At 43.2% G+C, this 72,089-nt stretch overlaps 1 protein-coding gene across 1 annotated transcript; it reads right to left on the reverse strand.

The window, feature by feature from the left end:
* Positions 1–22,845: 22,845 nt before the first annotated feature.
* LOC133450782 (polyunsaturated fatty acid lipoxygenase ALOX15B-like) lies at positions 22,846–39,761 on the reverse strand. The gene is made up of 15 exons (XM_061729658.1): positions 39,656–39,761; positions 39,393–39,572; positions 38,970–39,168; positions 37,118–37,196; positions 36,335–36,457; positions 36,151–36,254; positions 33,745–33,890; positions 31,137–31,277; positions 29,358–29,558; positions 28,204–28,290; positions 27,952–28,121; positions 26,002–26,123; positions 25,786–25,886; positions 25,235–25,405; positions 22,846–23,897 (listed from the first exon to the last, which is right to left on the reverse strand). The coding sequence occupies exons 2-15, from the start codon at positions 39,537–39,539 to the stop codon at positions 23,718–23,720; spliced, it is 1,971 nt and encodes a 656-aa protein (XP_061585642.1). The 5' UTR covers positions 39,540–39,572; positions 39,656–39,761; the 3' UTR covers positions 22,846–23,717.
* Between the last annotated feature and the right edge of the window lie 32,328 nt (positions 39,762–72,089).

Raw genomic sequence — 72,089 nt, forward strand, 5'->3', positions numbered from 1 at the left:
CTTTGATAGTCTTTATTGTACTGCTTTCACAGTTTCCACTGCCTGTTGTAATGTGTTGTTTGATGTGGACGTGATGACAGGTTTCTTATCAAAGGGTAGTTCAGATAAATTTGATCACTCCTGGTCAATCGAAGACAAACAATCCTTTATTATCCAGGAAGAAAAGAAGGAATCCCACTGGTTTAACAAGGAAGGTCTTAGTTCAAAGCCAAGCCGTGCTTTGGTTTCACATAAAACCTGATTGTTAAATATCCATGAGTCCCAGTAATCAATCATTAAAACATGCTGATTAAAATAAGAGTACTTTTATTTTCAAATGAAATAGCAACACAGTAAACAAGAAGGTGTGGAGATGACTGGTATCATGGTGGTGTAATCTAAACAAATTATTTATTACTTTACTGATTCCCAGCACTCACAGACAATTTCTCTGAGTGGGGTTGCTGTAGTTTAATTATTCTGGACTCACACCTGAACTGTAGCAGTAACACCAACACAGTAATGAAGTCAGTCTTCACTACTGTTTGAATGAGTTGTTGGAGACAAATAGCCACTCCATATATCTTTAGAGAGACGTTGCACTCATTCATCACTTCTCTGTTCATTTTGGGTCGTTATTCAAGTATTTTCTGAAGTAACTTATCTATGTATTTATTACTTAATTCATTTATTTGTTTTTACAACTGATTGCTTTTATGTAAGAGGATCATATGTATGTTATCTGGTTTTATTTGTAGTGGGAGATAAATATTTTGTACACATAAGTACATGAATTCCAAATTTTAAAAACGAAAGCAAATAAAGTGTTTTACTTGTTTACAGTGTCGTGTCTGCTGATGTTTTCTCCTCCATTCACATACAAGTTGAGTAGGGAACACTTTTACATCATTCTCAATATTAAAAAGTGCAAATTAGTACTACGCTCCACGCTGGAGAGACTATGTCTCTCGGCTGGCCTGGGAACACCTCGTACTCCCCCCGGAGGAGCTGGAGGAAGAGCTGGAGGAAGTGTCTGGGGTGAGGGAAGTCTGGGCATCCCTGCTGAGGCTGCTGCCCCCGCGACCCGGGAACGGATAAAGCGGGAGAAGATGAGTGAGCAAATTAGTACTAAAACAAATTTTATATCAGACCCCAGTAAGATTAAAAACCATTGCCAGAATGATGATGTGAGTCAACTAAAAATATTGCAAGTTAATGGGTATATTTCATTTACAGTGTATGAAATGATTCAGCAGCAGTAATAGTTAAACACTGGTGGCGCATAGGGCCCATTAAAGGGCTAAAAATGACCAAAGTGTAGTTAATACGTTAATAAATGGAAGTAAACCAATGGAACAGTAAAAATTGGAAGAATAAAATCAGTGAGAGGTTGCAAGTACATTTCAAACCCATAAGCGAGTCAATCACCATTGACTCACATGTTAAAATCCACATTAGAGCAGAAATAAACGTATTTACAGCTGGTTCAAAACACCGTTTTGGTCTCAATCGTTTGATTTCACATCCTCACATCATTTGATTTAACAACTCTGAGGGGGTGAATTGTTTTTGTACCACGCCAGGAGAGTTTCTATAAAGCATTAAATATATTTCTAATGTTGATAGCCGGCTTAGCCAATGGCTAGCAGCTTTTACTTCCTCATCATCTTCATCATGCTACCGTGCCGAGCAAAGCAACCACACATTTGTAGAAAGACAAGTTTATTTGTATAGTACATTTTGTACAATTGAACAAGTTGATTCAAAGTGCTTTATAGAGACAATAAAACATCATCACATAGCAGAAAAAAGAAAGCATGATTTAAACTTCAAGCAAAGAAAGAGGAAAAATGTGGAATAGATAAATGAATGACCGTGATATTTACATAAATGACCGAGTTCGGCCGGCTAAACGGCTTCAATTTATTTAAAAAAAGAACATACATAATTCTCCCGCTTGGATATATTATCCCTACACACTAGTTTAGTTTAGTTTTTTTGGGTGAGGGTCTTTTAACGCGATGTGAAAAGTAAACTGTTTTTGCTTTTTTTTTTTTTTTTTTTTTTTTTGCTTTTCACATAATATTTTAGTTTATAAATAAAACATTTAGCCTGCATCAATAGTGACAGTTTCATCCTGGTTATTTTTTTTTTATATTTTATTTATTAACATACAGTGCAAACGATGACGAAAGACAGCATCAGTATGTGTGTGTGTGTGTGTGTGCGTGTGTGTGTGTGTGTGTGTGTGTGTGTGTGCGTGTGTGTGTGTGCGTGTGTGTGTGTGTGTGTGTGTGTGTGTGTGTGTGTGTGTGTGTGTGCGTGTGTGTGTGTGTGTGTGTGTGTGGAGCTCTGATCCCAGAATCGCCTCGTTTTATTGTTTTATTCTTTTGTAAGATGATGTTCTTTTTGTTTTCCGTTATTGTCTTTGATAGTCTTTATTGTACTGCTTTCACAGTTTCCACTGCCTGTTGTAATTTTTTGTTTGATGTGGACGTGATGACAGGTTTCTTATCAAAGGGTAGTTCAGATAAATTTGATCACTCCTGGTCAATCGAAGACAAACAATCCTTTATTATCCAGGAAGAAAAGAAGGAATCCCACTGGTTTAACAAGGAAGGTCTTAGTTCAAAGCCAAGCCGTGCTTTGGTTTCACATAAAACCTGATTGTTAAATATCCATGAGTCCCAGTAATCAATCATTAAAACATGCTGATTAAAATAAGAGTACTTTTATTTTCAAATGAAATAGCAACACAGTAAACAAGGTGTGGAGATGACTGGTATCATGGTGGTGTAATCTAAACAAATTATTTATTACTTTACTGATTCCCAGCACTCACAGACAATTTCTCTGAGTGGGGTTGCTGTAGTTTAATTATTCTGGACTCACACCTGAACTGTAGCAGTAACACCAACACAGTAATGAAGTCAGTCTTCACTACTGTTTGAATGAGTTGTTGGAGACAAATAGCCACTCCATATATCTTTAGAGAGACGTTGCACTCATTCATCACTTCTCTGTTCATTTTGGGTCGTTATTCAAGTATTTTCTGAAGTAACTTATCTATGTATTTATTACTTAATTCATTTATTTGTTTTTACAACTGATTGCTTTTATGTAAGAGGATCATATGTATGTTATCTGGTTTTATTTGTAGTGGGAGATAAATATTTTGTACACATAAGTACATGAATTCCAAATTTTAAAAACGAAAGCAAATAAAGTGTTTTACTTGTTTACAGTGTCGTGTCTGCTGATGTTTTCTCCTCCATTCACATACAAGTTGAGTAGGGAACACTTTTACATCATTCTCAATATTAAAAAGTGCAAATTAGTACTACGCTCCACGCTGGAGAGACTATGGCCGGGTTTCCCAGATCAGTTAAGTAGTTCTTAACAGCGAAAGACTTCTTTCAAACCTTCTTAAGGAGCCTGTGAAAGAAAATCGCGTTTCCCAGAGTCGCTCTTAGCTTAAGTATCTCTTTCATTAAGAAGGAAATGAAAGATGCTGCTGACCCAGTCTTTACAACCATCTTAGTGAACAAAGACTCACAGATCCAGCCGCGTCAGGCAAAACAATATTACACCAAGCAATGAGATATTAAAACAATGCACCCCGCACAAGTTTTGATCTATTTTATACTTTAGATTTATATTGTTTAGCATTTATTGGTGACAGCAAAGGGGGAAAAAAAAGAAAAATAAGGAATAACAAGTGTGTTCCTGTATATGCTTTATGCATTACGCACAAATAAAACGATCATCATGAATATCATTTATTTGATGATTTGGCTGCTATACATCATGTTCTCGCTGCAAATCAACCGCGTCACCGTGCGCGAAGCAGAACTGTTTTTATGAACGCATTCGTGCGTCAGCACTTCAATCCCCTGGACGTGTGTCGGACCGCGCTGTCCAGGCAGCCGGGACACCGATCCTCCTGCGCCGCGCCCGAGCGCATCTATGTGATGACAGGGAAGCAGCAGCTGATCAACGGGATCCTTTGATGAATCGTTCATTACAGTCTCAAATATACTCAATGGTGTCGGTTTATATTAAAGAATCTTTTTGCCCAGAAGAAAAAAGAGCGAAGACAACGACCCATAACTATTTTCTTCTCTTGAAAAAACCCACCTGCGGGATGCAGCAGCATCAGAAGAGCAGGAATACGTGCGTGGCGGGGATGATCTCTGCAATCTGAAGCCCTCTATAATTGTAAAAAGAATTTCACTTATCACGGGTTCTTTTTGGAACATAACCCCTGCGAAAAACCAGGGATTGCTGTAATTCCACGTTGCGATTTGCGAAACTCGCCTTCTCTGGCTCATGTTTTTGAACGCACACACCCGCCCACCACGTTTCCTCCCGGTTTCTGCGTGTGGGGGAAAAAAGCCTCACTGTAGCCAGAAATAACGGAGTAACGCACCGTTTGGATGAAAAAGGGTCATTGAATTATATTTATCATCTTAATTTTTCATTATAACGCACAGGCAGCAGGGAATTAGTGCGTTAGGTAGCAGTGCTGCGTGTGAAAATGCGCTGATAGTGATCGGTGATCGATTTGCCTGGCATCGATTGATTTGGTTTCAGAACCGGACAGCTGCTCCAAAGAGCTTCTGAAAGAGCGAAACTAAAGAACGGTGTTAAGAAGTCATCTGGGAAACACCCGTATCTTAGGGTTCTCTCTTAGTTCAAACCTTCTTTGAACCTCTCTTAAATCCTTAAGAGAGGTTGGATCTGGGAAACCCGGCCTATGTCTCTCGGCTGGCCTGGGAACACCTCGTACTCCCCCCGGAGGAGCTGGAGGAAGAGCTGGAGGAAGTGTCTGGGGTGAGGGAAGTCTGGGCATCCCTGCTGAGGCTGCTGCCCCCGCGACCCGGGAACGGATAAAGCGGGAGAAGATGAGTGAGCAAATTAGTACTAAAACAAATTTTATATCAGACCCCAGTAAGATTAAAAACCATTGCCAGAATGATGATGTGAGTCAACTAAAAATATTGCAAGTTAATGGGTATATTTCATTTACAGTGTATGAAATGATTCAGCAGCAGTAATAGTTAAACACTGGTGGCGCATAGGGCCCATTAAAGGGCTAAAAATGACCAAAGTGTAGTTAATACGTTAATAAATGGAAGTAAACCAATGGAACAGTAAAAATTGGAAGAATAAAATCAGTGAGAGGTTGCAAGTACATTTCAAACCCATAAGCGAGTCAATCACCATTGACTCACATGTTAAAATCCACATTAGAGCAGAAATAAACGTATTTACAGCTGGTTCAAAACACCGTTTTGGTCTCAATCGTTTGATTTCACATCCTCACATCATTTGATTTAACAACTCTGAGGGGGTGAATTGTTTTTGTACCACGCCAGGAGAGTTTCTATAAAGCATTAAATATATTTCTAATGTTGATAGCCGGCTTAGCCAATGGCTAGCAGCTTTTACTTCCTCATCATCTTCATCATGCTACCGTGCCGAGCAAAGCAACCACACATTTGTAGAAAGACAAGTTTATTTGTATAGTACATTATTGTACAATTGAACAAGTTGATTCAAAGTGACAATAAAGAGACAATAAAACATCATCACATAGCAGAAAAAAGAAAGCATGATTTAAACTTCAAGCAAAGAAAGAGGAAAAATGTAGAATAGATAAATGAATGACCGTTAATTCTCCCGCTTGGATATATTATCCCTACACACTAGTTAGTTTAGTTTAGTTTTTTTGGGTGAGGGTCTTTTAACGCGATGTGAAAAGTAAACTGTTTTTGCTTTTTTTTTTTTTTTTTTTTTTTTTTTTGCTTTTCACATAATATTTTAGTTTATAAATAAAACATTTAGCCTGCATCAATAGTGACAGTTTCATCCTGGTTATTTTTTTTTTTATATTTTATTTATTATCATACAGTGCAAACGATGACAAAAGACAGCATCAGTATGCGTGTGTGTGTGCGTGCGTGCCGTGTTTGAGTGTAAATAAGGTGATGAAAATAGGTACATAAATTGACAATATTGATTCGAGAGTGAACAAATAAATAATTATCATATAGAGTGGTGTAGCATGATATCATATAAATATAGCATAATAAATATAGTAATATCCTAATATAACATAATTTGTATAAAATATTATAACATATAACCAAATTATATCACCATACTATAATATATAACAATATAATACTATAGTTTAACATGCCATGAGATTTCATAACTTAATATAATAATATGAAACAATATATCATGATAATGCCAGAAATAATTATTAGAGTTAGAATTGGTCATTTATGTTTTGCAATGGGGGGTGAGGTCAGACCGGGGCGTCAGGGAAGTGCGCAGGAGCCCCCACCAGCAGGAGCCCCCACCAGCAGGAGCCCCCACCAGCAGGAGGCCCCCACCAGCAGGAGGCCCCCACCAGCAGGAGGCCCCCACCAGCAGGAGGCCCCCACCAGCAGGAGCCCCCACCAGCAGGAGGCCCCACCAGCAGGAGGCCCCCACCAGCAGGAGGCCCCCACCAGCAGGAGGCCCCCACCAGCAGGAGGCCCCACCAGACTCCAGTTGCCCGACCGGGAGCCCCAGCAGGAGGCAAGTAGGTAAAGTAGTAAACTGTTTTTACAATGCACAAAGAGTAGTTGGTATTTAACCTTTTAGCTCGTACTTTCCCGTTTTCATATCAGTATGTTTAGTCTTTTAAAACAGCGATCATGGTAAATATGGTACTAGCATTAGATTATTATGATATATTAGTACAATATTAACGTTTCCACCGTGACATTCACGTTGATGACTGTATGTGACGTCAGATTAGTTTAATTACACCACATGATTGTAACCTGCTCATCCTGCCATTACTGTCTGATCACTGTACTGATCACTGATCAATACCTGACTGTGACATCACTGTCGTCTGCTCCTTTCCAGTCTAAACTGTATAATGGCAGCAACAGTGATTGTAAGTTGTGTTTTATTGCAGTCATCATTCTCTCTCTCCTTCATTCTTATGTGATTTAAAGTTGTCCAACTCACTCTGCTTTGGTTGTTCAGACTTTACCGTCATGACACAGATCTACAGCAGTTTCTGTTCACTTTGTTCACACTTTACCGTCATGACACAGATCTACAGCAGTTTCTGTTCACTTTGTTCACACTTTACCGTCATGACACAGATCTACAGCAGTTTCTGTTCACTTTGTTCACAGGGGAGCTCATGGGTCTGGAGTTCCTGTTCCAGCAGACGGCCAGCGTGTTTGAGGACGTGAACTTGGACCCTGACCCTCCGGATGAGGATGCTGCCGTCACCGAGCTGGAAGAGGTGGATGAGGGCATAGAGGAGGAAGTCCTGGACCCCTTCGTCTTTACCCAGAAACCCCTGCCAGCACTGCAGCATCCCAGTCAGCTGATCCAAGTCAGGACCAGGTCTGAACCATCGGGTCCAGCCGCCCCTGACTCTCCCAGAGCCTCTGGAAACCGCTCTCCTGCTCCGCAGCATCCTCACATTCTGAGGTAACCACCACACTCACAGCTGACTTTAACAGACAGAAACATTGTACAGTGTTGCAGAAGATGTACATGATGGAGAAGCAAACAGCATTCTTAATATGCTGTGGTTTGTGGCTGCTTCTGCTTTTATTTGTTCACAAGGGTCTTTTTCTTGTTCATTTCCAGTCTCCAGGGGCTCGGAGAGAGAGACGGGTAGACGGACTCTGGCAACGCCTGCCAGAGCAGGACGAGCGGAGAGTCGTCTACCCGTCCAGACACCAGGACAGACGCTCCAAGGGTTCAAGGTAGGAATGGGCGATATTTTACCGTTCACCATAAACCGTCAAAAAAATTCCCCACGGTAAGAATTTGTCATCTCGCGGTAAAAACGATAAATTCCTGTTGATGATGTTTTTGTGTAAAACTGATTTATGGTTCTGCGTTAAATCCACACACAACGTACGTGAAGGAAGGAAGGAAGGAAGGAAGGAAGGAAGGAAGGAAGGAAGGAAGGAAGGAAGGAAGGAAGGAAGGAAGGAAGGAAGGAAGGAAGGAAGGAAGGAAGGAAGGAAGGAAGGAAGGAAGGAAGGAAGGAAGGAAGGAAGGAAGGAAGGAAGGAAGGAGAGAGCAGGAGGAAAGAAGGAAGGGTAAAAGGAAGGAAGGGAAAAAAGGGGAAGGGAAGAAGGAAGGAGAGAGCAGGAGGAAAGAAGGAAGGAAGGAAATTAGCCTGAGAGAAAGAAAGAAAGAAAGAAAGAAAGAAAGAAAGAAAGAAAGAAAGAAAGAAAGAAAGAAAGAAAGAAAGAAAGAAAGAAAGAAAGAAAGAAAGAAAGAAAGAAAGAAAGAAAGAAAGAAAGAAAGAAAGAAGGAAAAAAAGTTGATGAGGTTTTTGTGTAACAAACATGGGAGATCTGAGAGCGAGATAGATTTATAGTTACAAAGGTGGAGTGGAATTGGTATTTCTTTTATCGTCATTTTTATCGTTATCGGGATAAATGCCAGAAATGATGGTGATACATTTTTTAGTCCATACCGCCCATCCCTAGTTCAAGGCAGCGAAGGGGAAGAACACTTCCTGTCCTGGGAAGGAAAGTCTCCAGCGGTGAGTTCCACTTCAAACAGCTCTGGTGCTTCTGTTGCTGGTCGTGTGGCGTATTTGAGCAGCGTCTCACCTCCACTGTCTTCCAGCTGCTACTCCCACTCAACTGGGGCCCTGCAGACGGGCCAGATGCAGCCGCCTGGTGGAGGCCGTTTGCAGCAGCTCTGCCGTCTCCATCCTGCCGCCACACGCGTGGGAGGATCACGAAGACCCGCTGGTCCCTCATCCACGGAGACTACGTGTCCAATCAGGGAGACGGTGCTGGCAGCCCGAGGCTGATGCTCAGACCAACATTCAGCTCTTTCAGCTGAATCAGAGGACTCTGTGGTAAGAGCTGCTGTTGGTGGCAAGTCTGTGGCGGAGTGGAAGGAGGACGGGAAAACACAAAAAAATGAGGTTTTGTACATAAATATATACAGTTTTTTATTATTTGTATATAGTTTGTTTTTATTTTGTATATAAATATATATATATATATATATATATATATATATATATATATATATATATATATATATATATATATATATATATATATATATATATATATATATATATTTGATTATCATGTGTGTATAGCTTGTCTTTTTGCATGAATAAATGTGTCTCTTTCTCTTTCAACTTTGAAACTTTGTCTCATTCCTTGTTAAATTATACATATATAGTTTTATTATCCACTTCAAATGATTGTTAATTATATGACTGGAACAGATAAGATCCCATTGAAAAAAACCTCAGGGAATACCTTTAATTATAAATAAATAACAAGAAGAACTTGAGTAAGTAGCCAAAACACAAAGGTTAAGAATAAGGCGACAAAACCAAATGAGCAGAATGAGTGAGTGGAAGCAGGATCTGGTTTATTTTTGGGGCTTTAAGCATCCAGAGAGGACAGATTCTTGGCAGGTACGTCGTCTAGTTCTCCGGGCCCACGTATCTGAAAGAGAAACACATTTAATATGGTTTCTGGTTTGATCTGACTGGAACGTGTTTCCCCTCCTCTCCGTTTGTTGTTGCAGTGCGCCTGTTCGTCCAGCAGATGGCGACATTTCCCCGGATCGTCCACCGCTCTCCAACCTGTAGCGGTATCAAATCTGAAAATGGTTGTATTTGGAAAATGTGCATTTTAAAATGAAACACAGGCAGCAAAGTTAACAGACAACAAACCTCTCAAATATCATGGAGATGAACTCTATCTGTGGAGTCCAAAATTTTTTGGACCAGACTGTAAATATGTTCATCTCTGCTGTAAAGTTGGACATTTTTAACAGGTGAGTCAGTGAATATTGACACGTTACTAGATTCAGCCTCCAGCCGTCAGCCAAAGAACTTCAACTTCTTTTTAGTTGCACATTCAATTCATTTCAAGGACCTTTGTTTCAAACATGATGGCAGTAGAAATTAACTGACATGCTTAAAGATACTACAACTATGAATGCAAGAGACACTTTTTTTTGGTAGCAGCAGTGTAGTGGCTATTTGTCCTCCAGGTGAATTATAACAAAATAAATAAATAAATCAAAATATTCAACTCAAAGTATCAAACTATAATAAACAAACGGCCACTGAGACACCTAGGGAGTGGATTTCCATCCATCCATCCATTATCTATACCCGCTTTATCCCTTGCTGGTCACGGGGGTCTGCTGGAGTCTATCCCAGCTCATTTCAGGTGAGAGGCAGGGGTTACACCCTGGACAGGTATCCAGTCCATCACAGGGCCACATATAAACACACAAACCATGCTCACAACCACACTCACGCTCACACCTACGGGCAATTTAGAATCACCAATTAACCTAATATGCATGTTTTTGGACTGTGGGAGGAAGCCGGAGTACCTGGAGAGAACCCACGGGAGTGGATTTACGCAGGATAAACAAAGTCCATTGTCCAGGCAAAAAATAAAGTTTCCAGAGGTTTATTTTCCTGGCAAACAAACAAACAAAGATCAATGACTCTCTGACGCCTCTCTTGCCCTGGTAAAAACCATCTGCCCTCCCAGGTGCCCGGCTCACCTGTGTCTGCCAACCCCTATATGTAATCTCACCTGGTGCGCTCCAGCTACCCAGTACCTTCAAATAAAGCATGGTTAAGTAACAAAATAAACTTAATCAATACTAAATATTGTGGGGTAGTAAACAGCGAGACGAGACACTCTGGTGCGTTTGAGTAAGTTTACTTAATGCTCCCACCTGACAGCATTACAGATGCATGATCGGAATCATAACCACAACGCACCAACCGGAAACGGAAGTACCAACTCGATCACTCTTTCCCCGAGACCTTAAAGGCACAGTACCTGGGTGAATGTCTCTCACAGTACATAGATGTGGGTCACCACACAAGCCCCCCCAGAATTCACCCACAGAAAAGTGCAAAAAAACCACATCATCAAAAAACAATAGCCCCTAACAGCGAACAGTCCAACGGAATCCAGTCAACGTATCGGGGGACGGATCAAACGGCCGAAACGGCTACGCTTCACAGCCGGGGGATCACGGGCCGCTAGCAGGCGCGGGGCAGCAAACGGGGGTCGAAATCAGGGGCCGCCCCCGACGCGGAGGTACGGCCAACTGCACCGGCACATCCACATCCAAATGAGCTGGCTTGAGCCGGTCTATAGCGACCCGCTCCGGCCTGCCCCCCATGTCCACCACAAAGTTCTTAGCCCCCGACTCCAAAACCCGATAGGGCCCGTCATAGGGGGGCTTCAACGGGGTCCGATGTCCGTCATGCCGAATGAAAACGTACCTAGCAGAAGGTAAACGGTAAACGGTGCCAAAGGGGCCTTAGTATGCCGGTGGACTTTGGCTCGCTGGCACGAAACGCACGCACCAGCCCAGGCTCGAACATCCTTCCGCAGCCCAGGCCAAACGAACTTGGCCCCCACCAGCTTGGTAGAGGCCTTCACCCCCGGGTGGGAAAGTCCGTGGATGGTGTCAAAAACACGGCGCCGCCAGGCTGCAGGCACCATGGGCCGCGGTTGACCGGTGGAGACGTCGCAGAGTAGAGTGGTGTTGGCTGCGTCGAACACCACCTCCTTCAGCTGCAGAGTGGTAGGAGTAGACCGGTAGTCCTGCAGTTCCACGTCCGTGGCCTGATCCACCGCCATGGAGGCATAGTCCAGCCCCAAATGGACGGACGCCGCAACCACCCGAGAGAGGCAGTCGGCGACAAAGTTCTCCTTGCCTGCCACATGCTGGATATCCGTGGTGAACTCGGAGATTGCCGAGAGATGGCGCTGCTGCCGCGCTGACCACGGCTCCGACGTCTTCGCCATGGAGAATGTCAGTGGCTTGTGATCCACAAACGCAGTGAAACGGCGCCCCTCCAACAGGAACCGAAAATGCCTGGTCGCCAGGAACAGTCCCAGCAGCTCTCTGTCAAAGGCACTATACTTGCGCTCCGAGCTACGGAGCTGCCTGCTAAAGAAAGCCAGTGGCTGCCAGGCGCCGTTCACCCACTGCTCACACACTGCCCCGACGGCATAGTCCAAGGCGTCTGTCGTAAGTGCGATCGGAGCAGAGGGTGACGGGTGAGCAAGCAGAGCTGCGTCCGCCAGAGCTGTCTTAGTGTCCTCGAAAGCGGTGTTCATCTCCGGGGACCAGTCCAAGCTGTCCTTGGGCGCCTTGCCGCGCAGGGCCTCGTACAAAGGGCGCATAAGACGGGCAGCGTGGGGCAGGAACCGGTTGTAGAAGTTCACCATCCCCAGGAACTCCTGAAGTGACTGCACCGTGCTGGGGCGCGGAAACTGGTTGACGGCCTCCACTCTGGCGGGCAGAGGCACAGCTCCCTGCGGCGTGACGTGGTGTCCCAGGAAGGTGATGGAGGACTGTCCAAACTGGCACTTGGCCGGGTTGACAATGAGCCCGTGCTCACTGAGCCGTTCAAACAGCTGGCGGAGGTGCGCCATGTGTTGGTCGACGGACGAGCTCGCTATCAAAATGCCATCCAAAAAAACAAACAAAAACGGCATGTCCCGAAGCACCGAGTCCATTAAGCGCTGGAACGTCTGCGCCGCCCCCTGGAGGCCAAAAGGCATGCGCAAAAATTCAAAAAGGCCAAAGGGGGTGATGACAGCCGTCTTCGGTATATCCTGTACTGGCACCTGATGGTATCCGCGCACCAGGTCCACCTTGGAGAAAATGACGGCTCCCGCCAGATGGGCTGAGAAGTCCTGTATGTGCGGGACGGGGTACCGGTCGGGGGTCGTGGCGTTATTCAACCGGCGGAAATCGCCACAGGGGCGCCAACCACCGCCAGCCTTAGTTACCATATGCAAGGGAGACGCCCACGGGCTGTTCGACCGCCGCACAATGCCGAGGCGTTCCATGGTCGAGAACTCCTCCCGGGCGATGGCCAGCTTGGCGGAGTCGAGGCGCCGGGCCCGGGCGTAGACTGGCGGGCCCACGGTGGTGATATGGTGCTCCACGCCATGCTTAGCCACTGCAGCCGAGAACGTGGGCGTGGTGAGGTTTGGAAAACTGGCGAGCAGGCGCTGGTATGGGTCTCCCGTGGCGAGCATGTTAGACAGGCAGAGTGCTCTGCCCCCTCCAAGCGTGCAGGGGCGAGAGCTGGGAAGAGAGCTGAGCAAGCGACCTGGATCCACGCCCTGTAAGATGGTTCCAGAACCTTAGACTTTAGATTGATTTCAGTAACACTGCAACAGGGGTGTGAGGGACCGGAGCGGCCTCCCCACGTAAGGGGATAAGGCAAGCTGGACTTGGGTGATGAGGTATAAGAGAGAACACGCAGAGCGTGGAATGCTTCCCCACCGAGCTCGGCGGGGCGCGAGACGGCACCTGCAGCAGTGTTTGCGTCGCACCTGCGCCCGAATTGAACCTTTAGACCAGACGATTTTTTTTTTTTTTTTTTTTTTTTCAGATCCGGGGCTTTTGGAAAAACATTCGGGAGTTTGACTCATCTGTCCAGTGGAAATGAAAAAAAAGTTCCTTTCAGCTACACAAAGGCGGTGGGTTGCCTCCCTCCTACTTCTCCCCTCTGTGGGGTTGCTGGTGGCCTGGGTTCCGGGTTCTTCCGTGTCGGCCTCTGGTCTCGCGGGTGGCGGGGTTGCTCCCCCCCTCCCCCACTATAGATACACTTCAGGTGGAGCTTTGTTTGGTTTATTACACACACACACACACACACACACACACACACACACACACACACACACACACACACACACACACACACACACACACACGCATGATCATATACATACACGCATACACACGCATAGACATACACACTGGCTTGTTCACCTGCATGCTTGCTCTGTAGTTTTTGGGGTTAGGTAGCGGTAGCTTAGCTCAGACTGCGATCAGATCTCAAGATTTGGGTCGATTGCTGTTCATGTTTTGGTCGGCTCCGTGCCGGTTTCGTGTTTTGTTTGTGGTTTTTTTGTTGCAGATTTCCAGTGCCTGACGTGTGTTTCCGTGTGTTCCTGCTTCCTGGATTGGCAGTGGATGTCGTCACCCCAACCACCCCACCCCCCCCCCCCAAAAAAAAAAGAATAACTGGGTTTGTATGTGTATATTTATGTATGTGTACGCATATATATGCGTATATATATTAAATATAGTAATAATGCACATATATACCCCTTTGGTTTCTACCGTCATGGTATCAATCATTAATATGTGTGCAGACAAGGTAAAAAAAAAAAAGAAAAGCCTGATTTATAAAACCGTGTTCACGCACACCTGCACGCAATGTTCTCTTTATAAATCACTGTCCACCTGGAAGGTTGCGCACGTGAATTCGCCTCATATCCCGCCCTCTCCACGCCCACTTTCTACCATGACTGGTCCATGCAAAGTACTTCATGACTGTTTTTGCATATAAAGGAGCCTTCACACGCAGCGCCTACCTGCAGTCTGTTTCCTACACTGCTGTGCGTCAGGATGAATGAGTCATGTGTCGAGCCACCGTGCTACTAAATTTGTTAGAGGCACAAATGACTTTTACATTTATTGAATGCGAATTTTTACGATTCACATAGACAAATTCATTTTCACTCGGTGCCTTTATAGCAATGTGGGTACAGTCAATAGCACTGATTACATTTGGGAAACCTGCCATTGCTGCAAATTGCCTTTTAATGTTGGCCTGTTCACTCACAGTGTAAGGAAACCAGATGTATCGACTTGTCATTTTAATAATGCCATCCAAAACGACTGGCATTATAGTGCTGTGATATCCCAGACCTAAAGACAGAATTTAGATATTATATCGTACCTCAAAGGGGCTTTAGGCAGAACATGTAACATTATTTATTGTTAATCAAACACATACCTGTCGGCTAATTCCCGCTGGAAAGAGCCGGGTGCCAGAAAACCAAGAGTGGTCAGCACCTGTATATGCTGATGGCGCAATTCCGGCGGGTCGGTCTGTCTAACACTGGACCCAGTTCAGCACAGAGATCCAAGAGCACTGCTTTAGGGAATCGAAGTCGGCTTATTAGCCAGTCATCATCCTGGGCCAGGAAATCTTCATGGTCCCTAAATACTTTCTCCATCCTGATCCATTTACGTGATCCTCAAGCACCATTGTGCAGCATTACGCACGGCTGTCACCACGCAATTTATATTCGTACTCAGCAATTAGACTGGTTGTTACAGACCTTTTCACGATAAATAATCATTCTGGTGCTATTCACCACTCCATACAATTTGAAGATGGAAGTATGATATATGAACGTAGTACTAGTAGTTGCAATATTTATTGAACCTTTAGCAGCAGCTATTAGACAAAATCAAAATATTAAAGGTATACAATGTAAAATATTAGAGCACAAAATAAGTCTTTATGCGGATGACGTACTCCTCTTCCTCCAGAACTCACGATCTTCACTATCACAGACAATTGCACTTATAGAGGGATTTTCATCTCTGTCTGATTATTCTATTAATTGGTCTAAATCCACTGTTTTGTGTGTTAACTGCAATTTTAGGAATATAACAAATACTCAATTACAATCAGGGAACATTAGATATTTAGGCATAAACATCTCCCCTAGGCTGTCAGAGTTAATAAAATTAAATCATGTTCAGCTTATAAAGAAAATAGAAGATGATCTTTCCAGATGGAGCTCTCTCCCCATTTCGCTCATGGGTAGAATAGCCACCATTAAAATGATGGTTTTACCAAAAGTAAATTATTTTTTCTCAATGATACCATGCAAACCCCCTCTTTCCTGGTTTAAATCGTTGGACTCATATGTATCAAAATTTCTGTGGAAAAATAAAACTCCACGTATTAGTTTAAAGACATTGCAAAAATCCAAAGAATATGGAGGTTTAGAATTACCTAATTTTCAGTATTACTTCATAGCCAGTAAGTTACAGTATATTGTAAAATGGTCAAAAGATCATCCTTTAGATAGTCAATGGCTGGACTCAGAGCAAGTGTTTTGTAATGAACTAGAAATCTCAGAGTTACCATTTATTAGTCAAAGTATCAAACGTCATCAATGTTTCAAAAGCATTAATATTAGCACAACTTTATCAGCTTGGTGGGAATTTCTTAAAATAGCTAAAATTTCACTTTTTCCATGTGACCGTACACCCATATGGAACAACCCAGACATCGTGAAAAATGATAAAAAGATGGTTAACTTCGTTCAATGGAGAGATCAAGGAATACGGTACTTACAGCACGTAATTGTAGGAGGACAGTTTGTACCTTTCAATACACTTATTGTTCAATACGGAGTTAGCAGAAATACATTTTTAGAGTATCAACAACTTAAGGCAATAATAAATAAAACATACAAAATTAGCCAATTAGATTTACAACTTCCCGCTAAAATAATAGATTTATTGAATCTAAGCATTTTAAAGTTGTTATCAAAACTCTACAGGTTAGTGTCTAAACTGGACGATTCAGTCTCTCTCCCGATCTCTAAGTGGGAGGCGGATCTCTCTCTTAATACTGACCAGTTTTCTTGGTCACAAATATGCTTAAATACGTTTACTATGACTAAAAACCCAAACCTACAACTTATACAGTACAAAGTTCTTCATAGAATACATTATACTGGACAAAGGATGTTCCAGATGGGCTTTTTCACCTCTAATATCTGTTCACAGTGCACAGAGAACACCCCAGATAATTATATGCATGCTTTATGGTTCTGTACACCGGTACAGAGGTTCTGGAAGGAGATTTGTGAGGATTTATCCACATGGATCAACCACAGAATCCCAGTGTGCCCCACGGTATGTATATTAGGTCACCTGGGAGACACTCAAATAGATCCTAATTGGACACACCGGGTTCTCACTGCCTTATGTATCGCAAAGAAAACCATTCTAGTAAATTGGAAACAAAAATCCAGTTTATGTATCAACCATTTTAGGAATCTTTGATCAGATCATATTAGTAGTGAGATAATGTCTGCCTCCACTGAACAACATTCGGCTGAATTGCACTCTCTGTGGTCCCCGTTTATTGGCTTTGTTACCTAGTGGGGGCGGGGGGGTGGTGATCTCGTAGCCCTTGGGATTGGGGGTCGGCTTGGGGGGTCTGGGGCGCGGGCCTCTGGTGGCCCCTGGGGGGCGGTGGGGGGGGCCGCGGGGCCCTGTCCCTAGCCGGTGGGGGCCTTGGGGGCCTGTGGGGGGGGTTACCTCATGGCGGTGGGGGGGGTGGCTGGGGAGGGCTCGGGCGGGGGGCTGTGGCTAGGGCGTCTCCGGACCTCCCGGGGGGGGCTGGGCCGTGGATGTGGGGGTCCCACCCGGAGGGCCCGGCCCTGCCTGGGTGGGGGGTGGCTGTCTGCGCTGGGGGGGCATTGCTGCCTTGGTCCTCCGTCGCTGGGCGGGGGCCAAGTGCCCCTGCGGATGTGGGGACTCCGTGACCCTTGGGGTGTCCGCCGGGGTGGCCTCGGGGGGGGGTGGGGCCGGGTCCGGGGAGCGGGCCTCCCCTGACCGGGGGGTGCACGGGCGGGCGCGACGGCGGGGTGGCACCATTCCCAGGTATCTATGTCTTATGTTGTCAGTATGAATGGGAGGATGTTGGACCGTTTCCCCCTCCGTCTGGGGGCTCCGGCGGCGCCGGGGGCGCCCTTGGAGGTACGGTGGGGCCCTGGCCCGGCTCGGAGGGCCGGCCCCCGTCTACTGGACGGCCGGTGGGGGGACGCGGGTGTCTTACCAGGGCCGGCTTTGCTGGTCCTGCTTCCTGGCTTCGGCCTCCGCTCCCCCTCTTTCCCCCCCTACACGATTCATACGTACATAGGCGAAGGGCGGGGGGTCCGGGTCGTTGGGGGCACTGTCCCGCGGGGCCCGGCACTCCCCGCCTCACGGTTTTAACAGCAAAATAGACACTGCACATTCAACACTTAATAAATACATTTGACAAGGACACGTAGTTCGGGAGGGGGGGGGGTCGGTGTCAATCGATACTTGGCCCTCCCCCCTCCCTGTTTTTATGGCATTAATCACACGCACTCAACACCAGGGGCGGGAGGGGGTCCCACATCACCCGCGTTCCCTCACTGGCCTGGGACAGGTGGGTCGGGTCACCCGGGCCTGGCGGGGCCCGCCGTGCAGCCTGGGGTGCCTTCTGGCGGTGCTGGACCCCCCCGGGGAGGGGGAAACGGTGCGTGATTGTATGTCTGTGTCGGTGAGAATGCGGTATGGAAGGGTCCTGCCATGGAGGATTTGAGCCTCCATTGGCAGGACATCAAAACTTAATAATTTATGAATATTATATTATACAAAGATGGTTATTATTATTATTATTATTATTATTATTATTAGTATTATTATTAGTATTATTATTAGTATTATTAGTATTATTATTATTAGTATTATTATTATGTATAGTATATTATATTATTATTAGTATAGGTATCTGATAGGTGAATGGATGAATGAATGGGATGCCTGGGTCTGGGGCCCTCCGTTGTCGGGCCTGCACGGGTGTCGCCTTGCTGGGGGGTTCCCTCTCTCCGGGCCCGTCTCCGGTCCCCCCCGCTGCCTCTGCGGCGGGGCGCCCCTCTGGTCTTGGAGGGCCACTTTCGTGGGGGACGGGTGCGCCTGCCCGCGTCGGCGGCCGGGGCGGCTCTGTCTCTCCGGGCAGGCTGGCCCCCTGCCGGGTGGGGGTCGTTGGCCTGAAGGGTGAGGGCCTCCTGGCCGCGTGTCCGGCCCGGACCGGGTGGCCGGGGATTGCCTGGGTCGCGGTCCGCCGCCGCGGGATCCCTGGCTGCTTCTTCCCGCGCCGTGGGGGCCCCGCCCGCGGGCCCCCTCGGCCCCCGCCGGGGGGGGGGGAGGGGGGGGGCCTCGCAGGTGGTGGGTTGCCTCCTCCTACTTCTCCCCTCTGTGGGGTTGCCCCCCCCTCCCCCACTATAGATACACTTCAGGTGGAGCTTTGTTTGGTTTATTACACACACACACACACACACACACACACACACACACACACACACACACACACACACACACACACACACACACACACACACACACACACACCCACACACACACACATACACACACACACACACATATAGTCACTTAGTCACATGCATTTACACACACACACACACACACACACACACACACACGCATGATCATATACATACACACACACACACATAGATATACACACTGGCTTGTTCACCTGCATGCTGGCTCTCTAGTTTTTGGGTTTAGGTAGCGGTAGCGATAGCTTAGCTCAGACTGCGATCAGATCTCAAGATTTAGGTCGATTGCTGTTATTGTTTTGGTTGGCTCCGTGCCGGTTTCGTGCTTTGTTTGTGGTTTTTTGTTGCAGATTTCCAGTGCTTGACGTGTGTCTCCGTGTGTTCCTGCTTCCTGGATTGGCAGTGGAGGTCGTCACCCCCCCCCCCCCCCCCCAAAAAAAAAAACAAAAAAACACTGGGTTTGTATGTGTATATTTATGTATGTGTACGCATATGTGTGCGTATATATATGTATATATATTAAATAAAAAAAAAATAAAAAAAAAAGAACGTAGTACCTACTGCAAATACAGTTGTAAGGGCTCACTTACGGAACACATAGATCTATAACACTACCGGCTTGGGTGTACATAAATCTATAAGTCTTATATGTGATGACATTAAAAGTATGACATTAATCTGGCTTCATTTCACCACCTCACCGCCTGCGTCGCCAGTTCCCCATATCTTCAAAATGTTTGTGCGCTAGGATCAAAGTTTGCATAGAGATACGCACATTTTCCCGTAAAGTTTTTTTTTTAATAAATCCCAACCCTTGCGTAGAAGATGGCATGTGCATCTTTCAAGCCCTGTTTTGTGCACACGCAAGCTTTATAAATGAGGCCCCAGAGTAATAGTTGGTACCCGACGATGGTCAGGCCCGGACTAGCCATAGGGAGAACCGGGAATATTCCCGATGCGCCGGTCTAGGATTGGCCTGCTGGCCTGCCGCCTGCGTCTCTATCTCTCTCTCTTTCTTTTTTTACAGGCTGCTGGTGCGCCAGCTATCTGACTTTTTTTCTAAGTTAGAGAGTCAGGCCTGGCCAATCAGAGGCCACTCAGGCCAGTAGCATGTGAGGAGGGCAAGATGATTGGATTGTTTCGATTAACACCCGCCCCAACAGTCCGTATCTGTGTTTGTCTGTGCACACACATGTGCTAGTTTGCATGTGTTGTGTGACACTGCCATGTGTAATAAGGCTGTCCCTATGTAGATGAATTGTTAATTTTGGCCCTAGTTGGTTTTGCTAGTTGAAGAGTAATTTGCTATGATTTCTTCCATGCACATTCTTGTTTTTGTTCTTGTAAACTTTGCGACTGTCGTGGCCTGAAAATGTCCATGTGACATTAGGATGAATGTTTTAGTGGCTATTATTCTTGGAGTGCATTTTGTTTTTGTTTTTAATCAGCCAAAAACATACTATTGTGTGCGTGTGTGTGTGCATGTGTGTGTGTGCGGGTGTGCATGTGTGTGCATGTGTGCGGGTGTGCGCGTGTGTGCATGTGTGCGGGTGTGTGTGCGTGTGGGCAAGGCCGAGGTGGCCTGGTTACATGACTGACTACTGGCCTGAAAAAGTTTCCCAGTCCAGCCTTGGGCAGGAGAGGGAATACCAGAAAACAGCTGGTGTGACTGCTTAGCAGATCTGGAAGCCGTAACTCGGGAACTGAAATGCTGGTCAGTCAGAGGAATCGCCAGGCAGCCCAGGGAGCAGGCAAGCAGAAACCAGAGACGTTCAGGCAGAACTCGGGGTCGGGGACGGAACGCTGAGGTGTTTACCAGGACGGAGACAGGTGAACAGGTGATCAATCTGGGGAAAACCGCTGGAAAGTCAGGCATGACACCACGAACAATCTGGCAGTGACTGGCTGGGAGTGGAGAGCTTAAGGCCCCGTTTACACGTAGCAAAAACGGTGGTGTTTTCATGCGTTTTGGCCTTTCGTTTACATGAAAGCGAAGCTCAAAGTCACCAAAAACCCCGTCTTCACGTTGGCTTGTAAACAGAGAGAAATTGACATTTAGTCTTCAAAACGTCACATTATGTGACAGAAACGTCACCAGCAACATGAGTACCACCTGTGTTTACAATGTGTTTGGCCACCGTCAATATTTTCTTGTATTTTACCTGTTTTATATTCTAAAGTCACGCTTAAAAGTAACTCCACTTCTCTGTCACTCCAAACGAAAGACTCTCGTTCATCTTGGAAGTAACTGGAAGTTACTTGTGTCATTTGTTGATGTTTTTTTCCAGGATTCTGATTGGCTAGCATGACTTTATGCTTCTCGTTACACTGCCCCCTGTAGGTTTGGCTGCTCATAGCACCTTAACAGCGTATGTATGCGAGTTTGTGTAAATTATGGTATTTTTCAAAACGTAGAGGGGGAAATTTTCGTTTTTTTAAATACCCGGCTATGTGTAAACGTGGCTTAAGTAGCAGCCCAGGGCTGATTGCAGATGCGGAGCAGGAGTGGAATGATGGAGAAACCATAGTGACATGAGGAGGCGGAGCTGGCAGGTGAGGGAGGCAGGTATGGAGCTGGAGTGGATCTGACACAGACATGTCCACCAAATGGCTTTGAAATTGTTTATCAATGCCATTAAAAATAACCTTTTTTCTACAAAAGATTTTAACAGCTTTGGCATGCAGTGTATAGGCATCCTGTCTCAGCAAAAAATTACTTACAACAGTCTCGGTAGGTATAGCACCTGTGGATTATTTTACCCTATTAAATTTATTCACGCTGTTGAGCCTTCCTGGATGAGCAGGATCATAGTAAATTTCATACATTGTACTTTCCAGCAGTGTGAAGATGCGTCTATTTTCATCAGCATTTGAATAAAGCAAATCTGCACTGGTACTAAGCTTTAGTATTCATATTCATATTTTAAGTACTGATTTTATCGATTGTTCTTTTTCCCTTTTTTGTTTTATGCTTTTTTTTATTTCTTAAAGCACCTTGAATCACTTAGTTGTTGAATTGTGCTATACAAATAAACTTGACTTGCCTTTCCATGATGACAATTTCTAATCAAGAAATTAAGAGGCAGTGTCAGAAATCAAAGCCTTATGATAAGAGGAAATCAAAACCCTGGTAGTGACCTACTAATCTATCTTTGCTCTTTAAAATGGTCCAGGTCCCGATCCAAGTTTCTTCCCTCTTAAAGGGGAGTTTTTCCTGCCACTGCTTGGCTTAAGGTTAATCTCCCACTACGTGAGTTTTTTACTTGCTCTTGTTTTCTTTAATATTTGCTCAAGAGCCATGGTTTTAGTCTAAAAAAAACACTATATAAATGAAATTGAATTGAATGGCACCCAGATTATGAAGTAAATGTTTTTAAGGTAAATCATGTAAATCTGTCTCAAAGTAAATCAAAGTCAGTAATAATAAATGTTGTTTCCCATGGAATCATAGTTAGTGAGGGGTTACAAAACACATACGATGGGATCATGATGGAACATTGTGGTACTCAGCAAGAGGGCTTTTACTCACTCTTACATTTTCTATAGATATGAGAGAAATGCCTAATACTCATATCAGATCACTGGTAAGTAGTGAAAATGAAACGAATTTGGAATAAACAAACTCAGGGACGCTTGGTCACGTTGACTTTTGAATGGAGTGAAGCATCGTTCTTTTTTCCACCTGCCCTGTCGCTCCACACCGAGGGTACGTGTACCGCTCATTTCTGCTGGGAGAATATCAGATGTTCTGATACTCCAATGTCAACCAGAAAGTAAAACGATGACCATTTAAAACCACTGATAACTGAGGAAAATCTTTGGATCCCTGTTGTATTGAACAGAGCAGGAGCACATGACACTCGGAGACAATCGTTTATTGATTATTTTTGATCACTTGAACAGTTACAAAGCAGAATGTAGCCAATGATTAGTTTATTAAGCAAAACAAGAAAAGTATCAATATTATTGATGGAATAATCATCTGTAGTACATGATGTTCCTTGCTTGATCAAAGTAAAGTAACAAAGATGTGACATGTTGTCATTGATTAGGGAAAAAAAGGCAATAAATCTTTATTCATTCATTCATTCATTCATTATCTTACCCGCTTTATCCCTTGCGGGGTCACGGGGGTCTGCTGGAGCCTATCCCAGCTCATTTTAGGTGAGAGGCAGGGGTTACACCCTGGACAGGTCACCAGTCCATCACAGGGCCACACATAGAAACACACAAACCATGCTCACAATCACACTCACGCTCACACCTACGGGCAATTTTAGAATCATCAATTAACCTAGTATGCATGTTTTTGGACTGTGGGAGGAAGCCGGAGTACCCGGAGAAAACCCACGCAAGCACGGGGAGAACATGCAAACTCCACACAGAAAGGCCCCTGCCGGGCCTGGGAGTCGAACCGGGGACCTTCTTGCTGTGAGGCAACAGTGCTAACCACTAAGCCACCGTGCTGCCAATAAATCTTTAATGAAACAAAAAAATCCAACTGAAAACACCCTTGAAGCAGCTGCTAATCAAAAGGATCTGCTTCAAATTTGGTTATGTTTTGTTCAGAACTGTGACAATATGATGCGATTAAATCACTTTTACACAGCTGCATTAATGCACTTGTATGTAGCCTGATCAGCATTCAAGCATTTTCCCTCCACCAAAGTATCAATTAAAATCAGACTCTTGGTCTCTTCTCCGAGCACAACGAACAGCTGACGCTGAGATTCAAATGCTCACGCTGTTATCCATCACCAATGGGTCCAGGTAGGTGTATTTTATCTCCATGTTCTTGTTTCGGTCGTTGATTTCGGTGCTTAACTTCTTAAGCTCTCGTTGGAAGGCTCTTATCTTCAATCGGGAACGTTCTTCGGTGAATTGTTTCTGCGGGTAGTCACCAAGATGGACCTGCAGAGGTTAAAAACACTTTTAGTTTGTCTTCTACAAGCGTTTATCAGCAGAGAATCTTAAAGGTCCCCGTAGTCGCTCTTGTCTCATCAGGTGGACCCTGCAACGTTGTTTCTAAACTAAATCTTAAGTGACAGTGGTGACTGATTGGATGTTGAGTACATGTGAACAAGACAAGACTTGAAATGTATCACGTTCATGTGTCTAAAACTAGTGAGAACATGAAGGGCCTACTGCCCTGTTGGTTAGCATGTGATTACCTTAGCTGGAGTTCAACAAAATGCCACTTAAACCAGAAACATCTTGATTCAAAGCTGCAGCTCAACTGGACTTTAATGTGACCGCAGTGTTACAATGTCAGGTTCAGCTGATGCATTGAACACGCCACGAGCTGATAGGGCCATAAACCAGTTCAGACCCCACAACACTGGCTGAGTCAGTATACGTGTTGGTAGGAAGAGTGTTCTGTTTCTGTGTGTGAGCGCGATCGATGAGGAGAGAGTTTGGTGTGAGAGAAATGCTACAGTACACACAGATACAGGGGGAACCGCAGAGGTTGGGGCTTTCTGGGTTTTCATTTTTCCTCAGTGGCCACGGTTACATGATGTTTTTTAATTCGGAATTAATTATTCGGAATTAAATAATTCTGAATTAAACTATTTTCCTTCGAGTTTACATGGAAATAGTAATTCCGAATTGAGGTTTACATGGAAAACATGTTTGATCGGCTTTATCCAATTCCACTTAAGGTCTGGGGGTTGGGAAGGTTCTGATTGGATAGGGGGGCGGACCGGAAGAAAACCGGAAGAAACCAAGAAAACAAACTTAGCCGCTACAACTTTGAAAAGCTCACAATTTTTATGCTTCCTGCCATCTGTTCTTTTAATTATTTCCAGGTCCTCCAAGCTATTTATTAAATAAATGTTCTCTGCTCTTGACCAGCGTTTACTGCGTGCTGCATCTTGAAACTTTGTTTGGAAAACCAGCCCAGCGTGGAATATAAGCGTCATGGAGACAGACGGGGGAGGGAACGAGCAGAAAGAAAGACTGGAATTAATTTAAAGCTGAATGAGTGTTTACATGATCGCAGAATTATTCTATTCGGATTTAAAGTCGGAATTAACCAGCCACTTACTTCGGAATTAAGTTTAATTCGGAATGGCCATTTTCATTCAGAATTAGGCTTTACATGGTAATTTTTACTCATTTTAAATTTAATTTTAATTCTGAATTAAAGAGGAATTAAACTTCCCATGTAAACGCACTGATTGTGGTGTATTAGAACCTCAACTTTATGTTCAGTTGCAGACATTTTTCATGAGGTCTTGACGACTTACCGCATCAGAAAATGTCTTGCTGAGCAGCCAAACAGTAGCCATGGAATTAACTGTTGTTTCAATGTTGGGGAATGTGGCCAGAATTCTTTTTTGAGTCACTTCCCCCTTTGTGGTTGGTGGCGGCAGCTGCAGGCTGCAGGGGGCGTTGGGCATCCAGCCGTAGAAGTCATACTGCAGTGAACCAAGACAGGTAACATTAACTGGTGATCCATTTTCCAAGTTTCCATGTTGATGCAGTAGCTTATTATCCCAGCTTAAACCAGCCATCTGAAGTACTTTTATTCGTTTGTGTGTATTTAAAGGCTGGAAATGCTCTCAGCACAAAACAAACAAACAACGCAGTTGTCAGAAAAAGTATGAAACGCAGTCCCTGAGGGCCAATGCCCCTGAAGCTTTAGAGGTTTTCCCTGCTCCTGCACCGGAATCAGATGCATTGTTCAGCATTGTTCAGCAGCCTCCAGGACCAGAAGTAGAAACACTGATGAAGATTAATCCATTTGTTCCTCAGACAACTGAAACATTCTACGTCTGGGTAAAATAGAGAGATTCACCTGTCCAGTGTTCACAGCCGAATGCTGAGCAGAGCAAGTGTACATCACCATGGTAACGAACTTGACCAAGTCAGGCAGACTCTCAAACTTGTCTGGAATTCCTAATAATAATAATAAAAAAAAATGCATTAGTTAAAGACATTCATGTGAGTAGATTAATGGTGTGTAGTCTATGAAGTGAACCTAAAGCCTTGCAACCATCATGAATTCATCCACCATTCTCTTTACAAGAAAGGAATCCATGTTTGAAGATGTCCAAAATCCAGTTCTGCACTTCACAGTCTTGCTCGACCTGATTGTCATCTTTGTAGTAGAGACCGAGCATTTCCTCCACAAACCTTTAAAAAACAAAAATACAATGAGTAAAATAGATTTCCACGCCTGTTGGAGGACACATGTAATGTGATGTCACTGGATGCTGCCATCGCAACACTCAGGTCAGGTCAATTCAGTTCACTTTAGCAGAAACAGCTGAATGTTCAAAAGGCATAAATGGGAGGACTCGTCTGATTGAATCTGAACTTTAGTTTGGTAATCCAAATATTTTTAGGTGATTATGAACACTTCCTGTAAGATAAGAGGGCCATTCTTCAACATGCATACTTGTTTGTTGTTGTTGCCAAAGTACCATTTCAATTCTCAAGCCCAGATCTGGTCTCATACGGCCTAAATCCACGTTTTAACTTTAAATATTTTAATCAAATACAATACAAAGCTGACATCCGCCCACTTAATCGAAAATAAAAAAAATATAAAAGGTATAATTCTTCAACTTGAGTGTCTGCATTTCTGAAAAGTAGAAAAGCCACAGCTAACAAGTGCCTTTTCAGTTTCTGGCAGCATAGTTGATGAATGTCCTCAATATTGAATTCTATTGATTTGGATTCTACTCTACATTTATTATGACGCTGAAGTCGTTCTTTGATTCACCATAAAACTAAATGAAACTTAAAAGAAACCTTTTTTCAAATTGTGAAAACACAACAACTGTTGTTTTTTGTAATGGACCACATTCTACTAAGTCCCAGCAATCGAAAAAAAATGTGCAATTCATAAAACCATTATTTTTGACTAAAGGCAATCAATCATCAACTACATGTATGTAATTTTTATTGCCGGATTGATTCAAAAGATAAAAAGGAGAGAAATCTGTTTGTCTGTTAGTAACCTTATTTTGTAAATCATTTTTTTTGCTTTATGGAGGTTGGACAGCTATTCGTTTGTGATGCTTAGTGACCTGGTTTTAGTTCTTAATATAACAATTATCCATCTTTTGTGGATTCATTATCAGTATTAGAGTTTAGCCATCTTGAAGTAGGCTAGTGTATGAGCATCTCATTCTCATAACCTAATCTGATTTTAGCCCAAACCTCTATAATATATCAGGACTTCCTTGGGCATAAGAATGCCTGGTACAGTGGAACCCAGAAAATCGTTTCAGGCTAGTTGCAGTACCTGTGTCAGCAGCTTCCAGGTCTGAAATTAGGGCAGTCGTGGCTCACCGAATTTCCTGATTCCCTCATGTCAAAGTCAAATTAAACAGTAAGCCTACAAATAAGCTGATCTGTTAATACAATAAACCTTCTGTAATATGTTATAAAATAACTCCTTTTACATGGAAAGAACACCATTTCCATTCTTTCTCCTTTCAACAAATGAACATTCAGAAAAGGATGGTGGTGTCCTCAACTGAGATATCTGTTTAGATAGTTGAAGTACTTCAAGTACCAAGACATTAACCTTTCCCATTTTATCCAAGCCTTCACTTTTGAATAATGAAAGAAGGATTTGTTTCCTCTGTCAGACTTAAAAATGAAAAAGTTAAGTTCCTGAGGGATTGTGGATGTGGTTCTGCCCCCAAATGCTCAGGATTAGGGATTGAGTGGAAGTCGTACTGATCTGGATTGTATCTAACTGCATTTACACTGAAGCTGTTAAGTCTGTAGAGTGTCCGGAGAAGACTTCTGTTGGGAATGGGCTTTGTACTGATAATCTGAAGTAAATTAACCCATAGGAACCCAGACCCATTTCTACTGGGGTTACCTAACACAGACCAAGTGGACTGTGTACAACCTTTGCAGTGCATTTAGTAGCAGTGTGACACCTTTATCACCATTGGTCCTTATGGGTTAACGTGTTTCTGAGTAGAAAAACTGTGTGTAGGACCTGTGGATGATGTCCCAGAGCTTCTCTCCATCCTCCTTGTAGTAGAAGTTTGGCACATCCTCCAGCCCACGATCCTTGATGTCATCTTTTATGCAGAGGGACCTGTACGTCAGTGTTTTGAGGGATCTCCTCATGATGGTCCACATGCCTTCTCCACCAGAAGCTGCAAACTGGACAGTTCAATCTCCTTTAGACGCTTTGCATGACATTGGAAAGGGAAACACTGCTGGAATCAGAGTCATGCTTTGATACCTTGGTGAAGACTCCATCTTTAGATATGAGAGACTTTCGAGCGTCACTGTTGATGAACAAAGTGTAGCGAAAGTGTGGAATGAGAAGCTGGAAGAGAGAAGAAATATCTCATTATTTTCTTTAACTGTTTAGGACGTGTTACTTTTACAGTACTGAGAAAAAAAAGTCCTAAGAAGCCTCTCAGAAGTTTTCATGTTTATCAAAGGTTAAATGACCCTCTGGGTTTATTTTATATATTTTGACAAATTACTGGCCATTTCTCAACTATCAGTTCGGGTCATTAAAATACCACACTGATTGACCTTGAGACAGTCCCCTGAGGTTGAAGTGGGAGCAACTTCACAGAGGAGGAGGAACAGAAACCTGGTTGTCACAGATGACATACTGGTGGAGGATTGAAGGGTCTGGGAGAGATGGGTCTGTAATGCAGCTGCAGAAAAGGAAAATCGATTTTCCGATTTTCCTTTTTTTAACATCGTCTTGATTAATAAATCCGATTTAGATTTAAAATCGATTAATCGCACAGCCCTAGTATGTGTATATGTGTGTATGTAGATATATATAGATATAGAGCAGATGGAGTTAATATAGAGATAGTATGGTGTAAATAAGTATATTTATATACATATTTATATGGGCATGTGTGTACAAATATATAGAAATATCCAACTATGTGTATGTATGTATAGGTAAGTGTGTGAGGACAGTGTTTGAGTATAATTATAGTATAGTTAGTTATTATAAATACTTGTTAATAAATGATTAGTGAATGGGGGTAGGATTAAATAAGTTTACACTTCTTCCTATTCCTTTTTGCACACGTAATTAAGATATATCGTGTTAAAGGATGAAATTATAATTCTTTTTTTTTGTTTGTTTGTTTTTTTCTTATCTTCTCTTTTATTTTTTTGTCTTTTACATGTACAAAATCAAATCAAATCAAATAAAACAGACCTCATTCAGAACGAGTCCCAGACTGAATTCTTTCTAGGGACACAGTCCCAAACAAAAACAAGAAGGTCATTCAAACATTGCTAGAGCAACCAGACTGGAATGCCAACAGTTGTGTATGTGTTGTGTTTGTGTGCTTCTTGTGTCCTTGTACGGGTTACAGAGAAAGTATCAGAACACCACGTTTCGTCAGCTGTAGGTACCTTGTACACAGGATGCACCATGGGAAGGTTGCGCTTCAGTGACACTGCAAAAACGTCAGCCAGCAGGTGAGTGCTCAGCAGGTGACTGTTGAGTTCATGCAGGTTGAAATCTGCACTTCGCACAAAGATCTTTGCCAACAGCCAGTCGCAATGATCGGTGGGACGAAAGACAGGATTGTCCTGTCCTGGAGTCTGCTTCAGCTGCAGAGGAAATGACAGCAGGGACATAGTTCTGGTTAAAGGAGCCGTCTGTAAGAAATGGCCAAAACTGGTACTGCAGTCACTTTCAAAATATTGTTGAGCGGCGTGTACCCTCCCCCTCCTCCCCCCGACCAGAGGTTGCCAGGTTTTTCATCCAACACGTTCGTAGCGGCTGCTGCGATAATTAGAGCCGAGCTGGCAACCCGGATGCCGAAACAATACTGACTTGGTGATTGGGAGATAGGTGGAGGGTGGAGCTTCAGAAACAATACTGACTTGGTGATTGGGAGATAGGTGGAGGGTGGAGCTTCAGAAACAATACTGACTTGGTGATTGGGAGATAGGTGGAGGGTGGAGCTTCAGAAACAATACTGACTTGGTGATTGGGAGATAGGTGGAGGGTGGAGCTTCAGAAACAATACTGACTTGGTGATTGGGAGATAGGTGGAGGGTGGAGCTTCAGAAACAATACTGACTTGGTGATTGGGAGATAGATGGAGGGTGGAGCTTCAGAAACAATACTGACTTGGTGATTGGGAGATAGGTGGAGGGTGGAGCTTCAGAAACAATACTGACTTGGTGATTGGGAGATAGGTGGAGGGTGGAGCTTCAGAAACAATACTGACTTGGTGATTGGGAGATAGGTGGAGGGTGGAGCTTCAGAAACAATACTGACTTGGTGATTGGGAGATAGGTGGAGGGTGGAGCTTCAGAAACAATACTGACTTGGTGATTGGGAGATAGGTGGAGGGTGGAGCTTCAGAAACAATACTGACTTGGTGATTGGGAGATAGGTGGAGGGTGGAGCTTCAGAAACAATACTGACTTGGTGATTGGGAGATAGGTGGAGGGTGGAGCTTCAGGCCAAAACAAAAAATGACAACATAAACATCAGTTGAGGGCTGCAACTCCTCTTTTTAAACTGGAATATCCTGGCTTGAGTGCTGTTGTCAGTGACATAAGTATTTGAAATGAACATGATTTTTAAATGTCTGTTGACATATCAGGGTCATTTTATGATTTGTTTTATTATTGCTCTTACATACAGCTCCTTCAAGACTGAGGTGGACCGACGGAGAGTGTTTTTTTTACTACAGGTTTGTCTTTCTTGGCTGATCACTAACAGGGAATTTCCCATGAAACCTCTCAGCGTGGTGATAGAAGCAGCAACTATTAAACTTCCCAGACATGTTGGGCACACATGCTGAACACATGTTGAGACGAAAGCTTTGCCGGTTTTGTGTTTGTGCGCTGTTGGTGAAATCTATCTAAGTTGTATAATTCTACTGAGAGTTCCTGCTGAAGGAAACACCTACTGAGGGGTTCTGCTGCTGTAGTTTGAATCTACAAACTACTGAATTATTCTTTCAGGCTTGATCTAATTTCTCTACTTTTGGCTTGTTGTGCTGCGACATGCCCAGAGATGGAGCTGTTTTACACCGCTGAGGCAGAATTAAATTCCCAACATTCACAGACACCACCTATAAGCACCGCTACTCATGTCTTACATTTTCCTGTTGCAGGAAGCGTCCAGATAACAAAACTCAAGTCTCAGTCATATTTGAACTGTTGTCTCACCTGAATGGCGATGGGCTTCATTTTTCCACCATCCAAGCGGAGCAGAACAAGAGGAGCCGCCAAGTACTGCTTCTTCTCATTGATGATGTTTGTTTCCACTTCGTCCAAAATCTTGTAGTCACACAGGAAAATGTTTCCATTCTGTTGGGAATTTCAGGAAGAATAACATATGATTTGATTTTGATTTGATGATTTTATTTCAAACATGCATGATAAAAAAAAGAGTACAAAAAAGTAAAAAAACTGAATACATATACATATATATATATATATATATATATATATATACATACATATACACATACATATACACAGGGCTGCACATAATTATTTTGGTCTGGTGCTCAGAGGAGCCCCTGGATATGTGACTTGGGTCTCCAAAAACGTGGTGACCCGTCTCGCCGGATCGATAAAAGAGGGATGCAGGAATAAGTTATAGGCAAAACGATATTTATTCACGTATAAAGATGAATTAATAAATTATGGTGCGTGTTAGTCTGTAGAGTCAGTATAAAAGTTACAGTTTTTATCGGCCAGATTGGGATGCTCATGGCATATTTTGCACATAGTAATAAAGGATGCCCCGATTTCAGCAGCATAGGAGCCAAAAAAAAGCCCCAAAACTTCTAAACTGCATAAAAATGTGTTTATTTTATATGAAAAAACGTGTTCTTTAATAGCATTGAACTTGCATGACTGTACAGACAGCCAACCATATAGCAGCTGAAATAGCCTCCTATTCTATGTATATCCACGTCAGCCAAGGTGTAGAATATTGCTTCAGGTGAAGAATTTGGTGTAAAAGTTAACTTATTTCAATAATCAACTAGAATTTGGTGTAAAAGTTAACTTATTTCAATAGTCAACTAGAATATGGTGTAAAAGTTAATCTATTTCAATAATTCAACTTAAAAGGAAACTAATATATTACCTAGTCTTATTACATGCAAAGCAAGATATGTTGAACCTTTATTTGTTATAATTTTGATGATGGAATTGTTTATTGATTTCATAAAATATTCTCTAATTTATTTTTTATTTGGGGTTTTCATAAACTGTGAGCCATAATCAGAGAGCAGCGTCTTGCTGGTGCAGGTAACTGCTGCACGCAGTGACGGACACTGGCTGATTTATGGTTCCGCGTTGCACCAACGCAGAGCTTACGGGGTAGGATACGCGGGAACGCGAGCGTACGGTACGCGTCGCCGCGTAACATCATGCAGCCACTTCTCGGCAAACACACGTTTTCTGTTTCTATCCACGGGTAGTGGTTCAGTTTGGCGTCTCTTTATATGAGCCCCAGCTGTTGGTACGCAAAAGCGCTTCGCAGCACAAGATTGACAGCGCACTGAGGATTTTGACGGCGCATGCGCTCTGACAGTATATATATATATATATATATATATATATATATATATATATATATATATATATATATATATATATATATATATACTGTGTATATATATACTGTATATATATATATATATACTGTATATGTACAGCACTTGGGCAGACCTCACGGATCCACCAACACGTTCCAAATGGAGTAGGATTAAAGTAACCACTTATCCAGTTCTACCCCTGAATCTTACATACATTCTTACATATAACAAGACGAGTTTCAATAAGCTTACTTATAAAACACCCATACCTACTTTAATAACTGTTCTATACAGTGATATAATACTCAATTATATATAAAGATAGTCAAAATCAAACAAATCAAGGCAAACAAAAGAAAAGAAAACAAAACAAATCAAACGTCCAGCATTTAGTTGTGCTACTATGTATGTATGTAATAATAGAAGTAATTATAATGCATAGTATTACATTTTCATTACTTTACTATAATACTACAATATAATAGAGAACAATAGACAGCAATGATATAACAATATACGTGGATAACTATATAAGAGTAGATATGCTATATATACACTGGTTCATATATTTACCTCCAATTATATACATAGAAATTACTATAAATCTATATATCGACATATCTACATATAACTATAAATCAATATATATTAATAGAGATATAGATACACAAATACTGTACGTATAATATAACTCAATATATCCATATACATACCTACATATAACATATCTATATCCATAATATACATCTATATATCTACATATATTCATAAATGTACATATCTACATGTTTATTCGCATCTGTATTTTGAATAGAATGTTTCTTTGTATCTTTTTTTAAAATGGTGACATGTTTTGACTTTGTTTTAGCTCCAAGCTCAGGCTGTTCTACAGTTTCACTCCGTAGGTCGACATGCAGAAGCTCTTCAGTGTTTGTGCGTCTGTTGAGAACTTTAAAATTAAACTGACCCCTGAGGTTGTAGCCTCCCTCTCTTTCAAAAAATATCCCCTGTATATGTCCCGGTAATTAATTGTTCTTGGCTTTGAACATTAGTTGTGCTGTATTGAAACTGACAATATCCAGAAATTTTAGTGATTTGGATTGTAAGAATAATTGATTAGTGTGATCCCGGTAACCTGCGTTGTGTATCATTCTTATTGCTCTTTTCTGCAGTATGGTTCAACATGGACAGTGTCAGTCTCATTAGCCTCAGTTTCTACGTACCTTTATCTCCTCCTGGAGCTCCACATTACTGCACACAGGAAAGTTTTCAGGCAAGGCTTTACAACGTTGGATCAGCCTGGGGTTGACTCCATTTAGAAACTGGTAGCCAAAGAAGTCATCATCCATCCAGTGTTCACGGACATAATCTATAGAAATAACTTTTTACTCTTCTGCTTTTATATTTGGACCAACAAGATGTCAGCGTCACAAACATGGATGTAATTCAGAGAGTAAAACCTCCAAACACTTCAGCACACACTGTCCCTAAGTTTGATCAGCAAGATGGACCCGTCATTTCAACTTGAGGCTCCAGGTACAAAAAGACAACAAGGTATTAATCAGAGGTGTCACGTAAAGAAGTACAAATACTTTGTTACTTTACTTAAGTAGAAATTTTGGTTATCTATACTTCACTGGAGTAATTATTTTTCAGACGACTTTTTACTTTTACTCCTTACATTTTCACGCAATTATCTGAACTTTTTACTCCTTACATTTTAAAAACAGCCTCGTTACTCTATTTCATTTGGGTCGTTAATAAAAACTATCCAGTTAAATTGCTCCGTCCGGATAGAGTGAATTTGGTTGTGGTTGTTTCAGATGTTCTTGTCCAGTTTTGTTCTTACATCCGTTCCCTCAGATTCCTGCAACTAAACTTGGATGTGCATTCCAATAAAGGTTAGGATAAATGATAACATGCCTCTGAAGTTTGACTTTTTGCACCATTACAATACTTATAGGCAACTAGTCATCATATCTCCTGCTCTCTGAAACACATGTTAATGCTCAATAGTACACATATATGGTTCTTTAATATATTTATATTAACACATGTTAATGCTCAATAGTACACATATATGCTTCTTTAATATATTTGCATTATACTAAGATACATTCATTTTCAATGGCTTTTGTCCTAAATGGCTTTTTTCCCCCTTACATTACTTTTACTTTTATACTTTAAGTAGTTTTGAAAGCAGTACTTTTATACTTTTACTTGAGTAAAAAACTTGAGTTGATACTTCAACTTCTACAGGAGTATTTTTAAACTCTAGTATCTATACTTGTACCTGAGTAATGAATGTGAATACTGAAGACACCTCTGGTATTAATTAATAATTAGTGCTGTCAGTTTAGCGTGTTAATTAGATTAATTAATTACGCTGCTAATTAACGCGTTATGAAAATGAACGCAATTAATTATGAGTGGCAAAATGCGTGAGCATTTTTAATTTGTCCCATTGAGGGACCTGTAGTTCACTTGGCAGTAACAGGTCACTTCCCTCCTGCTGCTGGTCAAACTAACACAGACCTGGACGACTCAGGGGAGACTCAGCTAATCTTTGCTAGAGCGACTCTAGCCTTTGAACGGCAAGTTTATGCATGAAAAGAAAGAAGACGGGACTATCAACAAGAACGCAGTGCTTTGTACATTTTGTAAAAAAGAATGTTCCTATCAGCGGAGCTGCTCCAGCCTGAATTATCATTTAAACACTAAACAAGTTCCACTGTAAACGTTACAGCTACTAGTACTTGAATTGATGTATTGAATCAGCTTTAGTTTTAATTTTGAATTGAGTCTGCTTAAAGCAGCACAACGTAACTTTCAGCTTTTGTTGAGTTTGGCGTCTCCTTTGGACAAAAGCGGTAGTGCTTTACCAGTAGTGTGGCAGGGTTCCTACCATGCTCCTCAAAGTTACATAGTGCCAGTGAAGGTGATACAGACCCCTCAGACCATGACAGAGGTTCATTAAACCTGTTGGAAGTTGATGTACCATCACAATAACTCTGGAAATATTATATTAAGGTGGAAAAGTTACATAGTGCTGCTTTAAGTGCCTATTTGAGACTCAGCCTTATTTTATTTCTGAATTTTATTTATTTAACTGTATTTGCATTGCATTTTTGAATAAAGCACCTGGCCTAATTGGTTTGCTGATGTGCTTGAGCTTTTTCTTTTGAATTTCATTTATGAAACACTTCACCAATAAAAATTTGGATTTCAAATCTTCTCTTCTTAGTGTATTCAATCGATTAGTCATGCACTGCAATTTTAATGTCCTAGAATTCGTATTCTTTATTTGGAGACCTTTGGCAGATATGAGGTTAAAATGTGATTAATTAGATTAATTAATTATAAATCCTGTAATTAATTAGATTATTTTTTTAATCACCTGACAGCACTAATTTGGACCAACAAAATTTCAGCATCACAAACATGGATGTAATTCAGAGAGTAAAACCTCCAAACACTTCAGCACACACTGTCCCTACATTTGATTAGCAAGATGGACCCGTCATTTCAACTTGAGGCTCCAGGTACAAAAAGACAACACGGTATTAATTCGTAAGATATCAAAAAATTCTATCCCAGTACAAGACGCAGTCACATTAATGGAACAGTACCAGAAACGGGAGTCCGGTGCTTCTCATACAGGGATCCGATATCCCTGATAGAAGTCCACTCATCCTTGTGCAATATCCATTCTTCCAGTTTCAGCTCTATTATTCTATAAAAGAAGAAGTCAGTGATTTGATGACTTTAATTCAAAAATGTTCACAAGTGTGCAGTTGTATAGGAGTTTCTTACGCTTTGCCTAATGTGAATCCTGCTTCTATCTTCCTGCTCCGGGAGTATTGGTCATCATAAGGCAGCGAAAAGGGGCCATCAGCCTTCATCCCGTAAGGAATTCCTTCCTTATGTTCATCCCAGCTGAGACAATCAGAGAAGTGCAGTTTTAACAGAGTCTGCAGGATTCTGTATGTTTGTATAGATGCTGAGCCGATGCGATTGATTCACGACGACATATTTTGAGCTTTTATTCAAACAAGGATGGAGGTTTTTAGATCTTCCACCTCGTTTCTACATACATTTGTTAGGAGCTGAACGTCAACATCATCTTCTAAAACCTAAAATATACCTTCTACGAAAGGTTTGATAATTGTTGCTATGTTAAAAATAAGTGAAGTATAGAGATAATGATAGATGTTTAATGTGAAACTCTCAAGAGGAGGAATGTAGGAAGAGAGGACGTGGACTTAATTAAAACTGATGTTAAAGTGTTCAAGGTCTCACAATAAATGCTAAGTTATTTTATAGTTACAACCTCAGGTCTTCACTCATTTCGCTCAGAGTCCCTAATTTAGTCTTTTTCCATAGTTGTTGTTAATATTCCATGGGAAACGGCGAAGCTTTGCTGTCATGATAACGGTTACATTTTCTCTGTTTCTCTGTTCTCAGATGTATTTCCCTACACTGAACATCAGGGGGTGCAACATGAATGTCCAGTACTGTTACGAAAACACAAATCTAGAAACAGGTTTTAGTTTTTGGAAACACAGAGCTGTCCTCGTAGAAGCACTGAGGTCTTACCAGTAGATTGTCCTTTGCCTATCAATCTCCTGCTCCCGAATCCTTCTGAGTTCCTCATTGTCCTGAGACCACAAAGCAGCTAAAGAGAGAAAAAACAAGATGTTGGGGTTTTCTTCAGCCTCCTCATCACCTCCTGATTGCAGGAGTATCTATCATTACTGTTCAATTCAATTAAATTTATGTATGTAGCGTCTATTACAGAAGTTGTCTCCAGGATCTTTCCAGAGACCAGAACATAAACCCCCGAGCAAATTATTACATAAAGATAAAATAAACACTGGCAGGTAAAAACTCCCCTAGTGGGAGAAAAACCTTAAGCCAAACAGTGGCAAGAAAAACTCCCCGTTTGGGAGGGAAGAAATTGAGCGGGACCTGGATCATAAGGAGGGACCCTTCTGATGAAGACCAGTTGGGCAGAGCAGGAAAAGAGAAAACAGACAGAGAGAATGAAGAACAGAGAAAGGAGAGACACAGACACAATGGCTAACTGGTGCAATACAGGGATGACTATAGAGGGAAAGCGCATGACGTCACAGATGCGACTTCACAGCGGGTTACGCCCACTGAGTGGCAGAAAGACTGAGTGTCAGAAAGACTGAGTGGCAGAAAGACTGAGTGTCAGAAACACTGAGTGGCAACGTAAACTTTCAGTTTGAGCAACTGGAAAACATCTAAAATGGGAAAGAGCTGTTGTGCAATCGACTGTATTCATGGATTTAGCAAGAAATCAGAGTTATCGTTTTACAGACTGCCAAAAAATAAGCTTAAGAGAGACAAATGGATCGCTCGAATTCACAGAAACAACTGGATTCCAGGCACCGAAACGTGGATTTGTGGTTCCCATTTTGTATCAGGTAATGTTGGATTTTTGGGTAGCTAACGTTAAACGGTCAAATCATAAAGTTCGGTGTCCTCATCACTTTAATTTCTACAACAAATCCTAACTTGAAGTTGGACCAAGCGTCAAGACTTTTGTAAGGCTTCAAGCTTTGCTTCGTGTATTTCCCCGGCGTAGAAATTAAGTACATATAAATATCAGGAAACTGGATTAGTGGCCAAATATTAAAGTCCATGGACCACTGGTTCTTGGTAACTGTACCAAATATTAATGTCCATGCACCACTGGTTCTTGGTAACTGTACCAAATATTAATGTCCATGGACCACTGGTTCTTGGTAACTGTACCAAATATTAATGTCCATGGACCACTGGTTCTTGGTAACTGTACCAAATATTAATGTCCATGGACCACTGGTTCTTGGGGTAACTGTACCAAATATTAATTTCCATGGACCACTGGTTCTTGGTAACTGTACCAAATATTAATGTCCATGGACCACTGGTTCTTGGTAACTGTACCAAATATTAATGTCCATGGACCACTGGTTCTTGGGGTAACTGTACCAAATATTAATGTCCATGGACCACTGGTTCTTGGGGTAACTGTACGGGTCACTGTCAACTCCAACTGACTTTAATTTAAGCCCATAATCGGTACAGGTGTAGACAGCAGACACTGGGGGGGTCAGAGGGGCTGCAGGTCAGTGGATCATGGTGGTGTCCCCCTGCAGCGTAGCTCTATAGCGGCGTAGCTCTATAGCAACGTAGCTCTATAGCAGCTGCTCTATAGCAGCAGCTCTATAGCAGCAGCTCTATAGCAGCAGCTCTATAGCAGCAGCTCTAGGATGAAGCTGTTTCAGACCAGCTGCTCTAGTCTGGTCCTGCAGCTGCAGCTACGACTACTGGCTGAACACACTAGAGTTTACACTAACTACAGGTTTACTAACACTAACTAGAGGTTTACTAAACAGAAACTGTTCATCTTCATCAAACGTGTTGAGGATCTCCAAACCTGTTCCTTCTCTGAAGCAATGCCCTTCATCATCAGTGATCCAGTGGTAGATGGGAAAGCGGAACTTCTTTCCGATGGGAGATTCCACCTCTGCAATAGTAGGACACCACGAATCTTCAAACCCTATAGACGATTTATCAAGCTTAATCAGCAAAATTTTCCCAAGGTCGTCAGGGCAGGATATGGCACCACTGTACTCCTACAATAATAAGAAAGAACTTTGAGAACATGTACAGATGAAGCTGATGAATATTTGATCAGCAGCATCAGTTAAACAATGTTATCACTACAAAGATGAACTAAACCAGATGATGTTACATGAACTCCTGGCTTAGACATCTCTGCGGTCACAACTTGCAGCGTGGCTTTAGCCATGACTAGACAAAGGTAACAAAGTTGTCTTTAAAATGTATGCAGACTTACATTTCTCCATGAGAGTGAAATGCCCCAGTGGATATTTGTTTTTTCACTCTTCCCCTTTTCTCCTACCAGGGTCACATCGACCCAGTCTTTGGTCTTTGCCCCACTCGCATCTGACAGGTGAATGGTCACGTGATAATCCACTGGCATTTTCACGAAAGAAGGATCCTGACTGGAAGACAGCTGTCAACAAAAACAGCAACAACCATCAATATCTGGACAATGATCCAGCATCCTTCAAGTGACATGTTGGAATAAGTTCTTACCTGTTTTAATCACACCAAGAAGTTCTTTGAGGAACTGCTCTGCAGGTAAAACTCTACGGCCGAAGTTCCCTTTTTATACTTACAGAGTTGTGGGAGTGGTCTGTAGTCAGCCCTGATAACGTCCCGTTAGACAGGTATGAACCTGAGATACAGTACCACAGAAAAATTATGCAACATTTCTAGGTGTGTTACGAAACCCCTGGTCAGGCCATGTACAGGTGTTGAGACCAAGGGTCACATAGCATGACATTTAAACCAGTAGGGAACCCAAGCATTAAAAGGTGCAAATAACGGAGACAATACAGGGTTTTTTTTTTTTTTTTTTTTTTTACCTTGTCTGCACACATATTATTGATTGATACCATGACGGTAGAAACCAAAAGTGTATATATGTGCATTATTACTATATTTAATATATATACATATATATACGCACACATATGCATACACATACATAAATATACACATACAAACCCAGTGTTTTTTTTTTTTTTGTTTTTTTTTGTTTTTTTTTTTGGGGGGGGGTGACGACATCCACTGCCAATCCAGGAAGCAGGAACACACGGCGACACACGTCAAGCACTGGATGCACTCTGATGAAGACCAGTTGGGCAGAGCAGGAAAAGAGAAAACAGACAGAGAGAATGAAGAACAGAGAAAGGAGAGACACAGACACAATGGTTAACTGGTGCAATACAGGGGTGACTATAGAGGGAAAGCGCATGACGTCACAGATGCGACTTCACAGCGGGTTACGCCCACTGAGTGGCAGAAAGACTGAGTGTCAGAAACACTGAGTGGCAACGTAAACTTTCAGTTTGAGCAACTGGAAAACATCTAGAATGGGAAAGAGCTGTTGTGCAATCGACTGTATTCATTGATTTAGCAAGAAATCAGAGTTATCGTTTTACAGACTGCCAAAAAATAAGCTTAAGAGAGACAAATGGATCGCTCGAATTCACAGAAACAACTGGATTCCAGGCACCGAAACGTGGATTTGTGGTTCCCATTTTGTATCAGGTAATGTTGGATTTTTGGGTAGCTAACGTTAAACGGTCAAATCATAAAGTTCGGTGTCCTCATCACTTTAATTTCTCCAACAAATGCTAACTTGAAGTTGGACCAAGCGTCAAGACTTTTGTAAGGCTTCAAGCTTTGCTTTGTGTATTTCCCCGGCGTAGAAATTAAGTACATATAAATATATATTTTATACTTACAGAGTTGTGGGAGTGGTCTGTAGTCAGCCCTGATAACGTCCCGTTAGACAGGTATGAACCTGAGATACAGTACCACAGAAAAATTATGCAACATTTCTAGGTGTGTTACGAAACCCCTGGTCAGGCCATGTACAGGTGTTGAGACCAAGGGTCACATAGCATGACATTTAAACCAGTAGGGAACCCAAGCATTAAAAGGTGCAAATAACGGAGACAATACAGGGTTTTTTTTGTTTTTTTTTACCTTGTCTGCACACATATTATTGATTGATACCATGACGGTAGAAACCAAAAGTGTATATATGTGCATTATTACTATATTTAATATATATACATATATATACGCACACATATGCGTACACATACATAAATATACACATACAAACCCAGTGTTTTTTTTTTTTTTTGTTTTTGTTTTTTTTTTTGGGGGGGGGGGGGGTGACGACATCCACTGCCAATCCAGGAAGCAGGAACACACGGAGACACACGTCAAGCACTGGATGCACTCTGATGAAGACCAGTTGGGCAGAGCAGGAAAAGAGAAAACAGACAGAGAGAATGAAGAACAGAGAAAGGAGAGACACAGACACAATGGTTAACTGGTGCAATACAGGGGTGACTATAGAGGGAAAGCGCATGACGTCACAGATGCGACTTCACAGCGGGTTACGCCCACTGAGTGGCAGAAAGACTGAGTGTCAGAAACACTGAGTGGCAACGTAAACTTTCAGTTTGAGCAACTGGAAAACATCTAAAATGGGAAAGAGCTGTTGTGCAATCGACTGTATTCATTGATTTAGCAAGAAATCAGAGTTATCGTTTTACAGACTGCCAAAAAATAAGCTTAAGAGAGACAAATGGATCGCTCGAATTCACAGAAACAACTGGATTCCAGGCACCGAAACGTGGATTTGTGGTTCCCATTTTGTATCAGGTAATGTTGGATTTTTGGGTAGCTAACGTTAAACGGTCAAATCATAAAGTTCGGTGTCCTCATCACTTTAATTTCTCCAACAAATCCTAACTTGAAGTTGGACCAAGCGTCAAGACTTTTGTAAGGCTTCAAGCTTTGCTTTGTGTATTTCCCCGGCGTAGAAATTAAGTACATATAAATATATATTTTATACTTACAGAGGTGTGGGAGTGGTCTGTAGTCAGCCCTGATAACGTCCCGTTAGACAGGTATGAACCTGAGATACAGTACCACAGAAAAATTATGCAACATTTCTAGGTGTGTTACGAAACCCCTGGTCAGGCCATGTACAGGTGTTGAGACCAAGGGTCACATAGCATGACATTTAAACCAGTAGGGAACCCAAGCATTAAAAGGTGCAAATAATGGAGACAATACAGGGTTTTTTTTTTTTTTTTTTACCTTGTCTGCACACATATTATTGATTGATACCATGACGGTAGAAACCAAAAGTGTATATATGTGCATTATTACTATATTTAATATATATACATATATATACGCACACATATGCGTACACATACATAAATATACACATACAAACCCAGTGTTTTTTGTTTTTTTTTTGTTTTTTGTTTTTTTGGGGGGGGGGGGGTGACGACATCCACTGCCAATCCAGGAAGCAGGAACACACGGAGACACACGTCAAGCACTGGAAATCTGCAACAAAAAACCACAAACAAAGCACGAAACCGGCACGGAGCCAACCAAAACAATAACAGCAATCGACCTAAATCTTGAGATCTGATCGCAGTCTGAGCTAAGCTATCGCTACCGCTACCTAAACCCAAAAACTAGAGAGCCAGCATGCAGGTGAACAAGCCAGTGTGTATGTCTATGTGTGTGTGTGTGTGTGTGTATGTATATAATCATGCGTGTGTGTGTGTGTGTGTGTGTGTGTGTGTGTGTGTGTGTGTGTGTGTGTGTGTGTGTGTGTGTGTCTGTGTGTGTGTGTGTAATAAACCAAACAAAGCTCCACCTGAAGTGTATCTATAGTGGGGGAGGGGGGGGAGCAACCCCGCCACCCGCGAGACCAGAGGCCGACACGGAAAAGCCCGGAACCCAGGCCATCGGCAACCCCACAGAGGGGAGAAGTAGGAGGGAGGCAACCCACCGCCTGCGAGCCCCCCCCCCCCGGCGGCGGCCGAGGGGGCCCGGGGGCGGGGCCCCCACGGCGCGGGAAGAAGCAGCCAGGGATCCCGCGGCGGCGGACCGCGACCCAGGCAATCCCCGGCCACCCGGTCCGGGCCGGACACGCGGCCAGGAGGCCCTCACCCTTCAGGCCAACGACCCCCACCCGGCAGGGGGCCAGCCTGCCCGGAGAGACAGAGCCGCCCCGGCCGCCGACGCGGGCAGGCGCACCTGTCCCCCACGAAAGTGGCCCTCCAAGACCAGAGGGGCGCCCCGCCACAGAGGCAGCGGGGGGGACCGGAGACGGGCCCGGAGAGAGGGAACCCCCCAACAAGGCGACACCCGTGCAGGCCCGACAACGGAGGGCCCCAGACCCAGGCATCCCATTCATTCATCCATTCACCTATCCGATACCTATACTAATAATAATATAATATACTATACATAATAATAATAATAATAATAATAATAATAATAATAATAATAATAATAATAATAATAATAACCATCTTTGTATAATATAATATTGATAAATTATTAAGTTTTGATGTCCTGCCAATGGAGGCTCAAATCCTCCATGGCAGGAACCTTCCAAACCGCATTCTCACCGACACAGACATACAATCACGCACCGTTTCCTCCTCCCCGGGGGGGTCCAGCACCGCCAGAAGGCACCCCAGGCTGCACGGCGGGCCCCGCCAGGCCCGGGTAACCCGACCCTCCTGTCCCAGGCCGGTGAGGGAACGCGGGTGATGTGGGACCCCCTCCCGCCCCTGGTGTTGAGTGCATGTGATTAATGCCATAAAAACAGGGAGGGGGAGGGCCAAGTATCGATTGACACCGACCCCCCCCCCTCCCGAACTACGTGTCCTTGTCAAATGTATTTATTAAGTGTTGAATGTGCAGTGTCTATTTTGCTGTTAAAACCGTGAGGCGGGGAGTGCCGGGCCACGCGGGACGGTGCCCCCCACGACCCGGACCCCCCGCCCTTCGCCTATGTGCGTATGAATCGTGTAGGGGGGGAAAGAGGGGGAGCGGAGGCCGAAGCCAGGAAGCAGGACCAGCAAAGCCGGCCCTGATAAGACACCCGCGTCCCCCCACCGGCCATCCAGTAGACGGGGGCCGGCCCTCCGAGCCGGGCCAGGGCCCCACCGTACCTCCACGGGCGCCCCCGTTGCCGCCGGAGCCCCCAGACGGAGGGGGAAACGGTCCAACATCCTCCCATTCATACTGACAACATAAGACATAGATACCTGGGAATAGTGCCACCCCGCCGTCGCGCCCGCCCGTGCACCCCCCGGTCAGGGGAGGCCCGCTCCCCGGACCCGGCCCCACCCCCCCCCCCCCCCCCCCTCGAGGCCACCCCGGCGGACACCCCAAGGGTCACGGAGTCCCCACATCCGCAGGGGCACTTGGCCCCCGCCCAGCGACGGAGGACCAAGGCAGCAATGCCCCCCCAGCGCAGACAGCCACCCCCCACCCAGGCAGGGCCGGGCCCTCCGGGTGGGACCCCCACGTCCACGGCCCAGCCCCCCCGGGAGGCCCGGAGACGCCCAAGCCACAGCCCCCCGCCCGAGCCCTCCCCAGCCACCCCCCCCACCGCCATGAGGCAACCCCCCCCATAGGCCCCCAAGGCCCCCAACGGCTAGGGACAGGGCCCCGCGGCCCCACCCACCGCCCCCCAGGGGCCACCAGAGGCCCGCGCCCCAGACCCCCCAAGCCGACCCCCAACCCCAAGGGCTACGAGATCACCACCCCCCGCCCCCACTAGGTAACGAAGCCAATAATCGGGGACAATACAGGGTTTTTAACTGGTGTGCTTGATTTTACTTACACTCCAGCAAGATATTTACAATATTTACAAATGTACAAAGTAACAAAACAAAAGTATGCCACTGCCAGGGGACGTGGATGTTGCCAAAATAACAATTTAAGCAGCTAAGGAAATACACAGTTCTATCTAACTGTCTAATAAGGAAACCAAAAGCCTGTCTGCCTAACTACACTAACCAGTGGGACAAAAATACAATAGTGGCAACCATCCCTTACCTAATGTGACTAAACATAGATTCTAACTACGTGATGCCTGTGTATAGGGGCCCCCGTCTTACCTGTCCCAAGGCAGGGCATATACACCAGACTATTTAGCAGAATAATACAGCAGGGTGTGCTTCTGGACTCTAGCAAGTAACCATCAACTTGCTGTCAGAGAGAGCCAGCAGGAACTGGCAAACAGCCCTTTTATAGGGCACAGGTGGAGTTGATTGGAGGAGGGCACAGGTGGAGATGATTGGTGGAGGGTACAGGTGGAGGGCAGAGACAGGGAACCAGAGGCTGGCCAATGGGAGATGGGTGGTGAATGGCTGCTGGTTATGGACCTCACCTGCAGAGAATGAGTGGTAGGGAGGGGAGGAGAAGGTGGAAGAGAAATGCAGAGCCACAGAGAATCAACCTGATCTCACAAAAATCCGTGAAATGCCCACGACCTCTCACCACTATTTTCCGTGGTACCAACACGGAAACTGGTAAAATTACGTGTGGGCACCACGGATATTGTACCATGCAAAGTCAATGGGATCCGTGGTAGTGATATATACACGAATTATGACATTATTATTATTTATATATTATTCTTATTTATAGTGGCTAAATTATGCGTTTTTGTCGCGCAAGGTACGGTTTTTTACTGTCAGTTTGTAAAAACATGTTTTTAACGCTGTTTTAGCAGTGTTTTAATGAGGTTTTAATCTGACCACCACGGATATAGTACTATGCAAAGTCAATGGGGTCCGTGGTCGTGATATATACACGAATTATGACGTTATTATTATTTATATATTATTCTTTGTTATAGTGGCTAAATTATGCGTTTTTGTCGCGCAAGATACTGTTTGTTACTGTCAGTTTGTAAAAACATGTTTTTAACGCTGTTTTAAGAAGAGACAGGCGATATTTAAAGTTTCTCCCATTTCGTCAACATGGATGTATTATATAACTGGATACTGTACCAAAATGGCCGCCCATTCATTTCAATGCATTCTGCTCAGCCAGCGCATCCGCCGAAAAAATCTCGGACTTCCTGGTTTACTTCCTGGTACACAGGCCCATAGAGCATGCGCAGTTGAGTCACCTCCCATGATGCTCTGGGGCCTCCCATCATGCCCCGGGGCAATGAGAACTAGTATTAATATAATATGTATTAAAATAATATATTAATTCATGTATATTATTACATAGCATCACATATTTGATTAATGTATTAATATAATATAATTACATAATATATATTAATATAAAACATCCGTGGAATGCACGGACACGGCTGTGACGTCATCCGTGACGTCACGCCCAGAAAGAGACTTTTCTTTGACTTTTCTGGCCGTTATAAAACATTTTTGACGGATATAAAGTCCATGACTTAAAAATATAGAATACAAAGATTAGTAATTGCCGGTGATTACAGCTGGAGGTGTCCTGTGAACAGTTTTAGAGGCTTCTCTTTTACTATTGCGGTCTATGCGTCTATGCATACCTGCCAACACTCCCGATTTAAGCGGGAGTCTCCCGATTTTCAACCATTTCTCCCGCCCTGCTCCCGATTTGTAATTTCTCCCGCTTATCTCCCGATTTTAAATTGAAATGAGTCAATGGTGTTTCACGTGTCGGGGTTCCTGCATGGATGTATTATATTAACGGGTTCCTGACAAACCTGGCAACCCAACCCAAAAGCACTGCCTACGTCCAAGCTCCGCCCCATGGAGCTGCCAATCACCCCCCCAGTCTCGCGCTCAGAAGCCACGCCGATTTTTCCCAGTGGCCAGCCGCGGTACTGCAACAAAAAATCCCATGGGGCCCAGAAAGATTTTTCCCATAGACCGCAATAGTAAAAGAGAAGCCTCTAAAACTGTTCACAGGAACCTCCAGCTGTAATCACCTGCAATTACTAATCTTTGTATTCTATATTTTTAAGTCATGGACTTTATATCCGTCAAAAATGTTTTATAACGGCCAGAAAAGTCAAAGAAAAGTCTCTTTCTGGGCGTGAAGTCACGGATGACGTCACAGCCGTGTCCGTGCATTCCACGGATGTTTATATTAATATATATTATGTAATTATATTATATTAATACATTAATCATATATGTGATGCTATACATGTAATAATATACATGAATTAATATATTATTTTAATACATATTATATTAATACTTGCGTCATTGCCCCGGGGCATGATCGGAGGGCCCAGAGCATCATGGGAGGTGACTCAACTGCGCATGCTCTATGGGCCCGTGTACACGGAAGTAAACCAGGAAGTCCGAGATTTTTTCGGCGGATGCGCTGGCTGAGCAGAATGCATTGAAATGAATGGGCGGCCATTTTTGGCACAGTATCCAGTTATATAATAGATCCATGCTGCCAATACGTCAACGTCGCCGCCATATTGGATGTTCAAGACTGCGCTGTAAACTAATACAAGTAAATGGACTTATTTTCATAAAGCGCCTTTCTACAAAGAAATGTACGTTTTACGTCTCATTTATTCATTCACACACGCACTAATATACTTGGGAAACAGTTAGGCACCAAATATAATATATTTAATTTTCTCAGATGGCAAAAATAAGAACTTTATTGATCCCACATAGGAGTAATTCATGTTATATCAGCTATAGAGAACAAGGTAGTGCCGAAAAACAATATATATCCCTCTTCACAAAAATAAGAAAAATAGAGAAACATATTCTCTCATCAGCAAAGCATTACAAAAACATATTTTAAGTTTTCAAGTTACAAAATAACATATTTGAACCATTTTTCAGATTTCTTCAGTTATTTTATTGTTTGGAAAATGGTTAAAATATGTTATTTTGTTATTTGAAAATTTGTTTTGTTTGAGAAAATGCTTTGAAAGAAATGTGAGGGAAGAGTTGGTGGAGTATCAAGTCATAGCAAGCAAGGATCTCCCACAGGAAGAGAGAGTTGAAGGTTCTGGGTTCTTCTAGGGAAAGAGGAGAGCTTTACAAATCTGGCATCACTGATGAAGGCAATACTCTGCATCCCTCACAGCAATGCAAGCTCAGAGAGGTCATTCAGCATGGTGGAAAATATCCTCACAGAAAACACAATGAGTATGGATAATTCTACTCTTTGCGCACTCCTTTCTTGCAAGATAAACCATACCAGCCCTGGCCACAAGTATGTACCCTCCAAGAAAGTGATTGAAGCTGCAAAGTCTGACACCTACAATTACAACAGGTCCTTGGGGGACAAAGGGAACCTGGAAAATTCTACAAATATTGTATTTTATTGTTATTAATACTAAACTTATTTGGCTCCAAGAAGGCTGTAGAATCATTTTGGGAGGTACATTTTAGCACATTTCATTGTAGCTATGGATTTAAAGCTCGTTAAAAGTCGCCTTGTTTATATCAGGGCGGGGATGTTGAGAGTGGAGCATTCCAACCGCTACCCCAGAAAATCTCCCTCTTTTTCACAGCCCAATGTTGGCAGGTATGGGTCTATGGGAAAAAAGCTTTCTGGGCCCCATGGGATTTTTTGTTGCAGTACCGCGGCTGGCCACTGGGAAAAATCGGCGTGCCTGCTGAGCGCGAGACTGGGGGGCTGTTCGTCAACCACAGGGGATTCCCTGGGCGTCCCCTCTACGTCATAGAGTGACGAGGGGGGATCCTGATCACGTGACGGATGCCCCCGAATAATAATGATAATGCTAATGATAATAGTAATATTAATAATAATAATAAGAAGAAGAAGACAAAGAAGAAGAAGAAGAAGAAGAAGAAGAAGAAGAATGATAATAATAATAAGAATGATGATAATAATAATGATAATGATAATGATACTAATAATAATAATGATAATAATAATAATGATAATAATAATAATAATAATAATAATAATAATAATAATAATAATAATAATAATAATAATAATAATGCTGATAATAATATTAATAATAGTAGTATTCGTAATAGTAATAATAACGGATGTATAACAATTCAGTCTACCACAGCAACGTCACGTCACGTCATTCCTCCCTTCACCTGCTCAGTAAGTAACATTACCTCTCATGTTCATTGCTAAAACACAAAATAATATCGCTGTTATTACTTCAATTGCAACCCAGTCTCACATAAAAACATACCCTGCCTACGTTGGTCCAAAGTGCAAAAACGTAGAGGGGTTACAATATTGGCCCTTCAAATGTATAACTGTTACATTTTGAAATGTATAACTGTTACATTTTTCTGCCTATTCATTTTGCGTCCAAGTCACGTGACTTTTAAGATTCTGGCCGTGACAGCAACAAACATGGTGGACATTTTTCATTTTTGAGTGAAATAAATCAATATTTTGAGTTAGTTTCTGCATAGAAATATATATTTTTTACTTTCATAATATTCATTCAGTGAATTTACATATAGGGTTGCCACCTTTCAGAAATAGAAATAAGGGACGCCCTGATTTCAGCAGCGCAGGAGCCAAAAAAAAAGCTCCAAAACTTCTAAACTGAATAAAAATGTGTTTATTTTATATGAAAAAACAAAATGCTTTGATTTAAAGTTTAAAGTGCTTTAATAGCATTCAACTTGCATGACTGTACAGACAGACAACCATACTAGCAACTGAAATATCCTCCTATGCTCTGTATGTCCACATCAGCCCAGATGTATAATATAGCCTACAGGTGAAGAATATGGTGTAAAAGTTAATTTATTTCAATAATTCAACTAGAATGAGACTTCCGGTTTGGTGAGCATGTGAGAGCAGCGCGGTCTCTGTCCCCCGCGGCGTTTACTCTTTAAAACCCACATTTTTCTCGGTGTCCTCGCTGTCCTGAGGAAAGGAATAACTTAATAAAGCTCAGAAACGTCTGGACAATATGTCAAGAGCGTCAAAAGTACCGAAAAAGGTTGACACGGAAGACTCAGCCTCCTGCAGCGGCTCCTGTCTGACTAGCATAGCTAGCCTGCTGGAGGATCACAGGGCCTGCATCTCGGGTGACTTCAAAAACTCCTTCGCTGCCTTCGAGCTGAGACTGGATAAACTCAACTCCATGGTAACGGATCCATGGGCAGCGCATCGTCTCATTGGAAGCTAACGCCGACCTTAATGACCAGCGTATACAAGAACTAGAGACGAGATGCGCGGCGTTAGCAGGTAGCAATGCTAAGTTGCTAACGAGAACGGCAGACCTTGAGGGCCGGAGCCGCAGGAATAACATTCGGATTATCGGCCTCCCGGAATCAATTGAGGGTCCCAGACCTACAGATTTCTTTTCCGGACTCTTGGTTGAACTACTCGGCAACGATATCCTCACATCCCCCCCTGAGCTGGACCGGGCGCACAGGTCCCTAATGGCTAAGCCGCAGCCCGGGTCGCGGCCTCGTCCGGTGATTGTTCGCCTCCACCGCTACCAGGTTAAGGATACCATCATCCGGGAGGCCCGCAAAAGGAGAGGGAAAATTCAGTACCGAGGGACCCCGGTTCAAATCTTCGAAGACTACGCTCCCGAAGTGGTTGAGGAACGAGCTAAGTATCGGGCCGTCATGACTGAACTGTATAACCTCGGCCTCAAGCCGGCTTTGCTCTTCCCGGCCCGCCTGCAGGTGACGTTGGACGGTGGAGAAAAGAAGAGGTTTGCATCCCCCGAAGAGGCAGCGACCTTTGCGGCCAAATATAAACGGGGTCCGAGGCCTGAGGCCTGACTAGCATGTGCTCCCACTCTTTTCAGGGAAAACACATTTTGATGCGAAGTAGCCAATGTTCACTCAGGGCAACTGTTAAAGAGGAAACTTGACTGAATAAGGGAATTATTTTAAAGATGGCCATGGGTCTGATATATTTTTATATGCATTTTTTTTTTCTTCTTTCTTTTTAATTATTTATTTAATTTTTTACTTAATTATTTATGTTTTGTTTTTTTTGCAAAGTAGCTAATCGTTCACTCAGGGCAACTGTTAAAGATGAAACTTGACAGAATAAGGGAACTATTTAAAAGATGGCCATGGGTCTGATATATTTATTTTTATATGCAATTTTTTTTTTTTTTTTTTTTTTTTTTTTTTTTTTTTTTTATATATGCAAAGTAGCTAATTGTTCACTCAGGGCAACTGTTAAAGATGAAACTTGACTGAATAAGGGAATTATTTAAAAGATGGCCATGGGTCTGATATATTTATTTTTATATGCAATTTTTTTTTTTTTTTTCTTATATATGCTTTTGTCAAGACATACACTGGGTGGCCTTTCTTTAGGTTCGATTGTTGAGTAACATTTAGACTGAAGAGGAATATTCTTAAAATATCTCTGTTATAAGGGTTAAATGAATAATTGATGTTTTGATCATTAGTCAAGGGGTTAGAGATGATGCAGAGTACAAGGATGCATCAGAAAGGGAAGTATGAATATGATGTTGTCTTAGATAAGTCTTGGATGACTGAATTAGGTGGGGGGAGGGTGGGAAGGGGGAGGGAGAGCGGAGGGGCTGTTCAGGGAGGGAAATTTGGACCTATAATGATGAGCAGGTGCATGGGGGAGGGGACCTCTTTGGTTATATGCCACTGGTTTACAGCCAATCTGAATTTGCTGTTGATTTCACTGCCATTTCATATCGCTTTCTATGTTCGTGATGACTCGCAGGTCCTGTGCTGCTCACGTCTCGGGACTGTTTTGACAACTCTGATGCTTTACATCATAGCATGGCTGGCGTGAACGGTGGGGGGGCTGCTGCTGGACAGGTGGTGAGGATCATCTCCTTGAATACTGGTGGGTTAAATGCTGCAGTAAAGCGTGCAAAAATTATGACGCATATAAAAAGCCTAAATGCGGACGTCATGCTCCTCCAGGAGACACACCTACAGAAACTTGATCATATGAAACTGAGCAGGCCGTGGATCGGACAGGTTTTGCATTCTAAGTTTAACTTAAAAACAAGAGGCACAGCAATACTAATTAGGAAAAATGTACATTTCATCCCCAATACCGTAAATGCAGATCCAGGCGGCCGTTATGTAATTTTAACAGGTTCGCTATACCAGAAGCCGGTAGTTATAGCATCCATATACGCACCTAACTGGGACGATCATACTTTTATGAAATCTCTGCTGTCCTCAATTCCAAACTTAAACTCACATATGCTGATACTAGGAGGGGACATGAACTGTGTCCTTAACCCGATGTTAGATAGATCTAGTTCTCGGCCCATCCCCCACTCAAAAATGTCACAGACTCTCATTAACTTCATGGATCAATTCGGGTATATTGATCCTTGGAGACACATGTACCCATCTCTGCGACAATACTCCTTCTTCTCACACGCGCATCGGTCGTTTTCTCGGATAGATTACTTCATAGTTGATAAAAGGCTTATCCCGTCAATTTCTTCCACTGAATACTCGCCAATAACAGTGTCAGATCACTCGACTGTGATTCTTGACCTCCACTTTGAATTAAAGCCGAAAAATTTTACATTCTGGCGACTGGACCCTCTCCTACTATCTGATGAAAAATTTTGTCAGTATGTCTCAGAATCTATCTCTTTCTTTTGTGAGACTAACAAAAATGAGGAGACCTCCCCATCCACAATCTGGGAAACTCTTAAAGCTTTTCTCAGAGGCAAAATCATATCGTACACATCCCATGCAAATAAGCAGCGTAGAACTCGGAAGGAAGAACTGGAAAAATCTATCGCCAGTTTAGATAGATCACTGTCAATAACCCATACACCTGATTTGTTTAAAGAGAGAATAACCTTGCAAACAGAACTTGATCTTCTTCTCACGACAGAGGCTGAGCGGTTACTGCTTCGTTCTCGTGGGTCAGTGTACGAGCATGGAGACAAGGCTGGACGCCTTCTCGCCTACCAACTAAAAGCCAAACAAGCCTCTAATCAAATTACTCAGATTTGGGAGGAGACAGGATCCATCACTTCAGACCCAGATCAAATAAATTTAGCTTTCAAGTCATTTTACTCGCATTTGTACAAATCAGAATCCCCCGAAGACAAAACTCAACTGATGACCCTTCTCGATGAACTGGTACTGCCTAGAATCTCACCTAATGACAGTGGTGCGCTCGACACCTCCTTAACACTTGCAGAAATCCTAGAAGCGATAAAATCGATGAACAGCGGCAAGTCCCCAGGCCCCGACGGATACCCAGTGGAGTTTTATAAACGCTTTTCAGACCAACTGGCCCCATTGTTGCTTGAGATGCTAAATCACTCGTACCAGAACGTTTTTTTACCACACACACTTATGCAAGCCTCTATATCCCTCATTTACAAAAAGGACAAAGACCCGCTAAGCTGTGCGTCGTACCGCCCAATTTCGCTTCTTCCCGTGGACGTGAAAATACTTGCTAAAATCCTAGCTCGACGTTTGGAACATGTCTTGCCGCTTATCATTTCTGAGGATCAAACAGGCTTCATTGGAGGGAGGCATTCATTTTCTAACATCAGAAGACTCCTCGGCGTAATTCACACTCCACCCTCACCTACGGTCCCGGAGGTGGTTGTGTCACTTGACGCCGAGAAGGCGTTTGACAGGGTGGAATGGCCATACCTCTTCTCTGCCCTGCAACGGTTCGGTCTTAGCACCCACTTTATTACTTGGATCAAACTATTGTATACCTCCCCCCAAGCCTCAGTATGCACCAACACGCAGCGTTCTGACCCATTTCCTCTTTTTCGGGGCACACGCCAGGGCTGCCCGCTCTCTCCCCTGTTGTTTGCGCTCGCAATTGAGCCGCTCTCGATCGCTCTGAAATCTGACGGCAGGATCAAAGGGATAATGAGGCGGGGGCTTGAACATCGCGTTTCGCTATATGCGGATGACCTTCTCCTCTATGTGAGTGACCCTCTAACGAGCATTCCTCCTGCCCTTTCACTTCTGAATTATTTTGGCGTATTCTCTGGTTACAAATTAAATATTTCCAAGAGTGAATTTCTCCCAGTTAACCAACTGGCTGTGGACTTGCCGCCGTCGTCGATACCATTCAGGACCGCGAGTGCAGGGATGAAATATCTGGGAGTAGTTGTGACACGATCCATACGTACACTGCGAGAGAAAAATCTGTCTGCACTGACAACAGTGATTAAATCGGACCTCCAGAGGTGGAACTGCTTGCCACTGTCTATGGCGGGCAGGGTTCAAACGATCAAAATGAATGTTTTGCCGAGATACCTTTATCTTTTTCAATGTCTTCCAATCTTCCTCCCTAGATCTTTCTTCAATCTCATAGACAGTATGTGTAACAGAGTTGAAAAATTCCACTTTAATAATTTTTGTTTTCAAATTATATTTAGGGATTTTATTTATCATTTATTTATTTTGTTGAATGTTTGTGAATTTTATCTAAATTAGTTATTTTATTTTATTGTTATTTTTATTTGCGTATTTTGAGGAAACTGCCTTTTTGGCCCTACCCTCTTTTTGTACCTCCTGGGCTTCCGTATCTCTTTACTTCAGCTCCTCAGTGCTGCGTTGCTCTGATGAGTGTAAGTTGTGTTGGGAACTGCTGCTGCTTTTCTTAAGAGATTTCTTTAAGAAATTATCCATATATGTTGATATTTTTGGCGCATGTTGTATACTTTAAATACTACTGATATTACGTGGCTGTTTTGTGTTGTTTTGATGATTTAATATGCTTTTTGTGGATGTTTTATTTTCGCGCCCTTGGTGTACAGCGGCGGGCGGTAACCGGTTTAAACCAGTAGGTGGCAGTGTAAACCAGACGGCGCTGCAGAGCCTCGATCTGAGTGTTCACTTTCCCGTTTTTGTTTTGTTTGTTCAGGGAGCAGGAGTTTAAAAGAGGGTCCAGAAGACTTATTCTTGTGTTTTTCTGTCTTCTGCAGGTATGTTTCCTTTGTCAAATTAATTGTTTTTATTGTGTTTAAATTAGAGAGTGCTGCGTTGCTCTGATGAGTGGAGCAGGAGTTTAAAAGAGGGTCCAGAAGACTTATTCTTGTGTTTTTCTGTCTTCTGCAGAAATAAACGTAGCAAAACCTATTCATGACTCATCATTTGTTGCAACGGATCCAAACCTGTTACACTGGTGCCGTGACCCTTTGGATCTTCAGATCAGCTTGATGCTCATCGCCGCGGATGCTGTGATGCTGTGCTGCTGTCCTGATCTGCGTTTCAGGATTATTGTATGGTCAGGTTTTGATGGACTGTAGATTTTGGCGTAGTGACATGACCTTATTTTATTATTTTTATTTCTTGCATTTGTGACTTTGCTTTCTGTGTTGACTGTTTCTGTGAAAAAAAAAAAAAACACAACGCAAGTGCTTTTGAAAAAAAAAAAAAAAACGGCAGCTAAGGTGAATATGGATGGGTTTAATACTTTTAACCTGTCAAAGGGTAGGGGTATTTGGCTAAATGATGTCCCTGTTAACAGAAATGTGGGACATACTCAGTTCATGGATGATGGTTGTACAGATACGGGGTTGGGTCAGAGCCCGGGTTGTACACCTGTTACTGGGTCCATGAGGGAGGGTCCCCATACTTCCACACCCGGCAGTGATATTAATGCCGTTCATCAGCTCACCAACATGATGGGGCAGTTAGGTGCTCAGATTGGTGAGTCCATTGTTACAAAGCTGATGTCAGCTGGTGTTCTGAATAATAGTAGTGTCCCTCAGACGTCTTCTGCCGCTCAGAACGCACACTGTGATGTTAGCGGTCTTCAACCTTCACAAATGACAGTTCATGTTAAATCTGACAAGGGGCTTCAGATGTTCAGAGGTGACAACGCTGACAAATTCTCGATCCAGGACTGGATTGACATGACCAAGTCTCATCTCAGGAGACATGACATTCCTGTATATGACCAAGCTGAAGAGATTATGTGTTATCTGATGGGCAAGGCAAAAGATGTTGTGAAGATTGCTCTGCGTAGTGATCCTACACTTGATGTTAAACAGAAACCTGAACTGATATTTGATGTCCTTCTCCACTATTTCAGTGAGGCCCCCTCGTGTCTCCCACTCGCTGATTTCTATGCTACTCTGCCTAGACACAGAGAGAACCCAGTAGACTACTGGATAAGACTGAACAAGGCGGCAGACCTGGCTCTTGAGGGCCTGCACAGACGGGGCAAGCGGACAGAGAAGATGAGTGATGAAGTGGCTCTCATGTTTGTCAAACACTGCCCCGACCCAGAGCTGTCCTGCATTCTCAAGTGTAAGCCAATTCATGAGTGGACTTCACGTGACGTTCAGGTGAGGATTGATGATTATCAGAGTGAGTTGAGGGCTAGTGGCAGGATCAGTGGGGCCATGCAACTAAAGAGCCATGTCACGTCCATCGCTTCTGAACAGTCTAGTTCACCATCCTCTAACCTGACGGCGTCTGAGTGGCAATATTCTCAAAATCCCCCAACTTCCTCTCTGCAAGCACACCATCATGTGTGTCGTCCTCCTTGCCCCTCTCCTGCACCTGCCCTGGCTCAGGATCAATTACACCATGCCCTGGGCCATGCCTCTGTGCCTGCTGTGGCACAAAATCTCCAGCAGTCGGAGGAGAGACTTCTCGCTCGCATGGTCGACATGTTTCAGGACATGATGGAGAAGATGCAGCAACGCCATACTGCCCGTCCAATTCGTGGTGGGAGGTTCCAGCGTGGGCCCCGTGACAGACATCCTAGAGAGACGGGTTGTAGAGTCTGTAATGACTCGAGTCATACCACCATTTCACACTGCATGTCTGAGAGACTCTGTTTTGCCTGTCACGCTCCTGGTCACACCAGACTGAACTGTCCTGCTGGTAACCCTTCCCTATCCAAGCCTGAGGGAAACTAGCCGACCTGTGTTTGGAGGGAGGCAATACAGGTCACACTACAAACTCCCAAACTGATGACATGTCTGATGCAGAGACGATTTACACATCTCTAAGAGGCTCCGGTAGTGATGCTGACATTGTGTTTCAGAATATTCACAGAGTTGGCAGTAGTGACAGCCTTTTCTACACGCCTGTGGCAATGAATGGGACATTGGTGATGGGAGGAATGTTGGACAGTGGTTCTATGGCATGCAGTATCAGTGAAGTAGCTGAGATTAAATTGAGAGAGGCTGGGGTAATATCTGACCAAAAACGGATTAATGTGGATGTGGTGCTTGTGGGATGTGGAGGACTTCGCGTTAAACCGAAGTGTGTTTTTGATGTGGAGATGGAAGTGTATGGCTGTAAAATGTTAGTCCCCACACTTGTTGTTCCAGGACAACATGATGAACTGATTCTGGGGACTAATGTGATAAAACACATCCTGCGTAAGTCTAAGCAGTGTGAGTCATACTGGAAAACAGTGTCGGGCCCCTGTCCATCCAGAGACACGGAGGTTGAGCGTTTCCTGTCTATGTTCTCGGGTTTGAGCCCCTGGAGGGGTGATGATATTCCTGACAGGATTGGCACAGTCAAGTGTAATTCAGCCACCTGCCTTGAGCCTGGCCGCGAATATCTCATCTGGGGAAAACTGCCGAAGAACACTGCTGTTTCTCCGGGTAGCACTGTTATGACGGAGCTCACGTCTTCTTGTTCAGCTCCCAGAGGTGTTCTGGTTGCAAAGATTGTAACTCCGCTGTGGGGTGATCGGTGGGTTCCGCTAAAGCTCATCAATACATCTGACAGACCGGTACTGCTGAGACGCAATGCAAAGCTGGCTGATGTCTACCCCTGGCTCTTGAGGACATGGATGTTGCTGAACGCTCGCAGGTCCCCTTGGTCAGCTGTCCCATGTCAGTTGTACCAGCTGCTGCTGGTATGAACTCTCCCCAGGACAAGCTTAGTTCAATCGGGCTTGGTACTGTTGACATTGGGTCATGTGAAGTGTCGGAGGACTGTAAGGGGAGGTTAGCTGACCTTGTTTTGCAATATGAGGATGTCTTTTCACGCCACCATCTGGATTGTGGGGAGGCAAAGGGCTTTGTACACCGCATACACCTGTCGGACAGCAAACCGTTCAGGCTCCCATACAGGAGAGTGCCCCCCAGCCAGTACCATAAGTTACGTCAGGTGCTTACTGAGATGGAGGAAAGGGAGATCATCAGGAAGTCGACCAGTGAGTATGCATCACCATTGGTGCTTGTATGGAAGAAAAATGGGGATCTCCGCATCTGCACGGACTTTCGCTGGTTGAACAAAAGGACCTTTAAGGATGCTCATCCCCTCCCCCATCAAGCTGATTGTTTGGCTGCACTGGGGGGCAACTGTCTTTTCAGCACGATGGATTTGACCTCTGGCTTCTACAACATGCCGCTCCACGAGGATGACAGGAAGTACTCAGCCTTTACCACTCCTATGGGCCTTTATGAGTACAACCGTCTGCCACAGGGCCTCTGCAACAGCCCTGGGAGCTTTATGCGCATGATGACCAGCATTTTTGGGGACCAAAACTATCTGAGCCTGCTATGTTACTTAGATGATTTGCTGGTGTTTGCATCTGACGAAGAGACTGCTTTGGTGCGCCTAGAAATGGTTTTTGACAGGCTGCGTGGCAATAACTTGAAGTTGGCTCCCAAAAAGTGCTTCTTCCTCAGGAGGTCGGTGAAGTTTCTGGGCCACGTTGTGGATGAGAGGGGTGTTTCGACCGATCCCAGTAAGGTCGAAAGCATCGCCAACATGACAAGTGCTGACCTCATGGAGCCTGATGGTGTGACTCCATCCCAGAAACGAGTGAGGTCCTTTTTAGGGATGGTTAATTACTATCAGCACTTTGTGCCCGGATACTCTGCGAGCGCCAAGCCGCTCTTTGATCTGTTGAAGGGTGCGAAGAGGAAGAGCGGCCGTCACAAAACCAGAATGTCCAGCAGGAAGCTGTTTGCATCTGACTGGACTTCAGAACAGCAGCAGGCTTTTGAAAGCCTGAAGACTTCGTTGGTTCACAGTGTTGTTTTGGCTCACCCTGACTTCGGCCGCCCCTTCATGTTGTCAACTGATGCATCTCTGGATGGAATAGGAGCTGTTTTATCTCAGGTTCAGGAGGGTGAAACACGAGCGAGACCCATTGCTTTTGCTAGCAAGTCATTATCTCAATCTCAAAAGAACTATCCAGCTCACCGTTTAGAATTTCTGGCTCTGAAGTGGTCAGTCTGCGACAAGTTCAGTCACTGGCTGAAAGGCAACAAATTCACGGTATGGACAGACAATAACCCGTTGACTCACATTCTGACAAAACCAAAGCTGGACTGTTGTGAGCAGCGCTGGGTGGCCAAGTTGGCAAGCTATGACTTTGACATTAAGTATGTCCCAGGTCAGCAAAATGTCGTGGCTGATGCTTTGAGTCGCACGCCGTTTGTCAGGGAGAGTGTTGGCCATAGATTGCTCGCTGAGCCATATACAGGTCTGCTCGCTGCTGTCAAGGATGTGTCATCTACGTCGGTTCAGAACGCTTTCCGTTCATCCTGTGGCCGCAATAACACATCTCCAGTGAGTGAAATTGCCCAGTCCTCATGCAGCCCACTTCTCACGCAAGCTCAGTCTGTTGCGCTGGAGGATGTGTCTGCTGTACTTCAGTCGCACATTGAGTGGGATGCTGGTCCACGAACTCGGGCTGTAGCAGTGTTGCAGTTCCTACCTCAGCTGGTTCAAACTGGACATGACGCCTTGCCTGCCTACACTGAGGGGGACCTCCGTGATAAGCAGTTGGAGGATGGATGTCTCTCGCGTGTTCTGTTCTATGTTGAGAGGCATCGGAGGCCTTCGAGGAGAGAAAGGTTTAAAGAGTCTGTCTCTGTCACTAGATACCTTAAACACTGGGATAGGCTCACTGTGATTCATGGTGTGCTGTACAGGGTTTCGAGGGACCAGAAAACCAGAGCAAAGCGCTTCCAGTATGTTGTCCCTGACTCGCTGAAGACTGAGGTTTTGCAGGGTGTTCATGACAAAGCTGGACATCAAGCCCAGTTCAGAACCCTTAGCTTAACTAGACAGAGGTTTTTCTGGCCGAACCTCGACAGGGATGTGAAAGATTATGTCCGTCATTGTCAGCGATGTGTTGTTAGCAAGACTGTTGAGCCTGAGGGGCGGGCTCCGCTAGAGAGCATTACATCAACAAGACCGCTGGAGCTTGTCTGTATAGACTTTTGGTCTGCTGAAGACTCCAGAAACAGATCTGTCGATGTTTTGGTGGTAACAGACCATTTCACGAGGATGGCTCAGGCGTTTCAATGCAGAGACCAGACAGCTAAACAAGTGGCGAGGGTTCTTTGGGACCGGTATTTCTGTGTCTTTGGATTCCCGGAAAGAATTCATAGTGACCAGGGTGCTAACTTTGAGAGTCAGCTGCTGAGTGAGCTTCTCAGGGTTTCTGGTGTCAAGAAATCTCACACGACCCCCTACCATCCAATGGGAAACGGGAGTGTTGAGAGGTTCAATCGGACCCTGGGTGGCATGATCCGTGCTTTGCGTCCTGAAGAGAAAGCTGACTGGCCACGACGTTTGCAGACTCTGACATTCGTTTACAATTGTACAGCTCATGAGACGACGGGGTACCCCCCCTTTTACCTCATGTTCGGTCGTGTCCCCCGCTTGCCGGTAGATGTCATCTTCCGTGCTGTCCTCCATGATTCTGCTGTGACATGTTATGAGAAGTACGTGGCACGCCTCACCGACGATTTGAAAGCAGCAGTGGTGATTGCTCAGGAACATGCTACAAAAGAGCAGAACAGACAGGCCCGCCTGTACAACAGGGCAGTGAAGGGATCTAAGGTTGAGATCGGTGACAAAGTGCTCTTGGCCAACAGGACGGAGAGAGGAAAAAGGAAGCTTGCTGATCGGTGGGAGTCGACCATCTACACTGTTGTGGATGTGAACTCAGGGACACATACATACAGGATCCGTGATGCAGTTAATGGACGGGAGAAGGTGGTTCACAGGAACCTACTGATGCTGGCCAATTTCCTCCCTGTGGGGGATGCTGTTGTAATGTCTGACCTTGCCTCATCCACGCCTAACACAGAATCCTCAGTTCCCGGTACTTCTGACATTGGAGGGACGGGAGAGGCCCTGCTTGGGACTGGGAGCGTGGTTCTTGCTGGGGCTAGTAACTGTCTTGACACTGAGATTGGCCAAAGCTCACCTGTGGCTGTGGAAGACAGCAAAGCTCTCTTGGCGGACCTGGGGTCTGTGGACTCTGAGGGGAGAACGATTGATTGGATTACACAGTTATCAGCGCCTAGTTTTTCAGACTTGACTAGTTTGACCCCTGACCCTAAGGACTCCTCAGTCTCGCCTGTGGACGAATTGACTGTTCAATCCGAGACTGCGCCGGCAGCTGTGAGACAATCAGACTCTGTTCTTGACACTGTGACCATGACAGACGCTACATCAGACACTCTGCGCACTGTTGACCAGACCTCACAGACACAGGTCAGGTCTAGAGTTGGCCGTTTAGTCAAGCCTGTGAATAGACTCATACAAACTATGTCCAGACAGGATGTTGTTCAGGACTAGTTCAATGTTAAAGATGTTTGCAACTCTGTGTTCCGGACCTTTAATGACTGAAGCCTGATTCCATAGGCTTAGGTTTTTGTTTTCTTTTCTACATTGTGCGGTTGGGTCTGGTGGGGTGTACAAGGCACCCTGTTGCCAGTTGTTGGATTGAGGGTTAAGCGCTGCTCTCATACCACTTCATCCTTTTGGGATACATTCAGTGTTGGTTTCTTCTTGAAGTTGACCCTTTGTGTTGTGTACTGTACGTTTGTAATATTTTCCGTGCTGGATACTTTGTATCTGCTGGTAAATTTTGATAAAATTCAGTGGGGGTGGATGTAACAGAGTTGAAAAATCCCACTTTAATAATTTTTGTTTTCAAATTATATTTAGGGATTTTATTTATCATTTATTTATTTTGTTGAATGTTTGTGAATTTTATCTAAATTAGTTATTTTATTTTATTGTTATTTTTATTTGCGTATTTTGAGGAAACTGCCTTTTTGGCCCTACCCTCTTTTTGTACCTCCTGGGCTTCCGTATCTCTTTACTTCAGCTCCTCAGTGCTGCGTTGCTCTGATGAGTGTAAGTTGTGTTGGGAACTGCTGCTGCTTTTCTTAAGAGATTTCTTTAAGAAATTATCCATATATGTTGATATTTTTGGCGCATGTTGTATACTTTAAATACTACTGATATTACGTGGCTGTTTTGTGTTGTTTTGATGATTTAATATGCTTTTTGTGGATGTTTTATTTTCGCGCCCTTGGTGTACAGCGGCGGGCGGTAACCGGTTTAAACCAGTAGGTGGCAGTGTAAACCAGACGGCGCTGCAGAGCCTCGATCTGAGTGTTCACTTTCCCGTTTTTGTTTTGTTTGTTCAGGGAGCAGGAGTTTAAAAGAGGGTCCAGAAGACTTATTCTTGTGTTTTTCTGTCTTCTGCAGGTATGTTTCCTTTGTCAAATTAATTGTTTTTATTGTGTTTAAATTAGAGAGTGCTGCGTTGCTCTGATGAGTGGAGCAGGAGTTTAAAAGAGGGTCCAGAAGACTTATTCTTGTGTTTTTCTGTCTTCTGCAGAAATAAACGTAGCAAAACCTATTCATGACTCATCATTTGTTGCAACGGATCCAAACCTGTTACATATGATTTCATCTTTTATCTGGGCCGGTAAGAGGGCAAGAGCAAATAAAATTTTACTCGAGAGAAAAAGGTCGATGGGGGGGCTGGGATTGCCTAATCTCCGTGGCTATTATTGGGCGGCCAACGTACATAAAATTCTACATTGGTTCATCTCACCCCAGCTGAGCTGGTGTCCGACTGAAGCAAGCTCCTGCTCCTCCTCACTCCAAGCTTTAATTTGTAGTACTCTGCCTCTTTCCCCCTCAAATTTCACTTCTAATGCCATAGTAATCAATACAATAAAGATATGGACACAAATTAGACGCTACTTTGGGTGGCTCAATATCCCTCAAGCATCCCCTATCTGTAATAACCATTTATTTGCTCCGGCGAGAATAGACGGGCGTTTTACCACATTGCTAAATAAGAATCTCCGTTGTCTGGGTGATCTGTACATTGATGGGCTGTTCGCCAGCTTTGAACAGTTGCGCACGGCATTTGATTTACAGAGCTCAGATTTTTTCCGATACTTTCAGCTTCGGGACTTTGCAAGAACCCATTCACCTCTATTCCCCCAGGCCCCGCCCCTCAGTGGCATAGATTTGGTACTTGAGGCAAAAACTTTGCGAAGAGGCCATATTTCGTATTTCTATGAAATTTTGATTCCAACTAAGGACGCAGCAACAAACAAAAGGAAAACTGATTGGGAAAGTGAATTACAAATGGATCTCTCTGATACGTTTTGGAAAAAAGCTCTAAGGGCTGTCAACTCTTCCTCTAGTTGTGCCCGACTTTCTCTCATTCAATTTAAAGTACTCTTTAGGCTTCACTACAGTAAAGAAAAACTTTTTAAACTCTACCCAGATGGATCTGGTGGGGCATGTAGCAGGTGCTCCCAGACCCCATGCGATTTGACACATATGTTCTGGTCGTGCTCTAAATTATCTAGCTATTGGCAATCTTTCTTCAAGTCCATCTCTGACATATTAGGTCTAAAGGTTACACCGTCCCCACATATAGCCATTTTTGGCGTAGCTCCTGATGGACTTGGCACCACGGCCATCCAAAATAATATCATTGCTTTTTCCTCCTTGGTAGCCCGCAGGAGGATTCTCCTTTTGTGGAAGTCCCCCCAGACGCCATCATGTAAAGCCTGGCTAAATGATATCCTGTTTTTACTCAAACTAGAGAAAATTAAGTTCGCAATCAGAGGTTGCTCGGGGAGGTTTTACTCATACTGGAGGCCGCTACTTACCTACGTTAATCAGCTCCCTTCAAGTGAGGTGTCCCCATAGTGGTCCGCTTTCTTCCTACCTGTCCGCAGATCACTGGTTAGGCCCTCAGCTGTTGGTTTTGCAGTGGGAGGGGGCATTGGATTGCATTGGTCCTGCTGTTATAGATCACCCCCGGGCCAGTGGGCTTCCGGGACATGACCGAGACGTGGGCAGCTATCAGGACTTTGTTTGTATTCTTCTACATAATTAGCACTTTAACAAGTGGCAGTGAAGCGATTCATCCTATCAATCTACAGCTGATATTTGACTTATTGTCTGTTTTGATTACTTTTCGTTGTTTGCTGTATATTATTTATATAATCACTCCTCCTCTCATGTTAATCATTTATGTTAAGCTCTACCATTTTTCATATCAGTGACACTGACTGTTTAACACTGGTTATGTGGTTAATGTGAGGTCCATGAGTGGGTGGGATGGGAGGGAGTTTAGTAAGGGGATAACGGGGTAAGGGTTTGATGTAAGAAAACAAAAAAGAAAATGATTATTGATTGTTTTATTGTTACTGTACGTTGTTGACTGGATTCAATAAAATGTGTTTAAAAAAAAAATAAAAAATGAGAAAAATGAAAAAAAAAAAAAAAAAAAAAAAAAAAAGTAGGATCTTTGAAAAATACATTACCATTTACACTTGATAGTTAACTCTTTTTACATTTTACAAAAATAAATGTTCAATTTTAGTTAGAAGATTATGGCTAAGACTTGATAAAAATGTGCACTCAAAATTATGGTCCCTGTGGTCATGTTATATGAATACAAGGAATGTTGATATTGTAGTCATTCGTGGCTTCTGATATGTAAAAGTCTGACTTCCTGGGAACTGGTTGTTTCAGTACACATTGGGCAAAAACAAAACTGAACGCTGCCACAGGTGCATGGAAATTTTCTAATTTTGAAAATATGGTAAAACATTATTTCATATTATTCTTCCTACTTTTCTTAACGCTTCATAATCCCTGAGTGGGTTGGGAATTTTTGACATTAGTGTTTCTAAGGCAACACTGAAGCAGCGTCTAACTGCTAAGAACTCTGCACTATCTTACTTCTAGACCATTTAAAAATGTCTGATTGTGTAAATGACTGGTTTTAATGTTTACACCCATCTTCAGTAATTCTTCCCCAATAGGCTGAAAACTCATAAAACCAGAGTAATGTTTGCAGAAAATTAGATTGAGGACATGCTGCTCATGGTTTCATGGTGATATTACACTTGATAAAAGATTGGCAAACATTGCGGAAATAACATTTTTATGCTTATTTTCTCACTATCTCATTTCATTTGCATTCTCAATGTAAAAAAAAACAAACTATATTGGATTGTTTTCATGGAATTTTGTTGCGACTAATAAATACCAGCAATAAGTTAAAAAAAAAAAAAATAAATAAAAATAATTCAACTAGAATATGGTGTAAAAGTTAATTTATTTCAATAATTCAACTAGAATATGGTGTAAAAGTTAATTTATTTCAATAATTCAACTAGAATATGGTGTAAAAGTTAATTTATTTCAATAATTCAACTAGAATATGATGTAAAAGTTAATTTATTTCAATAATTCAACTAGAATATGGTGTAAAAGTTAACTTATTTCAATAATTCAACTAGAATATGGTGTAAAAGTTAAGGAAAATACAGAACAAATCGTGTCCCGTATTAGTTCAATACGGGACGCAACATTTTTTTCTCAAATAAAGGACAATTCCGTATTTTACGGGACGGGTGGCAACCCTATTTACATAATCACTTGCTTGCTCGTGGTTGCAACGTTTTTTCAGATCTCGTCAGATTAATGTAAAACGGTAACGTTTTAAAAATGTGAAAAAGTAACATTTTGGTTGTTGGTGCTGTGAAAAAAAATCTATATTTTGATGCTTCCTCATTGTTGGGAATTATTTTCAGATCTCGCCAGAATAATAATTTGAAATTGCAACATTTTGGTGCTGGGATACGTGGCCGTGATATATACACGGCCACGTACAGTATGCCGGCGGGGATTCCCCCCCACCCCCCCGAAACCACTCCATACCGGTTAATATTTAAGATAGTTAAGTTTAGAGTAAATAAACTAAGTAGGGATGCTGTTATAATTAAAGCTGCAAGCAGCGATGAACGGGCCCTCGCACTCATGGCCAACGCCCCTCCTTCCAGCCCCCCCCAAAAAGAGAATATTAAAAATACGATAAATGTAAAAAAAAAAATAAAATTAAACAAGATTTATCTTCTCATTACAAGCAAAAAAATCTTGTTCCACTGGCAGATTTTTCTACTTATTTTAAGTGAAAACAGGTGAACAGGTGAAACAGATGAAAATGGTGTTTTTTTTTCCAGTTATAAGTCTTGTTTTAAGTGTAATGAGGTTTTTTTTACTAAAATGAGACATTTTCACTAGAAATAAGACAAATATTTTTGTTAAGATTGTGAGTTTTTGCAGTGATCCATTTTACTTATCCTGTGAAAGACAGATGCATATTGATAAGTTCAGAAAAGTGTTTTTTATTGTTGTGTTTTAATGTATTTGATGTAAGCCCAGTGGATATTTAAAGCTTACAGAAGGCTGCATTTAACTGCTGCTATGTCATTCCTGCAGTATTTCTGCAGGTGTTTTGGTCAGTGCTATTATTTGTAATATATTATAATATTTGTAATCAGAACAAATTATCTGTCCACATATGATAAAATCCACCACCCCCCTGATTTTTTTTTACAACTCGAGTACTGGCTGCGGTTCTGTTTAAAGCCGGGCAGACACTGTGCCATTGCCGGCTCGTTTTGAACCAATTTTCCTCTTGTTTCAATCATTAATATGTGTGCAGACAAGGTAAAAAAAAAAAAAAAAGAAAACTCAAACTCTTTCAGTTCACTGTGTTTTCTAGTAGTTCTTCTAGTTTTCTATTGTTACTTTTAAGTTTACTGTTCCCTTTGTGGTTTTAATTAAAGCATGTAGCTTTAATTATCACCCAATTCTGTGTTTCACCTTGTTAGTCAACTTCACTCCAACTCATTACCACCAATTTTACACTTATTTTTGGAATGAATGGTCAATAGACCTCATTTACATAAAATCATAGCTCATTTTTGAGATAGATAAAGATAAGCCGAAATTCTGAATTTTTTTGACTATAGTTAAACTCAGAGGCATATAAATTGATGGATTATCACAGACGGGTATATGTGAAAATGAAATGAAATCATTTAAAATGTTTGGACCACCACCCAGCACCAGCCAGTGGTTGGTGGGTCAAATTGAATATCACAGGAGAGGAGAAATTGAATAAAATATCCATAATTCAATGCAAGTAGTGATCAGAGGTGGTAGTAACGAGTTACATTTACTCCGTTACATTTACTTGAGTAAGTTTTGGGAAATTTTGTACTTTTAGGAGTAGTTTTGGATAACTGTACTTTTTACTTTTACTTGAGTAGATTTGTGAAGGACAAACTGTTCCTCTTACTCCGCTACATTAGGTTACGTTGAGCTGTTACTTTTCTTTTATCCTTTTTATCCGTGTACACGTCAATCTCATGACATCACTGAGTGATTCTTTGGGAAAAATGTTTGTTTTTGCATGTTTTGTCACATTTACACAGACTCAAACACACACAGAGTTTCTATGAGTTCATGTTTGTTCGAGTTCTGGTTAAAAAAGAAAAGTACAAAGGCTTGACATTTTGTGCTACTGGTGCTTAATTTATTTTTTTATTCTGTTATTTTATTATTTATTAAAGTTCTTGAATTTACTGTACGCTTATTTTAATTTAAGCTATTTTTCATTTTTTTATTAATTTTAATTTATTTTATTATTTTATTGATTTTAATTTGCCTGAAAATGATTATTTTGTACTTTTGTCTGTTTGAATGGTTGTGTTAAAAAAATAAATCAGACGTTACTCAACAGTTACTCAGTACTTGAGTAGTTTTTTCACCAAGTACTTTTTTTACTTTTACTCAAGTAATTATTTGGATGACTACTTTTTACTTCTACTTGAGTCATATTATTCTGAAGTAACAGTACTTTTACTTGAGTACAATTTTTGGCTCCTCTAGCAGCTCTGGTAGTGATCATCAATTTTATTTGAAATGAGTGTAACAGAGGCAGTTATATGGATGAAAATCATATTTTTGATATAAAAGAAAAGTGAATATGGGTCAATTTGACCAAAAGACCACAGAAGGGTTATCTATTAACATTTCAACATAATCAACTCATCCAAGAGATATTCAGAAGAGCTTCTCTTCTGCAAATGGTACAGTAGATGAGCTGCCATACAAAGGAATTTCCCTTTGGGGATTAATAAAGTAATTCTTATTCTTATTCTTAAAATCCGTCTAGCTGACGTGACCCAGGCAGACCAAACAACAGGCTTCAGCTTGAGCGGCCGTTTTCCGCTTGGTCCTAGTGCTGACCTGTCTCCATTTAATATAGCGTGACATTGTTTTTGGACGGTAAAAACTGCAGGGGACCAAAACTGCCTTTTGAAAAAGTGCAGGATACATGTCCCCCCCCCCCATATTACGTCCGTGTATGAACGTACAGTCAGTGTGAGCAGAGACCTGTCGCATCAGAGCATCAGGTCCGTCCCAGCCGGTGTTCTGCCAATTTCTGCTCCCTGCCGAAAAAATGCTACGTTTGGGTTCTGCGCATGCGCACAGTCGATTTTCAAAGTTTGCATCATTTCTTGCACGATGTAAAATGGATAATGGGATGTTGATTATTTGATCCTTCAAAATACACGACCCATGACATGAATGCATTACACTTTGTGAACATTATACGATAAAGAGAAAAAAACCAACAATTCTATGGCTTTATTTGATATTCATTCAGTCATTTGCCTTTATTTAACCAGGCAGGTCATTAATAACACATTCTTATTTACAATGACGGCCTGGCAAGAGACAAGGACCACTTGGGGGTGAAAGGAAGTGGTTTAGGGAGTAAAACACAGTAAAGTTGTGGCTCTACAAAGGTGGAAAACCTTTAGGTAGCATTTTTTGGCAAAGCTGCAGAAATGGGCAGAAACTGGCTCTCGGCTCTGCGCGTGGCCGCGCGCGGCCGCGCGCTCCTGATCGGGATCGCGGATGGAAGCTCAATAATAATATAATAATATAATAAAATAAAATAATTGCAACACGCATTAAAAAAACACAATACAACTTACGTGACGTGACGGCGTGACTCCACATGTTGCTGCAAGTTGCAACAACCCCCCTCCCCCGCCCCGCCCCCGACAGCTTCCAGGAGCTGCGGCTGCGCGTTCCCGCGGTCTGCGCGCACGCGGCCCGCAGACAGCTTCATGCTTCTAATCCAACTCAAAACATTCATTATAAATCGCCTCTTGCACATACAATGCTCAAATCATATTATTTTCAACAATATTTTTACGAAGTTAGAAGTTAATTCGACATTGCATGACAAAGTAAAGATTTATTTCAAAATGAGTTCATATTTTGAATAAAGTCGGTGACAAACTGTCCCAAATATAGAATGGATATCAGAATGGAAGCCTGATTAAATGTATTGATTTTGGGTCAATTTGGACCAAGTATTTGAAAGTTAAAACAACTTTTATGTTCATGGCGAGACACCGAAATTTGACAACCTCTAACAGCGACGCCCTTTGAGAAAAACTTACAGTTTTCTCTGTCAGCCATCGTCAATGTCTTACCTATTTATCTGACCAACTTTGAGATCCATCCGCTCATCTCCCTTTGAGCACAGATGCATACTAGAAGACATGACAATTCCTGGTGCCAACAGGTGGCGCTACAACCGATCCTGAATATTCCACCATAGATGTCTTCAGGCTCAGCCTACAATCATGCACATACGTTTTCAACCACATCAAATCATGTATTGCTGAATTACAGCCAATTGGTGTTTCATGGCGAGCCTTAAAAATGACCCCAAACTTCGCCGGATCACTACGGTCAAGCCCTCTGCTAAAAACTTAAAAGCTTCGCAATTTAGCGTCGGCCATGTGTCTAGATTGTACAAACCAAGTTGTGAGCCAATCTGATAAAATCTCTAGGAGGAGTTTGTTAAAGTACGAGGCCTAGAAATGATCAGAATTCATAAAAAATGACATTTTCTGTTCAAAATGCCGGACTTCCTGTGTAACTTAGAGCATGGGTCCAAGAGACTTTTTTGTAGGGCTTTGTCAGATATAATAGACACATAAAGGTCATTGCTGTAAGTCAAACCATATTGTGGGGCTCGTCAAAAACATAAAATAGGTGGCGCTATAGAGCCTAATCCTTTTTGACCCATGCCTGTCGCCCATAAAATACGTAATTTTACGCGACTCTGGAAGCGTGTGCAAAATTTGGTGAGTTTTTGAGCATTTTAAGGCCTCCAAAAAGGCAATTTATTTATGGCGAGAATAATAATAATAATAATAATAATAATAATAATAATAATAATAATAAACATCACAGATACAATAGGGTCCTCGCACTTTCAGTGCTCGGGCCCTAATAATAATAAATAATTATAAATAATTTGAATTAATTATTAATTATATATCAGACTTAACCTCCAGAAATTAATTAATTATTTATATTAATCATAATATTAATATTTAGTATAATAATAAATACACCTGTAGCACAAACCAGTGTTTATAGCAAACATTCAGAGACATTATCAGACAATGATTAATGACGCAACACAGTCTCACTCCGGAGGCGCAAATAGGCTCCTATTGGCTGCAATGTAATCCCGTCTGCGGCTAGATTTGACGCTCGGAGCAGGTGATCACCGCGAGCGGATTCCCCATTCCTCTTTTTTTTTTAAAATGCATATACTTCGCATATACTACCCCTCCTTGAACCGCCACCTTACTGTGGTGGAGGGGTTTGTGTGCCCGAGTGAGCCTAGGAGCTATGTTGTCGGGGGCACTTTCGCCCCTGGTAGGGACTCCCATGGCAAACAGGTCCTGGGTGACGGGCCAGACTAAGAGCGGTTCACAAAGCCTACCATGAAGAGGAGAAATCAGAGGGCCGTTACGTCGCCCGGATCGGCGTCACCGGGGCCCCGCCCTGGAGCCAGGCCTGGGGTTGGGGCTCGTAGGCGAGCGCCTGGTGGCCGGGTCTTTGCCCGTGGGACCCGGCCGGGCTCAGCCCGAAACGGCGACGTGGGCCCGCCTTCCTGTAGGCCCACCACCCGCAGGAAGGACCATGGCAGGCCGGTGCAATGTGGGCTGGGTAGCAGTCGTGGCGGGGTGCCTCGACGACCCAATCCCTGGACCAAAACCCTCACAGTGGGGACATGGAATGTCACCTCACTGGGGGGGAAGGAGCCGGAGCTTGTGCGTGAGGTTGAGAGATACCGGCTAGAGATAGTCGGGCTCACCTCCACACATAGCTTGGGCTCTGGAACCCAGCTCCTTGAAGGGGGCTGGACCCTCCACTACTCTGGAGTTGCCCAGGGTGAGAGGCGGCGGGCTGGTGTGGGCTTGGTTATAGCCCCCCAGCGCAGCCGCCATATGTTGGAGTTCACCCAGGTGAACGAGAGGGTCGCCTCCTTGCGCCTTTGGGTCGGGAAAAGGTCTCTCACTGTTGTTTGTGCCTACGGGCCGAACAGCAGTGGGGAGTACCCGGCCTTCTTGGAGTCTGGACAGTAAGAACAAACATCTTGCAAGATCACAACGTAAGAATTTAAAAAAGCTCCATTGTCTTTTTCAAACAGTCGATATATAAACACGATGCTCAGAAATACACATCTGTGTGTGTGTGTGTGTGTGTGTGTGTGTGTGTGTGTGTGTGTGTGTGTGTGTGTGTGTGTGTGTGTGTGTGTGTGTGTGTGTGTGTATGTGTGTGTGTGCAGCCTCTAAGAGGTGGGAGGGATTTACATATTTCTGTGTGCTATCTTATATCTGTTTTATTGGGAAAACATGGATTGAAGACATCAAATTTGAAGAAAGGGCCGGGGATCCTTCCATTGAGTTTACCGAAACACTCAACACATCAAGCTCCAACTGTTTTGTTACTCTGGACACAACATGTTTTATCTAAAAGTATTTTATTTAAAGCAACCAAACACTACGTTGCTGAGGTGCAGAGGACGCTCTGTCCTCCAGCAGGTCGGTAAGGTCGACACTCCTCAGCTGCAGAGGCGGAGCCGTTGGGATGCCGGTTGTGTTGCGTAGGCGGATCCTCATGAGTTTAAGAAATTTCTGCTGAAAAGAAGATGTTACACCATTGATCCTTTGTTGGTTCTATAAGTCAGTTACAAACCATGTCTTCAGCAACTT

Source organism: Cololabis saira, chromosome 9 (assembly GCF_033807715.1).
Source record: "Cololabis saira isolate AMF1-May2022 chromosome 9, fColSai1.1, whole genome shotgun sequence".
Taxonomy (NCBI): Eukaryota; Metazoa; Chordata; class Actinopteri; order Beloniformes; family Belonidae; genus Cololabis; species Cololabis saira.

Excerpts from the sequence above, each read along its gene's own strand:
- LOC133450782 (XM_061729658.1), bottom strand. The coding sequence starts at position 39,539 with ATGCCAGTGGATTATCACGTGACCATTCACCTGTCAGATGCGAGTGGG. Across the intron at positions 33,891-36,150 it reads GCACCGGACTCCCGTTTCTG|ATTATGTCCGTGAACACTGG; the intron begins GTACTGTTCCAT and ends TTATTTCTATAG. Across the intron at positions 28,122-28,203 it reads AAGATGGAGTCTTCACCAAG|TTTGCAGCTTCTGGTGGAGA; the intron begins GTATCAAAGCAT and ends TGAACTGTCCAG.